The following is a 71,083-nucleotide window of genomic DNA, read 5'->3' on the forward strand; positions in this document are numbered from 1 at the left end:
ACATTTCTTACTCTCTGTTTCTTTCCCACAATCAATAATTCATTACACACAAACACAATGGGTTGTGGGAAATCAAAACCCGCAGATGTTGCTTCTGGAAACACAACTACCGTCCAGCGCAAGAAGAATCCAAGCGTACCCACGGCAGATGTGAAAGAAACCATTAAGGACCACAAAATCAGCAACAACACTGTTGAAAAGAATCAAGCAGAGAAGAATGATGTCAAGGAGGAGAAGGAGAAAAATAATGGAGCTACTCCTGCTGCTGATGAGTCCAAAAACAAGAATGAAGATAGTAAAAAGGTGCAACAAGAGGAGAAATTGGAGAACAAGAGCAAGGAAGGTGATGCTGCTGCTGCTGTAGAGGAAGAGAAAACAAAGGAAGCTGTTATTCAAGTTATTGCTGATGAGAAGAAGAAGGAGGAGGATGATTCGTTGAAGAAAGAGAATAATGTTGAAGAGGATAATAATAATAAGGTGGATTTTGTTCCTGCTCCTGTTACTGCAGATGAAAAGAATGATGCAGAAAAGAAAGAACAACAAGGTCTGAATTTTAGGGTTTATATGAAATAAATTAAGATAACCGATAAAGAATTTTTTACAATTATTTAATTACATTAATTTAAAAATTAATTTTTTTATATAATAATATTTAATAACTGTTAGATAATTTTGTCATATTTAATTATATTATTATCTAATAATTTTTAATTATCAATTTTTATATGAAAATAATTGTATAAAATGTTTTACCTTAAAATTCTAAAATCTTATTAACATTATTAATTAACTTGGTGTTGTATGTTTATTAGAAGAGAGTGTTGTAGTCAAGGAAGAAGTATTAACAAGCAAAGAAACAGAGAAACAGGAAGAGGCTCCAAGCAGCAAAGAAACAGAGAAAAGCGAAGAGTCTCCGGCAAAAGAAGATGGAGAAAGCAAAGACACAACAACGGTAGTTTCAACCTCTGAAGAAGGCCAAGACCAAAAGAATTGAAAGCTGAGATGAAGTATTTGGATTATTGTATGCCACGAACTATAATTAAGTTCATTATTAATGTTCAGCTCATGAAGAGATAGATTACAAAAGAGGCTATTATTGTAAGAGCAAGATTTTTCAATCACAATGCTAAGTTGGAATTAACTCATATTTATAAGTGTCTCACGATGTATTATTATGCCTTTGGTGAATCAAAGAAGATGATTTAATTTGACCAGTTACAAAATTAATTGAGCAAACGAAATGACGCCATAATTTGTTAATTGTCAAACTTGTTTAATTTTGCATGATTAGCTGAAGAAATTATAATAGACTAATTGAAGCAAGCAAATATGATTTGCTAACATGGCCAAACACCATTTTAAACTAGATTCATTATTATTGTATCATCCAATTTGACCTAGCCGTACGTGTTTATGGGATGTGCCTGTATAAGCTCCAATTGACAGAAAAATAGCGAAGAAAAAATAAATGACGAAAATTATACTTCAAATCAGAAATGAGTTAGCAAGTGGCTAAACCAGTAAGCAATAAGCAATTCCTTTTATTCAATCATACAAATTTAAATCTAACAATTTATTTAAGCCAATATAATTAATAGTCTAAGTACTGATTTGTTAAAGTTTTTATTTTTCAAATATAACTTATTAAGATTGGTGTTTAAAAAAATAATTTTTTAAAAGTTATAATACTTACATTTAATAAATCATTTAAAATCATAATAGACATAAACATAAGAATAAATTTTAATATTTATTAATATATACGATTATATTATATTTTAAATTTTAATAAACACAAGTTAAATTTATTTTTAAATATTTTTAAAAGTACTTTCTAACTTTTAAAAACTATAAATATTATATGATATTTTACAAAATTTAAAACAAAATACTTGTACTTTTAAAAGATACAAGCATTTTAATTTTTTTTACTAAACTAAGTCTAATAAAAATAAATAAAAGAAAAATTAATATGAATTGGATAGTCCTAATCCTAAATATTATAAACTCACACACCACACTCACACACATACATAATATTAAGGCTCTATCTATTATTTCACATCAGCCAAATTTTGAATCCCCGTGCATTCATTGCAACACATAGAAGATGAACCTTACACTAAGGCTCAGTTTGGGTAACTAACTTAATTAAGCTATTTTTAATAAAATAACTCAAATAATAAATAATTTTGTTAAAAGTAACTTATAAATAAGTTATTTTGTGTTTGGATTTTTAATTCTAAAAGTGCTTATTTTATAGAAATGTAATGAAAAGTAGAAGTATTATGAGAGAAGTCATTTTTTTTAACTTTTCTATAAGCTCCAAAATAGCTTCTTAAAAAGTTACAATTTGATTTTAAAAATTGTACCAGACATTAATACTACTACTTTTCATAAGTCAAAAATTAAAAAAAAGCTACTTCTTAGAGTTTTTCAAACAGCCCTAAAGCGTTGCCTAATGCCCGCAACAAGCAAGGCATACGTTTTTTTTTTTTTGGACAGGAGCAAGGCATACTTTTATGCCACTAGACCATGCAGTGTACAGGGATAAGCAGGCAATGGCAACAGTGAATGATCCATAAGTCCATAACCAGTTAAAAGAAGTAAGGCCCATAATAAAGCCTGTGGAGAAATCAAAAGTGGGCCCATACTGTGGCCAATAAAAAACGAAGGAGACCCAAATCCAAGTAAGCGGGAAAATCTAATTTCCACGTAAATGGCGCGAAATATTCGGTTCACTTTCTTCGACGGCGTAGAGCCACTCGATCAAACCGCAAATAAATCTGACGGCCATAAATGCCTCACTAACTACGCATTTATTCGTTCCCTTCGGTTTTGGTTATTCATCACTGTGTCCCTCTCGCGCTCTCTTTTTTCTTCCGAAAGAAACCCTCCCAGATCTGAAAAGAGAACCAAGCCATGGGGAGGCCCTCCAAATCTCAGCCTTCTTCAGACGACGAAGCGCCGTCGAATGCCTCTGACTCCGATTCCGATTCCGGTTCGGAGGAGCAACTTCCCAACGATCAGATCAACGAACAAGAAGATGACGAGGAGCTCGAAGAGGTGGCTCGCTCCGCTAGCTCTGGCGATGACGATACTGCGCCGGATGAACCTGCCGGAGACGCCGACGACGATGAACAGGTAAACGTAAAACCATTGTTTCATGCGCCTGCGTTTTGTCGTTTGGACTTCGCTGAGCTAGGGCTTTAACTTCGTATAACGCATTATCGTTTTGCGATGCTAAAATATTTGCAAGTGAAGCTATACGGTTGTTGTGTAGCAGATGTCAACTTCAATCGACAGTGCTTCTTGTTATTGCATTTCGTTCACGCATGAACAGACTTTTCCTCATGTTTTGTTTTCGAAACTGTTTCATTGTAGGAGGAAAATAATGCTGACACTGAAGTTAGCAAGCGCGAGAAGGCGAGGTTGAAAGAAATGCAGAAATTGAAGAAGCAGAAGATTCAGGAGATTCTGGATGAACAAAATGCAGCTATTGATGCTGATATGGTGCGTATATACATGATACATGGGATGGCTTTTCACTTCGTTATATAAAATTTGAATTGATTGTTAAATGAATCGATATTGTTACCTTTTGATGCAGAACAATAAAGGAAAGGGCCGATTGAAGTATCTGTTGCAGCAAACTGAGATTTTTGCTCATTTTGCCAAAGGTGCTCAATCTTCTTCTCAGAAGAAGTCAAAGGGAAGGTAATTTCAGAAGTCAAGAAGGACAACAAAGAGTTGTGATTCTTCTGCCTATGACTTCGTTACTTATTGTGAATTTATTGTTTTCTACTTTAGGGGACGCCATGCATCGAAAGTGACTGAAGAAGAGGAAGATGAAGAGTATCTTAAAGAAGAAGAAGATGGTTTGGCAAGCACGCGGCTGGTAACACAACCATCATGTGAGCGTTTTCCTTACTTTAAATTTATTTTTGTATGTAGTATCTGTGCTTGCGTTGGAGTGCTCCATTCTTAGTTCTTCATTCATTGTGTACTCCATGTCCTTCTTTCTTCCCACTAGTCACTTTGTGGAGAAAATATTTGGATATTCCATTTCTATTTTATGTTGTTATATTGGTCAGTGATTCATCTATAGCATTGTTTTGGTTAAATTGTCTATACTCCATTCCTTGTTTTGTTTTTCTTTTTTTGGCTAAATTCTTTTTACTTACTATTGGTGTTAGGAGGCCTGGTTCCTGGACTTCTCATAGGGCATGTGTATGACATTGATTATGTGTTGGACACCCCGCCCCCCCTTTCTCTCTCTCATTTCTTTTCCCTCTGTTCACTAGTTGATTTCTTCTTGTTACTATCATAATTTGTTTTTATGGAAGCATATTTACTAATATGCAGTTTCTTTCTAGTCATATGATCATATTCAACATCTTTAAAGCTATTGGTTCATGTGAAATTTCTTCTTTTCCAACAGGTATCCAAGGGAAGATGAGGGATTATCAACTTGCTGGGTTAAACTGGCTCATACGATTGTATGAGAATGGTATAAATGGAATTCTGGCAGATGAAATGGTAGGTATGGTAGGCGCTTAGAGTTAAGTCTCTGCGCAAATAAGTTCAAGAACATAATTAATATGTGATGTATAAATTGATTTTCTTAAGTATTAAATTAATTATGCTGTTGATTTGCAGGGACTTGGGAAAACATTACAAACTATATCTTTGCTAGGGTATTTATATGAGTTCAGAGGTATAAAGGGTCCTCATATGGTTGTGGCCCCAAAGTCTACTCTTGGAAATTGGATGAATGAGATTCGGCGCTTTTGTCCTGTTTTACGAGCAGTAAAGTTCCTTGGCAACCCGGATGAAAGGGTAAGAATAGCTTTGCTGTTGCGAATTATTTTTCAAAGGTTACATTGGTGGATACTTTTGACACTTGTCTGTTGGTTTCAAATAACTGCAGAGGCATATAAGAGAGGAGTTATTGGTTGCCGGGAAGTTTGATGTATGTGTTACAAGTTTTGAAATGGTTATCAAGGAGAAGTCTGCATTGCGTCGATTTAGTTGGCGCTACATAATTATTGATGAGGCCCACAGAATCAAGAATGAGAACTCCCTCCTTTCCAAGACGATGAGGCTCTATAATACAAACTACCGACTCCTTATAACTGGCACACCACTCCAAGTATGTCTTGTTTATTATGCACAACAATGCTGCAATGTAATCTTGAAACTAGTATTTTGTTTTTTTCTTTATTTTGTTGATCCATGTAGTTAAATTCCTTAGGACAGCCCTTTTCTTTTATGGAGTTCATGGGCTTTGCTGAACAGGGAAGCATCATTGTGTCAATTCATCTCACTTTGAATGAATTTAAAGTTTAGTATGACCTTGCGTGTATTATCATTTGCAGTTTAGCTTTAAAAAATTAGACTGTTGCATATGCTACCAATGATGGGCGGCATGGCTTGTTTAGTCTCTAAATCTGACTGTTTTATCTTCCAATAATTTTTGCTGAGAATTTCTGTCCATAGTCAAATTGCAGTTGACGAGCACGAAGGAGTTGAATTACTCATAATTTGGGTTAACTTGGTAGCATTGCTGTTTTGTGTTTTTGTTTATTTTCTGTACCTCCCCGCAGCATTATCTGTTCATAGACTGATGTAACTTTTAAAACTCTGATTCTAGTTCACTTTCCCTTGTAGCATGCATCATCTAACAAAGTTGGATATTTACTGTGGTTTCTTATTTTGTGATTGCAGAACAATCTTCATGAACTCTGGGCTCTTCTCAATTTTCTTCTGCCTGAAATTTTTAGCTCTGCTGAAACTTTTGATGAATGGTTCCAAATATCAGGTGAAAATGATCAGCAGGAAGTTGTTCAACAATTACACAAGGTTAGACATGAACCTCCTTTGTTTGTTGAGTGTTGTTTTAATCACTTAATCCGACACTTGAGTAATATTTTTACTTTGTATCTATATCTTAGGTCCTTCGCCCATTTCTCCTTCGGAGGTTGAAGTCAGATGTCGAGAAAGGGTTGCCACCGAAAAAGGAAACTATACTCAAAGTAGGCATGTCACAAATGCAGAAGCAGTACTATAGGGCATTACTACAGAAAGATCTAGAGGTTGTCAATGCTGGTGGAGAACGAAAGCGACTCCTCAACATAGCAATGCAACTGCGTAAATGCTGTAATCACCCATATCTCTTCCAAGGTGCTGAACCCGGTCCTCCCTATACTACAGGAGACCATCTCGTCACAAATGCTGGTAAAATTTCTTTACATAAAGAGATATTCTGGAAGTTCTTTGTAGACTGATCATTTAATGACTTGACATTGTCAAATGTTTCTAAATATTTCTTTTGTAGGTAAAATGGTTCTATTGGATAAGTTACTTCCTAAATTAAAAGAGCGTGACTCCCGGGTCCTGATATTTTCACAGGTTAGTTTTCTGTAAGAACGGGTTTGTCACTTTGTTGTCACTGATTGACTTTGAAGGTCTTAAATTTATGCAATCTAATGTCTTGCTTCCCATCCTTGCTTAATTGTGGCCCTTCTGCAGATGACTAGGCTGCTGGACATACTTGAAGATTATTTGATGTTTCGGGGATATCAATATTGTCGTATAGATGGAAACACCGGTGGAGAAGATCGTGATGCTTCCATTGAAGCTTTCAACAAACCAGGAAGTGAGAAATTTGTCTTCTTGTTATCTACTCGGGCTGGAGGTCTCGGCATCAATCTTGCTACTGCTGATGTTGTAATTCTTTATGATAGTGACTGGTTAGTTAGTTGTCAGTTGATTGTGTCATCAGTCTTCTGAATTGCATTGGTTACCATAACTTGCTGCTTATTGATATTTGGTGGTGTTATACCAGGAACCCACAAGTTGACCTGCAAGCTCAGGATCGTGCTCATAGGATTGGACAGAAGAAAGAAGTACAAGTTTTCCGATTTTGCACGGAGGTTTGTAATTGTTGTGCATTATTACTATGTTCACTATTATCTATGCTTTTCTATATAGGCAGCATACATGTAAGACACCTAACTGGATATATCTAATTTTAAAAAAATTGCAACACATGATGTCTATGATGCAACTTATAAAATTATTACAATATCAAGATAAAACCTATTGATATTAATCTAGAATGAATGCCATTGTCAGCATTAGTCATTATATAGTAAGTGCGATATCTCACATGTATTGGCACAAAGTTTCAATAAATATCCGACAAGATATATATCCAACTCTGGCACGACAACCAATTTGAAGCACTGAATTTATACTTTTGGTTGGTCCTAATATCTTGTACAATGAAAATCCACAGTATACAATTGAAGAGAAAGTAATTGAAAGGGCTTACAAAAAGCTTGCACTTGATGCTCTAGTGATTCAGCAAGGCCGATTAGCTGAGCAGAAGAGTAAGGGTTTTCATCTGAACTCTTAGTATTCTTTTATCTCTTTAAACTTTTATGATTGTCTTATGTGGTACAATTGGTTTATGTGTACAGCTGTAAATAAAGATGAGTTGCTTCAAATGGTTAGATTTGGTGCTGAAATGGTTTTTAGTTCCAAGGACAGTACAATTACAGATGAGGATATTGACAGAATTATTGCCAAAGGAGAGGAAGCTACAGCTGAGCTTGATGCTAAGATGAAGAAATTTACTGAAGATGCCATCAAATTTAAGATGGATGACAGTATGTAACTTTTTAATATAAATCTGGCTATGGAATAGACAATTGTTTGAGTGTTACTGTTGATCTGTTGCATTGTTTGAATTCTTGTTTACCCCTTTTCAAGTTTCAAGCTTTTCTTTTTCTTATCTGTGCTCTCCAAATGGAGCATTAATTTTATCCTCTTTGAAAGAATGAAATAATTGGCATGCATTTATGCTTTGCTTATTTCATAAATTAGTTTTTTGGTCTTTGAAGCAATGGCCTACAAGTCATTTGCTTTTGTTCTAAATGAAGCATCATTTTTATCAAGATACAACTGCAAGCATTTTGCTCCTGTGTAGCATTGATATTGCCTTTTAAGTTGTATGGTTGTTTGAAGTTACTAATTTTTTTTTTAAATGTTATTTGTAGATGCTGAGCTTTATGATTTTGATGATGACAAGGTAAGTCAACATTTTATAATTTCTTTGCTAACTGTGATGGACTCTTTTATTGCTCAGTTTTGCATCAGTCTATTGAACTGCACTCCTCATTCTAACCAATATCTGACTGCTTTTTCTTTGAATGAAGGATGAGAACAAATTTGATTTCAAAAAGATTGTGAGTGAAAACTGGATTGAGCCACCGAGAAGAGAGCGGAAGCGCAAGTAAACACCAGTCTATATGCTATACATTGAACCCCAAAAACAAAAAAAAAAATCTGATGTATGATTATTCTATTGGTTTCTTAGTTACTCGGAGTCTGAATACTTCAAGCAAACATTGCGCCAAGGAGGTCCTACTAAACCGAAGGAGCCCCGTATTCCCAGGATGCCTCAACTGTAATCTTCTCGCTAAACAAGGTTTCCCTTTTAATATGGTAGTTCTGTCTTGATTTATTGTGTCTACTCTGTTGTCTTCAGGCATGATTTCCAGTTTTTCAACACACAAAGGTTGAGTGAGCTGTATGAAAAGGAAGTACGCTATCTCATGGTGGGTAACATGAGCCTAGTGACATACATAATGTATTTTTCATGTTTGGTTAAAAGGAAGTGTACATATTTTGATGTTCATGTTATTTAACAAAATTTCAGCAAACGCATCAGAAGAATCAAGTAAAAGACTCCATAGAGGTGGATGAACCAGAAGGTACATAATTACTATCCAGTTTAGCCCTTTCCCATCTTGGCATGTGAATGATTAATGTGACAATGACATATATGTTGAATTTAGAGGTGGGAGATCCACTGACTGCTGAAGAGTTGGAAGAAAAGGAGCAGCTGCTAGAGGAGGTGAGCTAATTTCATTTCAGGCCTGGCTTTGATACGGATCTATTTTATTTTGGTTTTAATTTTGGTTTTTCGTACACTTAGGGTTTCTCATCATGGAGCAGGAGGGATTTTAATACTTTCGTTAGGGCCTGTGAAAAATATGGCCGAAATGATATTAAAGGTATTGCTTCTGAGATGGAAGGAAAAACAGAAGAGGAAGTTGAGAGATATGCGGTGGTCTTCAAAGAAAGATACAAGGAATTAAACGGTTAGTGATGATGGCCATGTAAAGAAAAAAGAAATGGGGGATCTTTTGTGGTACTACAGTATTGCCTTGTTTTTCTTCTTGGGTTGATATGCAAACTGATGCTGTCATTGATTTTTGTTTCATCTGGTCATTGAATTTTGCTTGAAGTTTGTTTCGCTGTATTACTATATGCTGAGTCTAATTTTTGCATTTTGACATGTGTTTTATTGTCCGCAGATTATGATAGAATTATTAAAAACATCGAAAGAGGGGAAGCTAGAATATCCCGGAAAGATGAGATTATGAAAGCTATTGGGAAGAAGTTGGACCGCTACAAGAATCCATGGTTAGAACTAAAGATACAATATGGGCAAAACAAAGGGAAGTTATACAATGAAGAATGTGATCGATTCATGGTATTGTTTGCTTGTTAATCTTGGTTCTGTCCATATTTGAATTTTTTCGTTTTGTCTAAATTTATGTCCAGTTTCTTCATGTGTTTTTACTTTTCTTTTTTCGCTTACAAGGGGAGTTTTTTTGCCGTTTATGTTGGCTTCGAAATTCGCAGATATGCATGATTCACAAACTTGGCTATGGGAATTGGGATGAACTGAAGGCAGCATTTCGAATGTCACCTTTGTTTCGTTTTGATTGGTTTGTTAAGTCTCGCACAACGCAAGAACTAACAAGGAGGTGTGACACCCTCATTCGCCTTGTTGAGAAGGAAAACCAAGAATATGACGAAAGAGAGAGACAGGCTCGTAAGGAGAAGAAACTTGCAAAGGTTTGTATATCCTTTTATCAACGCCATACATTACTAATTAAATATCAATCAATATCAGGTTGTCATCTTATGCAAGTTTGACAAATCTTTCAGAGTAGTACCCCATCAAAGCGTACCATGCCACGACAGACGGAGTCTCCATCTTCGAAGAAGCGCAAGCAGCTGACCATGGATAACTTTGTAAGCTCGGTACGTTTCTTTGCTTGAATCCTATATACCTTAAGCATGTATTATATCCCATGATCCTAATTACAAGTATCCCGTCGTGATTTTACTGAAGCTGACTGTTTTAATTGGCAGGGGAAGAAGAAAAAATAAATTAAGAGGAAAACCGAAATTTTATTTTGGCTGAGTGAGGCGTGGGCCGGGATCTGGCCTCGCTAATTTTGGTGTCCTATTTTCACATGCCAACTTTGGTCGGTATTAAATGCCCGAAAGATAAACCTGAGAGCGCATTTATTAGTTAGGGAATCTAGATGAAATATATTGTTGAAATTTTGTAAATCTATCCACAAACCATTAGATTGAATGTCCATTGTATTTGAACACTAGTCACTAGTCAGATACTAAGCCTAATATAGTATTCACCCTATTGTATTATGTTATCTAACGTGTTTACAAACGCAAGAGATACAAACCTTAATGTGTCTTTACCCGCAGTTTATTAATATTTGAGGAATGTTAGAAGATTATCAGAATTTTATTGTTTGTGATTATCAGTTAATCATTAATGTTCAAAAGTATAAGCTAAAGTATGTTAGATTATTAGACTAAAAATTGGGTTGACAGTTAAAAATAATGGCTAAAAATAATAAATTGTGATGTTTTAGCATTTCTCAAATTAATATCATCCTTTTTTAAGTTGAAAATAATGAATTTCATTAAACAAAGCCTCAGTACAAGGAACCAATTAAGTCTAACAATACAATAAGGCACGATAAAATAATCTGTACATACTTGAACGGTCTACTGTCTGAATATATATAATTAAAGTTTAGCCTGTTCTTAGTAATACCACTGCATACTCAAACCGCCTAAATAGTAAATAAAACTACACACTGAAAAAATAAAGTAGGTGATGGGCCATCTTTGATTACTCATTGAGGGTTCGCAGATCTGGTACTGGTGTTAATAGTTGAGATGGCAAAGGTTTCTTAGTGCATTATTATGAGATAGATTGGAATCTATTCCATCACTCAAATTAGACATCGACAGGGTGGGTGAATTTTGGCTAATCTGAGCTTTTTCTAAACAAATTTTAGTAACACATGCTTGATCTATCTGTTCTCCTTTCCTTTTACCAACTTTTGTTTCTGCGTGGCAAACTGGCAAAAAAGAAGGGAATGAAGGTAAAAAGGGAAAACTGGTGGCCAAAGCTATAACCATGGCTGATGTGCAGAAATGGTATATGCATATCTGCGTCTAAATTATTCTACCAAAAATCCACGGGAATTATCTTTTTTCATATGTATAGTGTCATATTCTCTCTCTCTCTCTCTCTCTCTCTCTCTCTCTCTCTCACACACACACACACACACACACACACACACACTCTTTTGTTTTTCTGGTAATGTAATCTTTGTCCCGCCTTGGATCGCTTAATTAAGCATAAATTAATAATAAATGTTTAGAAATAACATCTGTAAATATTCTTGCAGCCATAGATAACGACGTTGAAGCAATATAATGAACAAATTAAGCAAATTACAACTTAACTTTGACCAACTAACGTGCATGTATTCATGAATTGTCATGAAATATTGCACTTTGGCGTAGGAACTCATTAGAATAATGTATTTCAATTCTATTTAATTAGTTTGTAAATGGTTCTCCGGAATATAATGACAAACTGTGAAAGGTTAGTTTTCCATATAGTTCCGTATAGTGATGGCTATTAGCTAGGTTACCCAATAATGTTAACTAACGTTGACTAGTTCACAAGATGAAGATTTTTTGCATTGACTCCATATGCAATATAAATTAATGCATGACACATTCATATATTCTTTTTGACTTCCTTATTTAATTTTTTTTACAGATATTAGAATACTTGTTTTTTTGACATTTAAAAGAAATAATTAACGTATGTACGTACGTTGAGAAGGAAAATAAAAACATTTTTTATATGTATATTATTATCTATGATGCACGGACACGAATATGGATACGGATATCGATACTGACATGACACGAAATACGCTGATACATAAATTTTAAAATCTTATAAGATACGAGACACTTATACATATAAAATATAAAATATTTTTTAGATAAATCATAATAATATTTTGATATTTTATTAATATTAAAATATAAATTAATTTTTAATATTTTATTTTGATTATATAAAGTATTTAAAATATTTTTTGTTTTAATAAATAATAATATATATTATTTTTTAATTTATTTAAAGAATATACGTTAAGAATAAAATTGGACACGCTGACACGTGATTTAGATATATTTAAGCGTGTTTGGAAAATAATTTTTTATTTTTTATTAAGATATAGTTGGACAATAAACACAAGCATACAACAATAAATACGTGTGTCGAACGAGTGTCATAAAATGTGTCCAATACGTAAACACAACAACTCAACGAAGTGTCTGTGTTTCATTGATTATTATCGAAGCAAGCAAGCCAAGTGTAATATTAATAAGCTAATAATAATATTCCAAGAAATTAGTAAAAACTAATTAAGAGAAAACCGAAGTTCATACCTAGAGAAATTATAGTAATCATTTTGAGGGAGCCCTTAATTAGCTTTAACTCATTTGCTTTTTGACATTCCAATTAAGTCATTTCAAGTAACTGAAATAAAAAGGAATAAAATGAAAGTAGCTTCTCCAAAAACAAAATTAAAGCTATATATTCACATCCAATTTAACCAATTTCAATTGGGCAAAGTACCAATCAAATCCTATCTTATCGAAATGTTGTTTACTCAGAACGAATATGGAGTTTGCTTTTGGGTCATTTTACAAGTACTCTCTCCGCGTAAAGAATCCACGTTGAAAACAAGATGATGTATCACTGTGACCAAAGCAAAATTATCATAGAATATGATGGAAGTACCATCACATTTTCCAAATTTAAATCTCCACGGATAATCCAATAATTCAACCATGTTATCTATTATTTGATAAATCTATTTATAGGTTTTTATACCCTCAAAGAGAGAAGTAAAAGATTAATCAGTTAAGTGTATTAATTTTTGTAAGACATAATGATAATGACTATTTATACATATCTAGTAATAAATGAAAAACTTTGGACTAACTTCTTCTTGGACTGAATAATTTAATTAATACTAGCGGCTCAACATTCACGCTGTTTAGCCGCTTTTCTATTATTTTAAATCGATTAATTTTTATAATTTTATTTTAAAATTATAAACTTAATAAATTAATCTAAATATTAAAAATAAAAAAATTTAAAAACAAAACTAAAAATTTTATAAATTATTTAACTTTTAGAATGTATAAAATTTATAAATTTAAATTAAATAAGATATTAAATAAATTTATTATGTTATTATTATGTGTAAAAAAATGAAAATAAAGATTTAAAAATATTATTTACAATTAACTATTTAAAAACGTTATTAAGTTTATTTATTTATTTTTAATAATATTTAATTTAAAACAAAGATAAAATTTTATATTCAAAATACTCTTTATCTTCATGCATAATTTTAATTGATAAAAGATATTTTTTTAATTTAATATTTATTTTTTTAAATTATGTTTAATTTTATTATTTTTGTCAAAATTATTAATTTATATTTTTATTATATTCACTCACTATATCAAACACTATTCTTTCTCTTACTATATATTATTCTATATATACATACCTGCTATTGTCTTATTGCCACTATTATATTACCTTGTTCTCCTTTTTCATTTTTTTCTTCTCCTTCCACGTTTATCGGATCGTTATTAATTATCACCAAGTATCATTATCGCAATGTTTATTCTTATCTATTACTTTGATTTATAACCATTTATTGTGTTAACTTTTATAAGTTGTTGAAATTTTGTTAAAAGAATTAAGACAGAGCATTTAAAATTTTCTCAAATTGTCAAAATTTGATGTTAGTAGTCCTAATTATTTTCAACTAAAATAATAAAAAATAGTACTATAATTGTAAGTTTTTAACTAATCATTATAAATTTAAGTCGTAGTTTAATATAGTACCTTAGCTTAGGACGGAAGGCAACCATTGCTATCTACATCTGACTGCTATTTTATAAGTTTCATATTTATTTTATTGTGCACATCAATTAAACTTTACTTTATGATTTTATTTTACATGTTTTGAAATAATGCCATCATATTATAAGGATTAGATTAATTTTCATAGTCTAATACGAATCTTTTTATTATTTTGTTCGTCATTTAAATACTATCCATACAAAAAGTTACTTAAAGTGAAAAAATATAAAAAAAGACAGAAAATTTTTAGATTTATCGTCATGGTTTGCTTCTTCAACCTCACTTAATATACTCAAATTTAATAGCTTTGATGGTGGTGATTCTTTGTAATTAGTTAAAAAGTTTCAACTTTCTCTTTCTCTTTCTAATTCTCCCTACAATTTTGAACAAACTTAATTTTGTTATTAAATAATTTTTTAAATTTAGAATATTTTTAACTTCCTATATAATAAATATTTTTTAAATTATCTTTTATGTATCTTGAAAGTTAAAAATAGTTAAATGATATTAGATTTTTTATTAAGTACAAAAATAAACATTTTAAGTCTAAATGATATTAGTTCTTTTATTAAGGCAGAGAAACTCCATGAAAGAGTCGTCATATCATGTTCTTATATTGAGAACATGTACTATTTATTATATTATATACAATCATTTTTCCATATAAGAAAAGGTAAAAATCTATATTTTTTTTTGTTAAGTTTTTTTTTCCTCTCTAAATTAGTTTGTATATTATCAACTTATTTCTATTATTTATGTAATATTTTTTTTTAGTAGTTATCCATTAATAAATGTTGAATTAAGGATTCAATTTATTGTATTTCAATGTATTTATTTTGATTAGACTCATTAAATTACCAAAATTTAAACATATTATCTTAAACTTCTTCCTTGATCATACGGTTAGAATCATTTAACGGAAGATTTTTAGACCATAAAATTTTTAAACTAAAACAAAAATACAATAAAACAAATTAGAAAACCTAAAAAATAAAATAGTTTTTAATATATATATATATATAATAAAAATAATAAATTAAAACTTACATAACCTATGACATAGAAAAATAAAGAGAAGAAAATAATCATAAAAGTTAAAATAATGAAAAATATATAACACAGTTCTTAACTTGACACATTTAAATGTTATATGTCAATCTAATAATTAATAAAAAATAATATTATCCAATATAAAATAGATTAAAAAAAAATTAATAAAATCAACTAACAAAGTTCTTATCTTAAGTTGCTAGATTATTTAAAAAATCAATTAACAAAATTTTTATCTTCCTATGTTTATTATGTTATATGTCAATCTAATAATTAATAAAAAAAATAATATTTTTAAATATAAAACATATTTAAAATAAAAAAAATTAACAAAATATACGTAGAGATTTTTCACTTTATCATTGGTAGGTATAAAATTTTTTTACATTTTTATATACAAATTATATGACAGACGAATAATATTTAATTAATTAATTTTTTTATAATTATTTAAAAAATTAATAAATGTCAATTTTAGTACTTTTTATAATTTAATGTCAAATTCAATACTCTACCTAATTAATAATTTAGATAGTTTTAAAAAATAACATATTAATGCTTTTAACAAATTTTTGATAGGTGCGAACTTTCTTGCGCCCTTCATACATGACAATTAAATAATTTAGCCAATATGTAAGATAAATGATACTGTGATAGATAAAATTAATGATTTTATTTTATTTTAAAAAAAATATGTATGTACTCAAATTTTAAATATAATACTCTACATAATCAATAATTAAAAAAAATATTATTGCAAAGCAATCTAAAAATAATAAGTTAACAAAATATTTATGAAACTTCTTTATTTCATCATTGATAGGTAAAGACATGTAAACAAATAAGAGGTTGCTTTTTACATCAAATTGATAAGATAAAAAAAACAATTTGTTTACATCAAATTGATAAAAAAAAAGACAGAACTATTTTTTATCTAAAAAGTTGGGAATGAATTAAAAAAAATAGAAGAATGACTAAAAATATAAATTAAATAAGTAAATTGAAGAGTAGAAAAAATGTAAATGGAAGTTATGCGGTGAAGCCAAATGAAATTTGCAACTAGAGTGGATGGATGACGATGGAGGCGATACAATTGAGGGTGTTGAAAAAAAGGAGAAGGCGGATATTATCGATCTGCAGTTATATAAAAAATACAAACTTTAAATTTAAAAATGAAATAAGATAAAGAGTACTTGTCTTTGAATTTTCTTTTAAAAATTAAAAATTAGTACTCAAAAATAAAATAAACCGTGAATATAAAATTCCAATCACTTATATTATCATGAAGTCTATTATTTGGACCAGTTCCATTATCGTGTGTTTTTATTTCTCTATTTTTCAAAAGGTAGAATATAGATACCTGTGTTTGGCAATGAAGTTGGCTTATGAACTGTATCAATTCCCTTGTCAAATCATATCGCGATCATTTGCACCTAATTATTAATTTGTTGAATTCTTCCTTTCTTAACAAATGCATGTCAGAACTAAAAGATAGCAAGACGCAGAAAAAAGAATCCACAACAGTGAGGAATGTTTGTAAGTGGAGCAGTTATTTAATTTTCTCACGATTGCAGTAGTTATTTAACTCTATCGTGGGTTAATGACTTTTTTTTAAATTAAGAAACAAAAATATATTATTACTATTTTGTCCATAAATTTGATTTGTAAAATAAATTATTTGGGATAAATGATGTCTATAAAAATTGGACACCAAACTCTGGTATTGGCTTTATATATTGGTATAGATTTGATTTATTAAATTATTAAAAAAAAAGTTGGAAAAATGAAATGTGTGCTAGGGCCAAATTAAGTTTCAAAAGCAGGGGTGATGAAGCTAGGTTGAAGTTTAAGAAGGGCCAAAAATTAATCTTATAATAGAAAAAGAGTAAAATAAAATTTTTAAGGGAGACTAAAGTAAAATTTATACACAATTTATAAAGAAAATTTAAAATTTGGGAGGGGCGATTGCTCCTTTTTACTATATGTGGCTTTGCTCCTGTTCAAAAGTGATTTTCATGTTTAGAATTTGAGTTTAATTTTGATGCATTTATAATATAAAAAGTTTATATATTTTTTCAATTAAATTATTGAATGTAGATGAATTTTTAATTATAATTATTTTAAAAATTAGTTACTTTTACTGATATAACAAATTATGATTGAATATATGAGTTTAATTTTGATGTAATGACAATATATAAAACGTTTTACATTACATTCGTTATTTTAGATGATCATTTACAAATTCAATATAAAAAATAATTATTTTTGCTATGTGGCGTTCCATAGTTAGACGAAGCACGTGTAATTATGTAAAAGTCTTTTATACGATTCTCAGTCCATGAAAAATTAAATTCTTAGAATTTTAGATAATGTTTCTAGATTAAAGTAATTTGCATATGTATGGACTATAAGAAAGAAGTTCAATTCAGGTAATTAAAGATAGAGATGAACAACGGCCATGCCTGCCGCAAAAAGAGATAAATCATAATGCTAGTGGGAATCATAGGCATGAAGAGGCAATCTTAATAAAATCTTGGAATATTTTCATGATGGAACAATATTATTATATTAATGGGAAAAAATGGTGAAAATAAAATAAAAATTGAGGGAATTTTCCTTTTAGATTGTGCTTTGAGAGGGTTTTGGATACTTCATGATAGGCTAAGCTATTCAATTCTCTTTGTCTCGTATCTTAAAAAGCAATGGAAAATGCAAAGTGTAAATTTATTAATATTATTATTATGGTTCTTTTGATAATGATAGGACCCTCATCATCATCTCTCAAATAGCAATTTGTACAGTTATGTACTTCGCCAACCAACGAAATCCCAATTTTGTATGTGTGTCATGCCACATTCATCACTGAATTTTTTGTTTTAAATATTTTTTATTTCTAACATATACAAAAAAAAATTAAGCTGACATTCTTTCTCCAACCATGCATGCATCCGTCCGGTCCTTTCATGAATCTTGACTTTTGTTTATTAATTTATGAATTGAGAAGTATTTAAAATTAAAATAAATTAAATACATAAATTAAACAACCAGTGATTTATTAATCTAGAAACATTATTCATATTAATTATTAGTTTATTACACCCAACCAATTTATGTGCGTAACTATTGTTAGAACTTAGAAACCAAGAGAAAGAAATTAGAGAAAATAATCTATGAATTTCATATGATGTAAGGTACGATTTATTTATAGGTATCAAACAAATACAAAATAATAACAAAAATTAATTATTTAATTTAAAGTAAAATATAAATTTAAATACAAACACTACTCTAATTAATATTTTTAATGAAAAAGTATAAAAAAACTAATTTTTAGTTAGTCAACATTAATATTTTTTTAATTCTAAAATTCTAATTTTTTAAAAGATTTAGAATTTAAAATTTATAATTTAAGATTTAAGATTAAAAATTTATGATTTACAATCTAAAATTTAATATAAATAAAATAATTTTAAAAAATTAACTTGATGTAGTTTAAAATAAATTAGTTCTCTAATATTTTTGTTTTAAATATATTCTAACAACTATAAAGAGAAGCCAATTTATTGTAAAGTAATGATGAAGAAAATGAGCATAACACAAGCCACTTAATTACAGTATATATATATTAAAGTGAAAATTGAAGTACAACTAATTTTACTTGAATTTTTTTGAGACAAAATAAGCTCAACACATTAAGGTAGAGCAACGAAAGAAACAACAAATATTTCATAAAAAACATAAAATTTCTGTAACTTCCGGCAACGTCATCAACCACCAAAAGAATCACTCTCAGTCCATTTGTGGTAACTCAGTATCGTCTTTCTTATTACGAACTCTACACCTGTTTTCTGATTCTGAAAAATTCTAGCATTGCGTTCCACCCAAATGTTTCAAATAACTGCAAAGAATCCCGACAACCATTTTTTCTGATCTTGTTTCTGCTTATACCTACCGGTCCACCACTTAAACAATTTCTTTATGGTTCCAGGAATATGCCACACCTCCTCAAAAGACTTCAACCAACTGCACTACAACTGCCATGTTAACTCACAGAGGAGAAACAAATGCTCCACCGACTCTATTTCTTTCTTACATAGTACACAAAGATTATCATTGAGAACGGTTAAATAATAATTTAATTAAATCTGTTAAATTATTTATTGACTTTTAATTATCAATATTACATAAAGTTAACTGCAAGTAAGTTTCTACTATATTTTAATGTGAACGCATATATGCTGTGGAGACTTAGGCATGCATGAAAATGCAATTGAGTATATGCTGAGTATGAGTAAGTACTTATATACGTACATGCATTACATGCTAGTTGTTAAGTTTAGTCACACTCACATGATGAAGCAACAAGGAATTGAAGAAGATTATAAGTGGCTCTTGGCTTTTAGTTAGAGCCACTTAAATCTCTTATCATGCATGCACTTGCAGCCACCTATAATAAAATGTAAGAATTTCTCAATTTTGTGGATCAATATGTCAGGTTGTTATCCCAAAACGTGGCGCCATGCCACAATAGACATATATATCGGAAAAAGAAAATGGAAAATTATTCGCTGTTATATTCTATAAAATTTTATTTGATATTATTATATTCTCTAAATATAATATGTGATTTGTTGGAATAAGATTTAGGATACGAGAGAAAATTTTTGATTGGTGTCTATTGTTAAAAATATATATGCATGATTGAATTTTATCTTGTGGGGTTGTAGATTTGAAAAATATTCAGTTAAAATGGTAGATCATATTATAAATACTTTAATAATTTATAAGAGGTAAAATAATATCTAAAATAATTCTGCTATGTTATTAATAGTATTTCTGTCAATTTCTGTCAACTCTTATTTATGATTGTATTTAATAGAAGTGTCTTTATGGATGTGTCTAATAAAATATCTTTTTTATGACTATGTCTAATAAAAGTATCTTTATAGATATATTTTCTAAATGTGTCTTCTTATACATGTGTTTAAAATATAATAATTAACAACAATGCTAGGAAATCAAGAGGGTACCAGCCAAATGCCTCTGGATGAATCCAAAATCTTTACGTGGATGGTGCTTATGCTAGGCATTAGGATGTTTCTTCTACTAAGTATCAGAATGTTTTCTTTTTCATAATAAATGGATGTTCTTTTGTATATTTTATAAATTTTGTTATATACTAAGAATCGAAATTGTTAGAAGTTTCGTGATCTCCGCTCTTATTTCTCCAACGTATCATTTAGAATTTTAATTTAGGGTGAAAAGTAACTAATATCAAATATTATAAATTAAAAATAAATAAAATTAATTAAATATAATTATAAATTAGTTAAGTTATTTACTTTTTGGCTGATCACCTCTTAGTTTCATATAATTTCAATAATTAATTATTGTTGGCAATAAATTGACAAATTAGTATATTAATACCTTATACTTTTTCTATCTAAAAAGATTTTAAATGAGTTTATTAAATGTAGAATTTAGACATACGTAATTCATAAAAGAATCAATAATAATGTTGCTTAACCCTTATAAGTGATTTTTGTATTGGGAAATTCACGTGCATCCAGTTGTCTTTATATAAAGTATTAGTTGAAAATCATAAAATAATAATTTTGTCAAATATATCAAATTATATAATAATTTTTAATTAATAACTTTATATAAAGACAATTGTACGTGAAAATCATATAATAATTTTTAATTAACAATTTTATATAAAGACAACTGTATGCCTTTTTATTTTAGTGTTATTTAAGCAAGTGAGACATAATCTCACTTATTTTAGTAATTAGACAAGCAACCTAAGTTGAAATATCAAATTAGAAGTAATAAATTCCCCTAATTTTAAGAGCAGATAGAGACATATATAAAGGTTTAACTTTATCTGTATCGGATATATGATGCATATATGTGAAAGTGAAAGAACGTAAACCCTAGTTTTGGACGTGAACATCCATTGCACCAGCCAGATTCCCCAACAAGAAATGCAATGCAAGTAGATTATTTTTTGATTCAAATTAAATGGATTTTTCCAGATATATCATATTATCATCGTATTCACGTGGGACACAAACCCAACCAATTTCTTGCCTTGCATTGTAACGATAATTAATAAATGTTAAATAAAATAAATTTAAATTATTTTAATTGATTTTTTTTTATCTCTCAAATATTATTGTAATTTTAATCGGTGTTTCTCAATTTCTCTCGTCTTTCCAACTCTTTGTTCCTAAAAACAAAATAAGGGTTTTGTTAGAGAATTATTTTTTTTTAACTAATAATCAACTAATAAAATACTAGATGAGCAAAAATTAAGGAGAAAGAATAATTTAAATGAAAAGAGAAATATTGGCAAAAAGAAAAAAAGAAATTTGCTCCCTATGGAAATAATTTTGTTAAAACAATCTTTACAATATATTGGACTATTTTCTAATATTTAAGGGTATTCTTTTGTCCTCTCTATACTTTTTGATGTGCAACTTTATCCATTTACTCAATTTCATAACATTCTCTTGTTACTATTACTGTATGCATATACCTTAATAATTTGATGATGGCATGTATATAGAGACTTCTACTATTTAGAGTATCACATAACTTTTTTTTTTTAATAAAAAAAATAGTCATTGAGGAAATTTTACTTTAATTTTCGTGCTAGCTTAATCAATTTAACTCTTTATAATATTGATAATTTATTTTCTTTTATTTATGAACAAAAGTTTACTTGTAAGGTTTTTTGAGAGTTTATAAAAAAAAATTTACAGAATACTCGTCAAAGTGACTCATGTATCAACTATATAAACTAAACCTATATCATTCTAAAATTTGGCTCTATTCTTATTTTACTAACTAGTTAGTAAAATAAGAATATAGACTACACAGTAATAATAAGGATGATTAACAAAATAAAAAAATGTTGTGTTGTCAGTGCTATATAGAGGTAAGAGCATCTCCAATCCTGCTATTCTTAAATTCAATTTTATTTTGGATCTCACTAAATGATATATTAATATTTGTAGAATAATCATATATCATAAACAGTAATTTAAAATTAAAAATAAAATTTATTATTTTAATATTTGATTTCACTAATTCAATTAACATTTTATATTATTTTTAATTATTTCACTAAAATAATTATACAAATAATAAAATTTTATTAATTTTCAATTAAGGTGATCTTTGTTTGTTTAAAGTGAGACCAATTTTATTTTATATATCAATTTTAATATAGATTTTAATTCTAAATCATTTATTTTTTAAAAGCATAAAAAATCATACTCTAAATATATTTTATTAGAGTTGCTCTAATTCTCTAAATACACAATACCAAGTTTACATAATAAATGAAATTTAAGCGAAATATATATATATATTTTTTAAAAAAATTAAGTTTGATGAACTATTACTTATAATGAAGTAAAATGTTCCACGTTATCAACTAGTTATCTTATATCCTTTTGTATATATAATTTTTAAGATAATTATTACAATTATTTTTTATAAGAATTTAATTTTAATATATTAATAGTGTAAAACGTTTTACACAGTTGTGAAATCACAACCATTCTCTTGGACGACCATTCAGGCAATCAATATAAAAAATAATTATTTTTGTTAATATGGTGTTATGAGATTAGATGCACGTGTAAAACAGTTTTACAATTGAAATTAAAATCTTTGGATAAGTGAAAATACAAATGTGGGATATATATAAACTTTTACATACACAATACATTTCATCTTTTTAAAATGATCAATCTACTTCCAGCTAGTTGTCATCTTAAACTAATATTTTTTAAAATTTCAACTCGCAATATTATTGCTTTAACCATATATTTCCTTTTCTAGAATTAGATGCGAATCTTAATAAGAGAAACAAAAAAGATCGAGGTCCCAATTGGATAATTTCAACTTTCGTTCCAACGCAGCAGATGCCTCTAAGATAGATAAGGTGGAAACTCTCTCTAGTTTTAGGTGGAAAAAATAAAAAGGAAAAAGGAAAAAAAAAAGAAACATGATTGTTGTTGATATTAATTACTATTTATAAGTGATCAAATTATTATTACTGTTGTTGCTGTTGATATTATCATTACAACATAATTAGCGAATTTATTCATGTCAAATAGCTTAATTAATTCAATAATAATTCTCCTCATTCCACAATTGGAAGTCGTATATATGCAATCGTGTAAAAGCAAAACACGAAAACAACACTGTTTGATTTTTCTACCAATCAAATAACACCACATGACAATTTAATTTTAATCAATTAACATGATGGTATATATGCACAAAGTTCCTTTTTCTATTTTTTTTTTTCATTTCTTTTTTTCCCTTTAAAGCCGTACAAAGGACACTATCTTATTATATTTTCCGTATATGCATGCATGCATGGATCAATTATGGATATATATATTCGTTCAGCAGTAAATAAAAAGAATACTTTTTCCATCATCAATCACTATCATGCCTGAACTGATCAAAGCAAAATAAAAAAAAACCGACCCAAATATCTAATAATAATTTAAAATATTAAATTATCTCTATCCATTATTCTCATCATCTCTTTAATTATCACCTATCTTTTCCTTTTTCCTTATTAGAGAGATTCCAATTGATAATAGTCCACCAACCCCTATATATATAAGTCTGCTTAACTTGCTGCTTCTCATCAACATCACAAACCCAGATACATTATTACACATTGATCACAAAATTCCCCCAAGCTAAGGTAGTTGTTTTCTATATAACTGCATTAAATAATTAAATCAAACCCATCTAGGAATTGAGGGTATACACCATTATATTGTATTGTATAATGGATAGAGTGACAAAGTTGGTTTCAGAGAGGCCAGTGGTGATATTTAGTAGGAGTACATGCTGCATGTGCCACACCATAAAGACACTGTTCTGTGATTTTGGTGTGAACCCAGCGGTTCATGAGTTGGATGAGATACAAAGAGGAAGAGACATAGAGCAAGCTCTTTCAAGGCTTGGTTGCAACCCTTCTGTGCCTGCAGTTTTCATTGGTGGTGAGCTTGTTGGTGGAACCAATGAAGTCATGAGCCTTCACCTTAACCGATCCTTGATCCCTATGCTCAAGAAAGCTGGTGCTCTTTGGGTTTGAATTTTCATTTCATTTTCATTTTCACATCATCATCTTATTGCTATCACTATCTACTCACCATGCACACACATGCACTTACTAATAAGTCTGTTTTGGTCATAGTAAAATATATATATATATAGAGAGAGAGAGAGAGAGGCAGTGTCATATATTCATATAATATAGAGTTCATATATATATGGCACTAGATGCTTGCTAAAAGAATGATGTAATTATCTTTTTGATGATTATAATAAACTAATACATGGAGTTTGCAGCCTATGTTTATTAGTATCAGTAATCACAAATATAATTAAGCACTTTTGTTGAGTCTGTAAATCAAGGTACTTAAGTTCTTAAAAGAATAATAATGCAACTGGAATTGAATATTGTAATGTGTTGATATAGACAAAACTGTTGGCGTATTTGATTCTGCCAGACGGTGTCTTTTCTCAGCACTTTGATGAGGGACAAATGCAAAAAAAGTAAAAGGAATAAATAAACAAACTTGCATTGCTTGCTGATATCTCATATGCAAAAGTGAGAGTGACATAAATGTAACATGATCCTTTTCTGTCACATCATCAAATAATAAAATAATATAGAACTTAGATAAAAGAATAGAAGACAAAAGAGATTATTTTTTTTTATTAAAATAAAGCAGCTAACACTATGGAGCGCATGTCAATATGTCATCAAGTTAAAAGAGGAAAATGTAGTTTGATCAGAGATTGAACACTGTATGCTAAATATCTTTAGGAATTGTAATCTGGTGAATACACTATCTCTATGAAAAGGATAGGCAAGAACATTGGTGATAAAGTTAAAAAAGTAATGCTTATCAGTTCTATTTATAGTCTAATACTTTAACTTTGTGAGTCATCATCATCACTACTACTCTTTCTCACTTCACTATATATTCAAGAGATTTGCCATGTCTACGTAAGAAATCCCTTTTCTTATGCGATACCTACTCATGTAGCACCATGGACTCTGGTTTTTATTTTTACTTACTTTTCAATGCATGCAATACAACAAGTTCCAAAAAACAAAAAATCTTTCCAACCTAGCTAGTCATCATTTCAATAACTGGTTTTCTTCCAAATAAATTTGATTTCCAAGGGATGAAAAAGAAAATGGAAAAAAAACCATAATCAGTATCTGATTAATTAGGATTAATTTAATATATGATTTACATGTACATATTTACTAATGGAAAAAAAATGGCATGTAAAAAAACAGAAACAGCTAATTATGTAAGTAAAATTAGATTTTCCAACTACAACCAGGTACCTTAGTGATCTTTCCTTCCTCGCTCATTCTAAACTTCTTGGCATCATCCCATTTTCCAACAGCAGCATATATGCTAGAAAGGAGAGAACAATAACCAGATACATCACTTTCCAGCTTAATGCAGTGCTGAACAGCTATTTCCCCAAGCTCCACATTGTTATGTACTTTGCATGCAAGAAGAAGAGCTCCCCAAACACTAGCATTTGGTTGCATTGGCATGTTTGTTATAAGATTATAAGCTTCATTCAACCATCCTGCTCTCCCTAATAGATCAACCATGATTCCATAATGATCAAGTGAAGGCACAACTCCATTTTCCTTCATGGAGTTAAAGCACCGGTAACCTTCTTCGACCAAACCGGCATGATTATAAGCGGTAAGGAGTCCAGTGTAAATCGCTAAATTCGGCCGAATACAGTCCTCAAGCATCTGTTCATATAACTTGATTGCATCAGATGACCTTCCATTGATTCCACATCCGTAGATCATTGCAGAGTATGCAACCAAGTCCCTCTGTTTCAGACCATGAAATAGCTCATATGCCCGGTCGATGCTTCCACACTTCGCATACAAGTCAATTAAAGCAGTAATCAAGTGATCATCCAATACAATTCCAAAGTCACTCATGTGTAACTCAATCCAACACCAATATTCTAGATCTGCCAATTGTGAACATGCTGATATGGCACTGGCCAAAGTCATCTTATCTGGATTCACATAGATTTCTGGTTTAATCATCTCACTGAAAAGTTCAAGGGCCTCCTTGGGTCTACTGTTTTGAGCATAACAGGCTATCATAGCATTATACAAAAGCAAATCCTTTTTATTCATCTTATCAAAGAGCTTTCGAGCAGACTCAACATCCCCACTCTTTGAATAACCAGCAATCATTGTTATCCAAGACACATTGTTTCGCATCGGCATTGCATTGAAAAATTCTCTTGCTGACACTATGCTTCCACAGTCAACATAACCACCGATCATTGTGTTCCAGGAGGCCAAGTTTCTCTCTGGCATTTGTTGAAACAAAGAATAGGCCGAATCCATATCTCCGGATTTGGCATATCCTGAGACCATAGAATTCCAAGATATAACATCTTTCTTAGGAATCTCTTCAAAAAATTCCTGAGCCTTGCCTAAGTTACCAGCTTTCAGATACCCAGACAGCATAGAGTTCCAAGAAACTACATTTCTGTCAGACATTTCATCAAACAGTTTGCGTGCAGTCCCCACATCACCGATTTTCGAGTACAAGTCAAGAAGGGCTGTCTGCACATAAACACAAGCATTAAACCCAAGAACATGAACCTGTCCATGAATAGATACACCATGAAACCCATCCTGAACCTTAGCACATGACTTAAGCGCAGAGGACAGAGCATGTGAAGTTGGACACAAGCCAATCCTCTGCATTTGAACATAGAGAGAAATTGCTTCCATGAATTGACAGTTTTGAGAGAAGAAGCGAATCATACATCCCCAAGAGAAGGAATCAGGGTTGCGCATACGGTGAAGAATAAGGTAGACATAGTGTGCCATAGTTTTGTAGTTGGTTACATTCCAGAGAAGAATGTGATGGATGAGGAGTTGTTCAAGATGGAAAAGTCCATTGATCAGTATGTGAGCATGGATCTCTTTTGCTTGTTTCAGAGTTGAACATTTTTTCAATAAGGTTATTAATTTGGGAGCTCCCACCATTAAACTTTTCTAAATTATGTTGCTAGAGAAGTAAGAAAAGAATGAAACTTTAGGCACCCCTTGATTAGTGATGCAATTATTGAGATGAATTTTATGTCATGGGGAAGAAGAAAAACTAAAAAAAAAGAGAAATATATATATATATATATATATATATATATAATATTTTTATAATTAATTATAGATACAGTACTCTTTAAGTACTTTTGTATATATTATTATAATAAAAAGTTATGTATTTTAATTTTTTTAATATACAGTAAGTTATTGGTTAGTAAAGTATTTAAATAAATTAAAAATTCTTAATAGACAAGTTTTTTTGTTGTCTATAGACTAGTCTTTAACCTATCTCATAAAATAGAAAAAGAAAAAATATATTAACATCATAATCATGAGAATTGGATAAAATTGACCAATTTAAATAAAAGAATTAGTTGACAATAAATTGATTAATGGATGGAATTGGTATAATTTTTTAGTGATTAATTAATTTATAATAATAAAGTATAAAAAAATATATTTTTTAATATATATTATATTCATTTTAATTCTGGTTAAATTTCACTTAAACATTTAAAGTCTTAATTTTATGGCTTTAATAACCAATTTCGGTTTTTTTTGCAATGCAGTGCAAACTAATATGGAAATATATCCAACGTTATTAGCCCTAAAATTGAATGATGAGAGGAAAGGACAGCTCCAATTATAGAGCAAGCAAATAGTAACCATGCCCATGACAATGACTCAGCAGAATACAATACTTACAAACCCGGAGAAAAGTTGATAGTGGCAAAGAGGAACAATTTATTGATTTTAAGTATTAAAAAACCTCAGTTTTTCACAAAAAGTAATATCGTTTTAAATGAAAAAAAAATATTTTATCATTTATTTTTTATTACTCATCAGATGATCTTTCATAAAAATACACAAAAAATCGTTTATTGTTTACTGGTGCATTTGTTTTTGTGTCCCACATGATTAATATACAATTATTGATTAGGAAGTGAAGTGAAGTGAAGAGAATCGAATCCATATTGTGCGGAAGAAAATAGTGACCTCACTGCTATGAGTTTTTGTCTCATCATGCCACTTGCTTTATCAATTAATACTCATTCATTAAATTAAACAATGTTGTTCATCCACCATAACCATAACCATAACCCTTAACAACCAGCAATCATTTTCTCTTTGTTTTCCTTCTTCACTTGCTGGTTGCCACTTGCCTCATCAGAAGAAACAAATTCTTTATCGAAATGTTCGGTTTCTCTCGTCGCCGTACTAAACTTGCCCGGTAAAACCCCTCTTTTTTTTTCTCTTTGATTCTTTTGAAGTTTGCTTCAATTAATTAATGTGTTGAACTTGAACGTGTACTGTAATGTAGATTGAAGGTGCAGCTTTCTGACTCAACTCAGGGAATTAGGAGTCCCGTCAGGAACCCCAAACGAAATGGAACCACCAATGTAGTAATTTTCCTTTTACCTTTTCTTGTATAAGAAATGGCAGCAATATATAAAGTCTTAAGCTTGTTTGCTTTTATTCATTTCAGGGTGAAGGTGAAGGAGAAGAAGGAACAAGTGGTCATTCTGATGAGAATTATTGCCACACTTCATCTCAACCACAATCAACCACCTCAGATAATTGGATGGTCTTGTCAATTGCAGGGGATAAACCAACTCCTAGATCCAATGTTTGTATTCTTCTTCTTCTTCTTAGTGTATTTTGTGGAATTTTTGTTGTTAGGTACTAACTGAATTGAGGTGTTATTATTCATTGTGAATAGCATGCAGCAGCTGTGGTTGGGAACAAGATGATAGTGGTTGGTGGCGAATCTGGAAATGGATTCTTAGATGATGTGCAGGTGTGAGTCTTGGAGATTGTTGATCAACATTGGCTAGTTAATGGGTTGTTTGTTGGTTTCTTCATATAACTCTGTTTTTTATTGCTATTCATCTCCATTATCAGGTGCTGAATTTCGACACATTTTCGTGGACCACAGCATCGTCGGAGCTTTACTTGTCGCCAAGCAGTCTGCCGCTGAAGATTCCAGCATGCAAGGGTCATTGTTTGGTAAATATGCCCTGTTAGCAGCATATTCTCACTAAGTGTTCTGCATTGAATGGATATATCATTAAAATTTTCTTGCTGCATCAATTCTCTCATAGTTGATGATAATTTGGGCAGGTTTCTTGGGGAAAAAAGGTACTTCTAATTGGAGGGAAGACAGATCCAGAAAGTGACAAGATTTCAGGTTCAGCTTTGTGCCCTTTACATCCAATTGATCTGTTCATGTTGTATTATTGATCTAATTATATTTTTGATGTTTGTAGTATGGGCATTTGATACAGAGATTGAGTGCTGGTCACTAATGGAGGCAAAGGGAGACATACCGGTACCAATTTCTACTAATAATTATGCAAATACCCTGTGAATATCATGATTCATGATTGAATAAATATCTTCACAGAAATAACACTAGGCAGTACTGATAAAGATTTTGTTCCTTGTAGGTTGCTCGAAGTGGTCATAGTGTTGTTATGGCAAACACTGTTTTAATATTGTTCGGCGGCGAAGATGCGAAAAGAAGGAAACTGAATGATCTACATATGTTTGATCTCAAGTCCTTGACATGGCTTCCTCTTCACTACACGTAAGTGTGTTTCAGGCTACTCTTGGACTTAAATGTGATTATATAGTCATAATCACTTTGTATAAATGTTACTTGCAGCGGAGCCGCTCCTTGTCCAAGATTCAACCATGTAGCTTCTCTTCATGATGACAAAATTTTATACATATTTGGAGGATCATCAAAATCCAGAACCTTAAATGACTTATATTCACTCAACTTTGAAACAGTGAGTCGAATGTCCAAGTCTCAAATGGAATTGCTTGATTTCTGCAAGTGCAGATTAAATCTCATCCACTATATAATTTGATGAAAATGAATGCTTCTTCAGATGGCATGGTCAAGAGTGAAGATTCAAGGTTTCCATCCATCACCTAGAGCTGGTTGTTGTGGAGTTCTCTGTGGTACTAAATGGTATATTACAGGGGGTGGAAGCAAGAAAAAACGTATGTATAATTCTGGAACAGGTATTCGTTCTTCATAATACGAAACTAAATCATAACACATTTTAGATAATTTGTTATTCTCTACATTTTGCAGGAGATGGAGAGACTTTGATATTTGATATCGTTAAAAGTGAATGGTCTGTGGCATTTACAGCACCTCCATCTTCAATCATTACCAGCAGGGTGGGTTACATATATTGTTCCCAATTTCCCATGCCATGTTATCATTGCTCTGTCATATTGAAATCCTTGTTTTGCGATTGATAATTTAACATTGTGCTTATAAGAACTTTGTATAGCAGGGTTTCAGTCTGGTATATGTGCAGCACAAGGAAAAGGACTTTCTTGTTGCATTTGGAGGGTCCAAAAAAGATCCAACAAATCAGGTCTGTCAAAAAGTATTAGGAAGTTAGTGTTTGATTTCAATTTTGTTGAACCTAATAACCTTTTTTCTTCTTAATTTAACAGGTGGAAGTGCTGATAATGGAAAAGAATGAATTGGCGCAGGGAAGACGATCAAGTCTGAGTAAAGGTCTAGCATCTATATTGGAAAAGTATTCATCATCCAATAGATAGATTGGCCCCTCAAACTGATGATACCTCTTTTTTTTTGACAAGGTTTAGTTGACTCTGCTAGACAAAATCTAGCATCTGCAATTGAACATGGTTCTGGTAGGAAATCTTTGTCAGAGTCCCTGGTTCAAGATTCTAATTTCCCACATACCAATCTCTCTTCCCTTCCCAAGCAATTCGAGCTCGACAAAGAATACAATACAGATGTCAAGATTGACAAGAACTCTGATCAAGGTTCTTTCCCTCAGGTAAAACACATCTAAATATCATTAGTATTTATTATTCCAAAATATGTCTGATAAAAGTGGGGCGGGGGTAGATGAAACACGATAGTAGTTTAATTTGTCATACATTTCAGGCAGCAGATCAGAGAAGAAATGAAGTTGATTATGGTAATCATGGAGCGAAGATGAATGTGGAGGAAAAACAGTTATTGCTATCTGAAATTTTAAATCAGCAAAACCAAGGATTTGAAAACATCAGACTAGAAGGCGATGATGCTTCGTTTCTTGATAGCAATAAATTTGGATCTCTGTCTACTTCAAGTTTGTACCATTACTATGAAAGTAAAATGGCGGCTCTGATAAGGAAAAATGGAATTCTAGAGGGACAACTGGCGGCATCCCTCGCAAACAAAGAAGCCGCAGAGAAAAGCTTAGCATCTGCTATTAAAAGCCGGAACGAAATGGAGACAAAACTAGGCGAGGCACTGAAGGAGATGGAATCACTGAGAGAAAAGCTGGGGGGTTTAGAGTTAGCACAAGAAGAGGCTAACAACCTATCAAGCATGGTCCATTCGGATAATGTACGGCTCGAACACGATGTGGCCTTCCTCAAGGCTGTTTTAGATGATACACAAAAGGTACATAACATTAACACACTTTGATGGAAAAAGCACTTGGATCAATCATTTTATACAATAATGTAATCGGCTGATTGAGTTTTTGTTGTAGGAGCTGCACTCAACCAGAGGTGTGATTGCTGGAGAGAGAGCCAGGGCATTCCAACTACAGGTATAAATATAACTATTTGTATTGATTACTAGCCTTAGCTGTGTCATTCATAACATAACTTTCTTGTTGTACACACAGTATGAAGTATTTCATCTCAAACAGAGATTGCAATCAGTGGAGAATCGAGAACCTACTCCAAGGAAACCTTTTCATCTGCAGTGAAGTGAAGTGGGTAGTTGAAGAGTAGTTACTAGTTAACCATTTAAATCAGTTAATGTGATCTTTATTTTTTTTTTAACAATTTGTGATCTAGTGATATAGTGGGTAATGGTAACTGCCATTATGTTAAGGGGAATAAACTAACAGGTAGAGGAATGTAAAAATGGTATTTGTCTTTTTCTCTTATTTAACGACAAATAAATCTTTGACTTTTTAATTCGAAGACGAGTTATTTGTCTTTGACTTAATAAATCAGAAATCTGTTTGTCCTTTTCTCTTATTTTATTTAACTAAAAATCCAATTCCAGTTGCCACCTTAAAAGTTCTGATATTGTTTATTGCTCCTGAATATTGAAAAACTAATGAACTATAACCAGCAAAATGAATGCAAAATATCAAAGGAGAACTCATAGGCATCAAGACATCAATTTACTATCCATTACTGGAAGATTCATTTTCTCATGATACAGCGTCAATAAGTCGGGAGCATGATCCTTGTCACGATTAACATACTTCTTAAAAAACTCCTCTTCAGAAACATAATATGCAGAAGCATGCCTGCCACTCTTAATGACACCATTGGAGATAAGAATCTTCATGACAGCAGCCCTCGGAACAATCCTTTTGTCCAAATCCAGCGAGAGAAGAACCGGATTATTGGTTACTTCAGCAGGCTCCCAACCGAGTTCTTTGACAAAGAATCCAACGCAGGCCTCAATTTTCTGCACAGATTTCAGCATACAGAAAGGGTGCTTCACAAAAGCCTCACGAATGTTGTCATCAGTTAATCCAAAACTCTTGTACAACTCAACTTTCTTATCCCACATGGACTTTGGAAGAAACTTAGCATACAATGCAGCAACAAAATTAGCCTTGTTGGGATCAACCCCCATTTTAATGACTTCATCTACTATACTCTTAAGGCGAACTTCAGAAGCGTATAGAATCAACCAAGGCCACTGGCGAATCAGCCATGACATGCTTATCTCACGGACTCCTAAATCAACCAACATGTTAATATTTCGAAGCGTCTTAGAACAAGTTAAAATTGGGACAGCGCGTAAGATAGAAGCAACGGTCCTTTCTTCAGAACGAATGAAATTGTTCAAAAAATCGAAAGTGGGGATCAGGTGTTTCTCTAAGCTTCTTTGCAAGATTAGAGGGTTGAGCTCGATGAGGCGGGCAAGTTGCGATTTTGAAGCACCTTTGGAGATGAGGAACTCGAGCTTGGGTAAGATGGTCTCTTTGGGTTTGCTGACGAGAACCTTGGGTGATCTCCGAATGACATTGTGAATCTGCAAATCTGAGAAACCGAAGCTCCTGAAGAGTGCAATGACTGAGTCGGGTTTCTCGGGACTCTTTAAAAGGACGTATTTCGAAGCTCGAAGAGCGGAATCTGGGAGGAACCCACAATTGTTGACGAGGTAACTCACCGTAAAGGATTGTTTTTCCAGGGTTTTGGTGACTGTAGCGTAATTGGGAGCAGGGAATGGGGAAGAAGGTGAAGGGATCAGAAATGAGGTTGATGGGGTTCTTGTGATGACTGTAAGGTGGTACAAGAACAGGTTTTTGAGACAAGATCCCCGCATGAGTTCTAATTTTTTTGACGGAGTAAAATGGGAGAAGGGATAACCCCTAAATAGGGATTCAGGAGGAGAAGAAAAACGATTTATTAAGACGGGCTCGATCTAATAGTTAAAATATCGTGTGAAATTAGCACTTATTGAGTTGGGCCCACAGCCTAAGGCCCAATATGGCAAGATGAAGTCCGAAGGTGCAAGCTATCCAGGGGCATTCTTGTCCAATATGTTTGACCGATCTGGCTGCGGTTCTGACCCGCTGCTACCACGCTTACTGCACCGACTGCATCCGCCGTTGGAGTCACGTGCGCAGAGCGTGCCCTCTCTTCCAGAACCTTCCGGCAAGCACTTCAATGGCGTGCTAGGTATGCTAACAACAATACAATTCAATTCAACTGACTGATATGATTTGGGAATTGGGGTTTTGCCGTTTTGTAGCATATACAATCAAAGGCTGCAACCTGATTATGCATCCCTAAGGTTTCTTGAGCCAGGATGCGAAGGCTTCTCTTTTTCTCCTTTCTCATTTTCAACTCTTAGTTGCAGTTACATTCTTACTCTCAATGCAATGAGTCTTTTAAGTGTTTAAATTTTCAGAATGGAACAAGAAAATATGCTGTGAAAAGGGAAATTCTAGAACGGATTGAACCATGGATAATGAGGGAGCTACAAGAGAAGGCGGCGACATTCATATTACCTGATATAACATATTGCTGTTTGTTGTATTTATAATGAGTTAGCCTTAGTTAGTTCTCCCTAGTTTTGTTAGTGCAGGTTAGTGTAGTATATATACATATGCAGTTAGTTGCTATATTAGTTGCTGTAAACATTTCTTGAGGGAAGTCATAATGAAAGTTAACATTTTTGGCTCATTCTCTTCATTGGCTCTGAATCTGAACTTGCTTACCTCTTCCCTCACACACCTTCAAGGATGCAATGTTCGTTTTGTAACAAAACTGGACACATAGTAGATACATGTTACAAGAAATACGGACTTCCTCCTCATCTAAGGCAAAGAAACACTAAACTCTGCCCCAGCAATGATGATCTCGGTTTCAATCACCCCCAGTTGGAGGAGAAGAAGACTACAGGGAGCGATTTCACTCCAGAACAAAAGGAAGCTTTGCTGGCCTTACTCAATAAGCAAGAAGTGCAACATATTCATAGCGTGAACCACATCTTAACTCAACCTCAGCCACCTTCTCATGGTAAGGTGACACATATTCTGCATTTTAAATCTCACATAAAGGCTCTTAATGTTTGCATACAAAAGTATAAATCTTGGGTAATAGACACTGGTGCCACTGATCATGTGTCATATTGCCTCAGGGATTTTTCTAAAACATTTGAAATTGATCCGATCATTGTCAAACTCCCTAATGGTACTTCCACTGTGAGCTGCATTGTGGGAACCATTAAGTTTTCAGAAAATCTTTATCTTACCAATGCATTGTACATTCCTTCCTTTAACTTTAAACTCATATCAGTGTCGAAGCTAACTGCATCGTTGCATTGTAAAATGACTTTTTCTGATATAAACTGTGAGATACAGGACAAACACACAAAGAAGATGATTGGTATTGCTAACTCTGTTGATGGTCTATACATACTAAATAAGCACAGCATTGCCCCTCTTGGCGAACACTATACTGCACACCATATCACAGCACCCACACAAAGAGCACACATGCAGCATTTATGGCATGATAGATTAGGTCATATTCCTAATAATAGACTAGCTGTTATGAAGCAAACTTTCAATTTCATTGATTGTACAATAAATGAAAATCCTTGTGACTCTTGTCAATTAGGAAAACAAAGAAGATTGCCTTTTTCTCAAAGTGATACTGTTTCTGATAATAATCTTGATTTGCTTCACATTGATATTTGGGGACCACTTGCTATTTCGTCTATTGATGGCCATAGATACTTTCTCACTATAGTGGACGACAAGTCCAGATTTACTTGGATAAATTTGATGAAGTCTAAGGCTGAAGCAGCATCTTTGGTGCAAAATTTTGTTAAACTTGTCAAAAACCAATTTGAAAAATCTGTAAAAATTATTCGGACTGAAAATGGTCCTGAATTTTTAATGCCAACCTTTTATGCTTCATTTGGAATTTTGCACCAAAGGTCATGCATTGAGACGTCACAGCAAAATGGTGTTGTTGAACGAAAGCATCAACACATTTTGGCTGTGGCAAGGGTCATTATGTTCCACGCCCAAATACCTAAGTATTATTGGAGTTTTGGAGTGATCCACGCAGTCTATTTGATAAATCGAATTCTCACACCTCGTTTACATGAAAAATCTCCATTTGAAGTATTGCATAAATCACTCCCCCATATCTCTCACCTTAGAGTATTTGGTTGTTTAGCATATGCAAGCACGATCAAGAATAGCAGAACAAAATTGGACCCTCGTTCAAGAAAATGTGTTCACCTCGGTTTCAAGGAAGGTACCAAAGGTTATATGCTTCTTGATCTGATTTCAAAAGAAATTTTTGTCTCGAGATGTCAAATTCTATGAAAATCATTTTCCATATATTGCTTCATCTCAGTTGCCTATTGATTCTCACCAAGAACCAGCTTTTCAGCAACATAATACACCCCACGTCATGCATGATTATGATTTGTTTGACCACCACATAACCGATCTGCACACCCCTGCTTCCAATCCACTCCACACTAGTCAACCTACACCACACATACACACTGCCACACAACCCACAGATATTGAATCCTCGAGTCCAGCATTGCATGCACAACCCACTCATTCAAACATTCAACATCACAATGTATTACCATCTTCTCACCCCACACCGAGAAGATCATCACGCATTAGTAAACCACCAACATACTTAAAAGATTATAAATGCATGAATATTACTGATAATCACAACAGAGAAACTTCTTCCAATCAACGATATCACATCTCAAAGTTTTTATCATACAAATCTCTTTCACCCATGCATAGTGCATACTCATTAGCTATCTTGAACATTGAGCCTAAATGCTATGAAGATGCCATACTTGAACCTTGTTGGCGAGAGGCCATCCGAGCTGAATTGGATGCTCTGAATGAGAACAAAACCTGGACATTGACTTCCTTTCCGAGTGGTAAGAAGGCGATTGGTTGTAAGTGGATCTTTAAGGTCAAATATCACCCTGATGGTAGTGTTGAGCGACACAAGGCTCGTCTCGTGGCAAAGGGGTTCACTCAAGTCCCCGGAATTGACTATAAAGACACGTTTAGTCCCGTTATCAAGCTAGGAACACTGCCGGTTGTTTTGGCACTGGCTGCTGTCAAGGGATTGCATTTGAAGCAAATTGATGTTAATACTGCCTTTCTGCATGGTGAGCTTGATGAGGAAGTGTACATGAAACCCCCCGAAGGTCTTGCGATAGCTCCGGGTCAGGTTTGCAAGCTTGAAAAGTCTCTATATGGGCTTAAACAAGCTAGTAGACAATGGAACTTCAAACTGAAATCTGTTCTGCTAGAGTTAGGATATAATCAGGGAAAATCTGATTACAGCATGTTTACTAAATCCCAAAGTACTGGTTTTACAGTCATTTTGGTTTATGTTGACGATTTAGTGTTGGCAGGGGACGATTTGTTTGAAATTGGAAGGGTGAAACAGACTTTGCATGACAGATTTCGGATTAAGGACATAGGTGATCTCAAGTTCTTCCTTGGCTTAGAGGTTGCTAGGTCTTCAAGAGGCATAGCTTTATATCAGCGAAAATATGTTCTAGATCTCTTGCGGGACACTGGATTTGAGCATTGTAAGCCTGTCTCCACTCCCATGGACTATGGGGCGAAATTGAGCAAGGATAATGGAGATAGTTTGCCTGATTCCTCTTATTATAGGAAAATCATTGGAAAACTGTTGTATCTCTCAAACACAAGGCCGGATATAAGCTTTGCAATTGGCAAGCTCAGCCAATTCTTGGATTGTCCCACAACTAATCACTTGCAAGCAGCACATAGGATCCTCAGGTACATAAAGAACTCTCCGGCAGCGGGGCTGTTCTTCTCGGCCAATTCCGATATATCTCTCACTGGATTTTCTGATTCTGACTGGGCTGGATGCCCCGACTCGTGACGATCGGTTTCAGCCTATTGCTTCTATATGGGTTCCTCCCTTGTCACTTGGAAGAGCAAGAAGCAAGTAACCGTCGCAGCTTCTTCCTCTGAGGCAGAATATCAGGCTCTTGCACTGGCCACCAGAGAGGCTCAATGGCTTAGTTATGTGTTGAAAGACTTAGGAGCACCTCTTGGTAAACCTGTGAATTTGTACTGTGATAGTAAATCTGCCATTTATATTGCTACTAACCCAGTATTTCACGAGCGTACAAAGCATATCGAGGCTGATTGTCACATTGTGAGGGATAAATTGCAAGAAGGCTTAATTCATCTTTTACCAATTTCTACACATGAACAAGTCGCAGACATCATGACTAAGCCTCTGGCACCAGGACCGTTCAACATATTGTGTAGCAAGCTTGGGTTGTTGGACATTTTTATGCCCAACCCTCCCAGCTTGAGGGAGGGTATTACCTGATATAACATATTGCTGTTTGTTGTATTTATAATGAGTTAGCCTTAGTTAGTTCTCCCTAGTTTTGTTAGTGCAGGTTAGCGTAGTATATATACATATGCAGTTAGTTGCTGTAAACATTTCTTGAGGGAAGTCATAATGAAAGTTAACATTTTTAGCTCATTCTCTTCATTGGCTCTGAATCTGAACTTGCTTACCTCTTCCCTCACACACCTTCAACAATTCATGTTGGACCTCTTAGTCCATTCCTACATGATAAAGCCAGCATCTTTTGGCATGAGCTAAGGTACTTGACTCTCTTGATTCTGTTGGTAAGAATGTTGTTGCCCTTAATTTTCAATTGGTAAGAGGGTTGTCACAACATGGATACCTACGATGAACAATTACTGTTGGTGATGATGCCTTCCCACAACTATGAATTATGATACCAAATCTCTTGGTGATGATGCTTATTCGTGTTCCTTGTTGGTGTTGGTGCATGTTGCAAACTTTCAGTAGCATCCGAACAAGTGTACAACATTTGTATGATAATAATAATACTGTCAAACATTTAAAAAGAACATGTGTTGCTGATTCACGTCCAATTCAATCCGTTTCCTACGATGTCAAATGTAATTAGTTCAAGGTGTGTTGGTGTAAAAAGACCAGCCTTGTAAATAATATTTATGCACATCGACTGTAGCATCTCTATTAAATGGTAATTTGTGTAGCCAAGCTGATAAATCTTTGTGCATGGACATGATAAATCTAGCATCTGCAATTGAACATGGTTCTGGTAGGAAATCTTTGTCAGAGTCCCTGGTTCAAGATTCTAATTTCCCACATACCAATCTCTCTTCCCTTCCCAAGCAATTCAAGCTCGACAAAGAATACAATACAGATGTCAAGATTGACAAGAACTCTGATCAAGGTTCTTTCCCTCCGGTAAAACACATCTAAATATCATTAGTATTTATTATTCCAAAATATGTCTGATAAAAGTGGGGCGGGGGTAGATGAAACACGATAGTAGTTTAATTTGTCATACATTTCAGGCAGCAGATCAGAGAAGAAATGAAGTTGATTATGGTAATCATGGAGCAAAGATGAATGTGGAGGAAAAACAGTTATTGCCATCTGAAATTTTAAATCAGCAAAACCAAGGATTTGAAAACATCAGACTAGAAGGCGATGATGCTTCATTTCTTGAAAGCAATAAATTCTGATCTGTGTCTACTTCAAGTTTGTACCATTACTATGAAAGTAAAATGGCGGCTCTGATAAGGAAAAATGGAATTCTAGAGGGACAACTGGCGGCTTCCCTCGCAAACAAAGAAGCCGCAGAGAAAAGCTTAGCATCTGCTATTAAAAGCCGGAACGAAATGGAGACAAAACTAGGTGAGGCAGTGAAGGAGATGGAATCACTGAGAGAAAAGCTGGGGTTTTAGAGTTAGCACAAGAAGAGGCCAACAACCTATCAAGCATGGTCCATTCGGATAATGTACGGCTCGAACACGATGTGGCCTTCCTCAAGGCTGTTTTAGATGATACACAAAAGGTACATAACATTAACACACTTTGATGGAAAAAAGCATTTGGATCAATCATTTTATACAATAATGTAATCGGCTGATTGAGTTTTTGTTGTAGGAGCTGCACTCAACCAGAGGTGTGATTGCTGGAGAGAGAGCCAGGGCATTCCAACTACAGGTATAAATATAACTATTTGTATTGATTACTAGCCTTAGCTGTATCATTCATAACATCACTTTCTTGTTGTACACACAGTACGAAGTATTTCATCTCAAACAGAGATTGCAATCAGTGGAGAATCGAGAACCTACTCCAAGGAAACCTTTTGATCTGCAGTGAAGTGAAGTGGGTAGTTGAAGAGTAGTTACTAATAACCATTTAAATCAGTTAATGTGATCTTTATTTTATTTTATTTTTAACAATTTGTGATCTAGTGATATAGTGGGTAATGGTAACTGCCATTATGTTAAGGGGAATAAACTAACAGGTAGAGGAATGTAAAAATGGTATTTGTCTTTTTCTCTTATTTAACGATAAATAAATCTTTGACTTTTTAATTCGAAGACAGGAGTTATTTGTCTTTGACTTAATAAATTAGAAATCTGTTTGTCCTTTTCTCTTATTTTATTTAACTAAAAATCCAATTCCAGTTGCCACCTTAAAAGTTCTGATATTGTTTATTGCTCCTGAATATTGAAAAACTAATGAACTATAACCAGCAAAATGAATGCAAAATATCAAAGGAGAACTCATAGGCATCAAGACATCAATTTACTATCCATTACTGGAAGATTCATTTTCTCATTATACAGCGTCAATAAGTCGGGAGCATGATCCTTGTCACGATTAACATACTTCTTAAAAAACTCCTCTTCAGAAACAAAATATGCAGAAGCATGCCTGCCACTCTTAATGACACCATTGGAGATAAGAATCTTCATGACAGCAGCCCTCGGAACAATCCTTTTGTCCAAATCCAGCGAGAGAAGAACCGGATTATTGGTTACTTCAGCAGGCTCCCAACCGAGTTCTTTGACAAAGAATCCAACGCAGGCCTCAATTTTCTGCACAGATTTCAGCATACAGAAAGGGTGCTTCACAAAAGCCTCACGAATGTTGTCATCAGTTAATCCAAAACTCTTGTACAACTCAACTTTCTTATCCCACATGGACTTTGGAAGAAACTTAGCATACAATGCAGCAACAAAATTAGCCTTGTTGGGATCAACCCCCATTTTAATGACTTCATCTACTATACTCTTGAGGCGAACTTCAGAATTGAATACAAGCAAGCAAGGCCACTGGCGAATTAGCCATGACATGCTTATCTCACGGACTCCTAAATCAACCAACAAGTTAATATTTCGAAGCGTCTTAGAATAAGTTAAAATTCGGACAGCGCGTAAGATAGAAGCAACGGTCCTTTCTTCAGAACGAATGAAATTGTTCAAAAAATCGAAAGTGGGGATCAGGTGTTTCTCTAAGCTTCTTTTCAAGATTAGAGGGTTGAGCTCAATGATGCGGGCAAGTTGGGATTTTGAAGCACCTTTGGAGATGAGGAACTCGAGCTTGGGCAAGATGGTCTCTTTGGGTTTGCTGACGAGAACCTTGGGTGATCTCCGAATGACATTGTGAAACTGCAAATCTGTGAAACCGAAGCTCCTGAAGAGTGCGATGACTGAGTCGGGTTTCTCGGGACTCTTTAAAAGGACGTATTTGGAAGCACGAAGAGCGGAATCTGGGAGGAACCCACAATTTTCCACGAGGTAATTCACCGTAAAGGATTGTTTTTCCAGGGTTTTTGTGACTGTAGCGTAATTGGGAGCAGGGAATGGGGAAGAAGGTGAAGGGATCAGAAATGAGGTTGATGGGGTTCTTGTGATGACAGTAAGGTCGTACAAGAACAGGTTTTTGAGACAAGATCCCAGCATGAGTTCTTATTTTTTTGACAGAGTAAAATGGGAGAAGGGATAAACCCTAAATAGGGATTCAGAAGGAGAAGAAAAACGATCTATTAAGACGGGCTCGATCTAATAGTTAAAATATCGTGTGAAATTAGCACTTATTGAGTTGGGCCCACAGCCTAAGGCCCAAGATGGCAAGATGAAGTCCGAAGGTGCAAGCTATCCAGGGGCATTCTTGTCCAATACGTTTGACCGATCTGGCTGCGGTACTGCACCGACTACATCCGCCGTTGGAGTCACGTGCGCAGAGCGTGCCCTCTCTTCCAGAACCTTCCGGCAAGCACTTCAATGGCGTGCTAGGTATGCTAACAACAATTCAATTCAATTGACTGATATGATTTGGGAATTGGGATTTTGTAGCATATACAATCAAAGGCTACAACCTGATTATGCATCCTTAAGGTGTCTTGAGCCAGGATGCATAGGCTTCTCTTTTTCTCCTTTCTCATTTTCAACTCTTAGTTGCAGTTACATTCTTACTCTCAATGCAATGAGTCTTTAACTGTTTAAATTTTTAGAATGGAACAAAAAAAGATGCTGTGAAAAGGGAAATTCTAGAACAGGTTGAACCATGGATAATGAGTGAGCTACAAGAAAAGGCGGCGACATTCATGTTGGACCTCTTAGTCCATTCCTACATGATAAAGCCACCATCTTTTGGCATGAGTTAAGGTACTTGACTCTCTTGATTCTCTTGGTAAGAATGTTGCTGCCCTTAATTTTCAATTGGTAAGAGGGATGTCACAACATGGATACCTACGATAAACAATAGGAGTGAGTGGACAACACACATTAGCTGTTGCTGTTGGTGCTGATGCCTTCCCACAACTATGAATTATGATACCAAATCTCTTGGTGATGATGCTTATGGTAGGGTACGATGCAACTGACTTTTATAATGACTTAAAAAAAAGAAATGAAAGTACAGCAATGAAAAATGGTTCTGCAACTCTTCAATGAAACAGTACAAAAAGGAACTATTAAAAGGTAGTCATTGTAAAAGTAAGCAAAAGATAATAAAGCGGTATAATAATCGAAGAGAATCGCAGGATAGCTTCCAAGATTCAGCAATGTCCTGGGAAAGGGAGAAAGAAAATTCAAAATGATTTCAGAGAAGGTATAGAGAGAGAGGTTCAGAGAGAGTCAAAGAAAGTAAGAGAGAGATGACCAATTACCACAAGTTCGTTACCCAACAAACTCCTCCAGCCTCCTATTAAAAGTTCTTTTTCTCTTACCTTTTCTCACTTCCTGAATTGGTGGATTTTACGCCATCTGTCCACTCTGCATAACTAACTCCTTTTCTTCATTGAGTGCCAGCTGCTCCTTATTATTGGAGACTAATTCATCATTAATTTCCCTAATTGTCGTAGCTTTATTTTTCTCCCTTACATTACCCTCCCCATTAACATCAACCTTGCCCTCAAGGTTGAATTGAGGATGCATCTTGAGGAATTCACTAACCAATTCCCAAGTAAATTCAGCCGCTGTACCTTGTCCCCATTGCACTTTCAACTGCTGTTTCTCAGGGGAAGTGGCAAATATTGTTGTTGTTGGTCACCGCGAAACTTTTTTAACACAGAGTTGTGAAAGGTGTTGTGAGGTGTTGTGAATTCTAGCGTGGGCAGGTGATGAGCGAATAATTTATACGCTTTTTGGCATTGTTTTTAGTATGTTTTTAGTATATTTTAGTAAGTTTTTATTATGCTTTTATTAGTTTTTATTTAAAAATCACATTTCTGGACTTTACTATGAGTTTGTGTGTTTTTTTGTGATTTCAGGTATTTTCTGGCTGAAATTGAGGGACCTGAGCAAAAATATGATTTAGAGGCTGAAAAAGGACTGCAAATGCTGTTGGATTCTGACCTCCCTGCACTCGAAGTGGATTTTCTAGAGCTACAAAAGCCCAATTGATGCGCTCTCAATTGCGTTGGAAAGTAGACATTCTGGGATTTCCAGAAATATATAATAGTCCATACTTTTTTCAAGATTTGATGGCCCAAACCGGCGTTCCATGTCAGCTTAAGAATTCTGGCGTCAAAACGCCAGAACTGGCACAAAAGTTGGAGTTAAACGCCCAAATTGGCACAAAAGCTGGCGTTTAACTCCAAGAAAAGTCTCTACATGTGAAAGCTTCAATGCTCAGCCCAAGTACACACCAAGTGGGCCCGGAAGAAGATTTCTGCATTAATTACTTATTTTTGTAAACCCTAGGCTACTAGTTCTCTATAAATAAGACCTTTTACTATTGTATTTTCATCTTGGTTCTTCAGGTTCCCTCTTTGGGGCCGAAGCCAATGACCACCATTATCACTTTTGTATTTTCAACGGTGGAGTTTCTACACACCATAGATTAAGGTGTGGAGCTCTGCTGTTCTTCATGAATTAATGCAAAGTACTACTGTTTTTCTATTCAATTCACGCCTACTTCTTCTCTAAGATATTCATTCGCACACAAGAACATGATGAATGTGATGATTATGTGACACTTATCACAATTCTCACCTATGAACGCGTGTCTGACAACCACTTCCATTCTACATGCAAACAAGCTTGAATGTGTATCTCTTGGGTTTCTAATCTAAGATTAGAACCTTCGTGGTATAGGCTAGAATTATTGGTGGTCATTCTTGAGATCCGGAAAGTCTAAACCTTGTCTGTGGTATTCCGAGTAGGATCTGGGAAGGGATGACTGTGACGAGCTTCAAACTCGCGAGTGTTGGGCGTGTGACAGACGCAAAAGGATCAATGGATCCTATTCCAACATGATCGAGAACCGACAGATGATTAGCCGTGCGGTGACAGCGTGCGTAGAACATTTTTACTGAGAGGACGGGAAGTAGCCATTGACAACGGTGATGCCCAACATAAAGCTTGCCATGGAAAGGAGTATGAATGATTGGAAGAAGGCAATAGGAAAGCAGAGGTTCAGGAGGAACAAAGCATCTTCATACGCTTATCTGAAATTCCTACCAATGAATTACATAAGTATCTCTATCTCTATCTTTATTTTATGTTTTATTTATCTTTAATTATCAATTCTCCATAACCATTTGAATCCGCCTGACTGAGATTTACAAGATGACCATAGCTTGCTTCAAGCCGACAGTCTCCGTGGGATCGACCCTTACTCACGTAAGGTATTACTTGGACGACCCAGTGCACTTGCTGGTTAGTTGTGCGGAATTGTGACAAAGTGTAATTCACGTTTGAGAGCTCCAAGTCTTTGGCGCCATTGTTGATGATCACAATTTCGTGCACCAAGTTTTTGGCGCCGTTGTCGGGGATTGTTCGAGTTTGGACAACTGACGGTTCATCTTGTTGCTTAGATTAGGTACTTTTTATTTTTAAGAATTTTTAAGAATGAATTCTAGAGTTTCAAGGTGATGTTCTTATCATCACAAAAGCTGATTGATTCTCATCAATTTAGCTGCTGAATGTAATGTCCTGCTGAAGCTTGGCTAACCATGTCTAATCTTTTTAGACTGAAGCTTTAGACTAACATTGCATGATTCCTGGAATTCTTATTAAAAGTTTTGAATCTCTTTATTCTCTTTTCCATATAATTTTCGAAAAATCACAAAATTTTTTTTATAAAATCATAAAATCAAAAATATTTTTATGTCTCTTGTTTGAGTCTAGTGTCTAATTTTTAAGTTTGGTGTCAATTGCATGTTTCTATTCTTCTTGCATTTTTCAAATATATGCATTATGTTCTTCATTGATCTTCAAGTTGCTCTTGATGATTTCCTAGCTCTGATCTTTAAATTCTCTTGTTTTGTGTGTTTTGTTGTTTCTTACATGCATTTTCAAATTGTTATAGTCCTTAGTATACAAACCTCTAAGTTTGGTGTCTTGCATGCATTGTTTATTTGATCTTAGTTGCATTTTTTATTGTTTCTCATCATTAAAAATTCAAAAATATTTTCAAAATTGTGTCTTTTCAAGTCAATAATACAGAGAATTGAAGATTCAGAACATTCAGCAGAGGAATTAAACAGAAAAAGCTGGGCATTCAAAACGCCTAGTGAAGAAGGAAAACTGGCGTTTAAACGCCAGCCAGGGTACCTGGCTGGGCGTTTAACGCCTAAAAAGGTAGCATTTTGGGCGTTAAACGCCAGAATGGATGCCATTCTGGGCGTTTAACGCCAGGAGGACACTAGAGAGAAGATTTTGTTTTTAATTCAAATTTTTTTCAAATCTTCATAATTTTTCAAAATCAAATCTTTTTCAAATCATATCTTTTCAATCATATCTCTTCAAAATCAATTTCTTTCCATTTTTTATTTATTATTATTTTCGAAAATCCTTGCTACAATTAATGATTTACTTCAAAATTTTCAAGTTGTTACTTGCCTATTAAGAAAGGATCAAATTTTAAATTTTAGAATCATATCTTTTAATTTCTTGTTAGTCAAGTAATCAACTTTAATTTTAAAACTTTCTTTTTAATTTGATTTTCAATCATATCTTCTCAATCATATCTTTTCAATCACATCTTTTTCAAAATTAATTTTCAGTCATATCTTTTTAATTTCTAATTTCAAAATCTTTTTCAAAATCACTTAATTTCTTTCCCAATCTTAATTTTCGAAAATCTCAATCAAATTTTCAAATTTTTTTTATTATTTTAAAAATCTTTTACTTTAATTTCGAAAATTCTTCCCCTCTTCTCACATCCTTCTATTTAAGGGACTAACACTCCTCCTCAAGGTGCAATTCGAACCCTACCCTTCTTGATAAGTTCGAATTCTCTTCTATCTACCTTCTCCTTCTATTCTTCTTTTCCTCTGACACCTCAAGGAATCTCTATACTGTAACATAGAGGATTCATACTTTCTTATTCTCTTCTCTTTCATATGAGCAAGAGCAAAGACAAAGGCATCCTTGTTAAAGCTGATCCTGAATCTGAAAGGACCTTGAAGAGAAAGCTAAGAGAAGCTAAAGTACAAATCTCTCTAGAGGGCCTAACAGAGCTCTTCAAGGAGGAAGAAGCCATGGCAGCCGAAAACAACAATGCCAATAATGCAAGGAAGGTGCTTGGTGACTTTACTGCACCTACTCCCGACTTCTATGGGAGAAGTATCTCAATCCCTGCCATTGGAGCAAACAACTTTGAGCTTAAGCCTCAATTAGTTTCTCTAATGCAACAGAATTGCAAGTTTCATGGACTTTCATTGGAAGATCCTCATCAGTTCTTAGCTGAATTCTTGCAAATTTGTGACACTGTCAAGACCAATGGGGTTGATCCTGAGGTCTACAGACTTATGCTCTTCCCTTTTGCTGTAAGAGACAGAGCTAGGACATGGTTGGACTCACAACCCAAAGAAAGCCTGAACTCTTGGGAAAAGCTAGTCAATGCCTTCTTGGCAAAGTTCTTTCCACCTCAAAAATTGAGCAAGCTTAGAATGGAAGTCCAAACCTTCAGACAGAAGGAAGGAGAATCCCTCTATGAAGCTTGGGAAGGATACAAGCAATTGATCAGAAGGTGTCCTTCTGACATGCTTTCTGAATGGAGCATCATAGGTATCTTATATGATGGTCTATCTGAACTGTCCAAGATGTCATTAGACAGCTCTGCTGGAGGATCTCTTCATCTGAAGAAGACGCCTGCAGAAGCTCAGGAACTCATTGAAATGGTTGCAAATAACCAATTCATGTACACTTCTGAAAGGAACCCTGTGAATAATGGGATAAATCAGAAGAAAGAAGTTCTTGAGATTGATACTCTGAATGCCATACTGGCTCAGAATAAAATATTGACTCAGCAAGTCAATATGATTTCTCAAAGTCTGTCTGGAATGCAAGCGGCACCAGGCAGTACTAAGGAAGCTTCCCCTGAAGAAGAAGCTTATGATCTTGAGAACCCAGCAATGGAAGAGGTGAATTACATGGGAGAACCCTATAGAAACACCTATAATCCTTCATGGAGAAATCATCCAAATCTCTCATGGAAGGATCAACAGAGACCTCAACAAGGTTTCAACAACAGTAATGGTGGAAGAAACAGGTTTAGCAATAGCAAGCCTTTTCCATCATCTTCTCAGCAACAGACAGAGGATTCTAAGCAGAGCCACTCTGACTTAGCAACTATAGTCTCTGATCTAATTAAAATCACTCAAAGTTTCATGACTGAAACAAGGTCCTCCATTAGAAATTTGGAGGCACAAGTGGGTCAGCTGAGTAAGAAAATTACTGAACTCCCTCCTAGTGCTCTTCCAAGTAATACAGAAGAAAATCCAAAGAGAGAGTGCAAGGCCTTAAACACGTCTCACATGGCCGAACCTGGAGAAGAGGAAGAGGCAATGATCTCCACTGAGGAAGACCTCAATGGACGTCCACTGGCCTCCATGGAATTCCCTGATGAGAAACCATGGGAATCTGAGGCTCACATAGAGACCATAGAGATTCCATTGAATTTACTCCTGCCATTCATGAGCTCTGATGAGTATTCTTCCTCTGAAGAGGATGAAGATGTTACTGAAGAGCAAGTTGCTAAGTACCTTGGAGCAATCATGAAGCTAAATGCCAAGTTATTTGGTAATGAGACTTGGGAGGATGAACCTCCCTTGCTCACCAAAGAACTGAATGACTTGACTAGGCTGAGATTACCTCAAAAGAGACATGATCCTGGAAAGTTCTCAATACCTTGTACCATAGGCACCATGACCTTTGAGAAGGCTCTGTGTGACCTAGGGTCAAGTATAAACCTCATGCCTCTCTCTATAATGGAGAAGCTAGGGATCATTGAGGTACAAGCTGCAAGAATCTCACTAGAGATGACAGACAATTCAAGGAAATAGGCTTATGGACTTGTAGAGGATGTCTTGGTAAAGGTTGAAGACCACTACATCCCTGCTGATTTCATAATCCTAGAGACTGGGAAGTGTATGGATGAATCCATCATCCTTGGTAGACCCTTCCTAGCCACAGCAAAAGCTATAATTGATGTTAACAGAGGAGAATTGATCATTCAAGTGAATGAAGACTCCCTTGTGTTTAAAGCTCAAGGATATCCCTCTGTAACCATGGAGAGGAAGCATGAAGAGCTTCTCTCAATACAGAGACAAACAGAGCCTCCACAGTCAAACTCTAAGTTTGGTGTTGGGAGGCCACAACCAAACTTTAAGTTTGGTGTTGAACCCCCACATTCAAACTCTAAAGTTTGGTGTTGGGAGGTTCCAACATTGCTCTAAACATCTGTGAGGCTCCATGAGAGCCCACTGTCAAGCTATTGACATTAAAGAAGTGCTTGTTGGGAGGCAACCCAATCTTTAATTATCTATGTTAAATTTCTATTTTCTTTTGTTATTTTATGTTTTTTGTAGGTTGATGATCGTGTGAAATCACAAAAATAATTGAAAAAGAAAAAACAGACTGAAAAACAGAATGAAAAATAGAACACCCTGGAGGAGAAACTTATTGGCGTTTAAACGCCAGTAAAGGTAGCAGAATGGGCGTTAAACGCCCAGTCTGGCACCATTTTGGGTGTTTAACGCCAGAAATGGGCACCAGACTGGCGTTTAACGCCAGAAATGGGCAAGAAGCTGGCGTTAAGCGCCAGAAATGGGCAGCAGCCTGGCGTTTAACGCCAGGACTGGCAGAAAGGGGCATTTTCGCACGCCACTTGGTGCAGAGATGAGATATCCCTGACACCTCAGGATCTGTGGACCCCACAGGATCCCCACCTACCCCACCTCTCTCTCTCTTCTTTACCCATTCACCAATCACCTCAATACCTCTTCCCCAAAAACCTCTCACCTATCAAATCCCACAATTCTCTTCACCACTCACATCCATCCTTCATAAAACCCCACCTACCTCACCATTCAAATTCAAACCACTTTCCCACCCAAACCCACCCATAATGGCCGAACCATACCCCCCTCTCCACTCCTATATAAACCCATCTTCACTCCTTCATTTTCACACAACATACACACTACTTCTCCCCCTTGGTCGAAACACTAAGCCCCTTCCATCTCCTCTATTTCTTCTTCTTCTACTCTCTTCTTTCTTCTTTTGCTCGAGGACGAACAAACCTTCTAAGTTTGGTGTGGTAAAAGTGTTGCTTTTTGTTTTTCCATAACTATTTATGGCACCTAAGGCCGGAGAAACCTCTAGAAAGAGGAAAGGGAAGGCAAAAGCTTCCACCTCCGAGTCATGGGAGATGGAGTGATTCATCTCAAGGGTGCACCAAGACCACTTCTATGAAGTTGTGGCCAAGAAGAAGGTGATCCCCGAGGTCTCTTTCAAACTCACAAAGGGTGAATATCCGGAGATCCGACATGAGATTCGAAGAAGAGGTTGGGAAGTTCTCACCAACCCCATTCAACAAGTCGGAATCTTAATGGTTCAAGAGTTCTATGCCAATGCATGGATCACCAAGAACCATGATCAAAGTGTGAACCCGGACCCAAAGAATTAGCTTACAATAGTTCGGGGGAAATGCTTAGATTTTAGTCCGGAGAATGTAAGGTTGGCATTCAACTTGCCCATGATGCAAGGAGATGCACACCCTACACTAGAAGGGTCAACTTTTATCAAAGGTTGGACCAAGTCCTCATAGACATCTGTGAAGAGGGCGCTCAATGGAAGAGAGATTCAAGAGGGAAGCCGGTTCAACAATGAAGGCATGACCTCAAGCCCGTGGCTAGGGAATGGTTGGAGTTCATTCAACACTCAATTATTCCCACTAGTAACCGGTCTGAAGTTACTATAGACCGGGCTATCATGATCCATAGCATCATGATTAAGGAGGAAGTAGAAGTTCATGAAGTTATATCCCAAGAACTCTACAAGGTGGCGGACAAGTCCTCTACTTTGGCAAGGTTAGCCTTCCCTCATCTCATTTGTCACCTCTGCAATTCAGCTGGAATTGACATAGAGGAAGACATCCTCATTGATGAGGATAAGCCCATCACTAAGAAAAGGATGGAGCAAACAAAAGATCCCACTCATGGACATGAGGAAATTCCTCATCATGAAATCCCTGAGATGCCTTAAGGGATGCATTTTCCTCCACAAAACTATTGGGAGCAAATCAACACCTCCCTAGGAGAACTAAGTTCTAACATGGGACAACTAAGGGTGGAGCACCAAGAGCATTCCATCCTCCTCCATGAAATTAGAGAAGACCAAAGAGTCATGAGAGAGGAGCAACAAAGGCAAGGAAGAGACATTGAGGAGCTTAAGCACTCCATTAGATCTTCAGGAGGAAGAACAAGCCGCCATCACTAAGGTGGACCCGTTCTTTAAATTCCTTGTTCTTTATTTTCTATTTTTCGAAAATTATGCTTTATGTTTATCTATGTTTGTGTCTTTATTACATGATCATTAGTGTCTTAGTGTCTATGCCTTGAAGCTATGAAAATGAATCCATCACATTTCTTAAATGAAAAATATTTTTAATTGAAAAAGAAAAAGAAGTGCATGAATTTCAAATTTTAAAACAGTTTAGTTATTTTGATGTGGTGGCAATGCTATTGTTTTTCTGAATGAATGCTTGAACAGTGCATATTTTTTGAATTTGTTGATTCATGAATGTTAAAATTGTTGGCTCTTGAAAGAATGATGGAAAAGGAGAAATGTTATTTGATAATCTGAAAAAACATAAAATTGATTCTTGAAGCAAGAAAAAGCAGTGAAAAGCTTGCAGAAAAAAATAAATATATGCGAAAAAAATGCGAAAAAAGAAAAAAAAAAGAGAAAGAAAGAAAAAGAAAAAGCAAGCAGAAAAAACCAATAGCCCTTTAAACTAAAAGGCAAGGTAAAATAAAAAGGATCCAAGGCTTTGAGCATCAGTGGATAGGAGGGCCCACAGGAATAAATTCCTGGCCTAAGCGGCTAAACCAAGCTGTCCCTAACCATGTGCTTGTGGCGTGAAGGTGTCAAGTGAAAACATGAGACTGAGCGGTTAAAGTCGTGGTCCAAAAGCAAAAAGAGTGTGCTTAAGAGCTCTGGACACCTCTAATTGGGGACTCTAGCAAAGCTGAGTCACAATCTGAAAAGGTTCACCCAATTATGTGTCTGTGGTATTTATGTATCGGGTGGTAATACTGGAAGACAAAATGCTTTAGGTCACGGCCAAGACTCATAAAGTAGCTGTGTTCAAGAATCAACATACTTAACTAGGAGAATCAATAACACTATCTGGATTCTGAGTTCCTATAGAAGCCAATCATTTTGAACTTCAAAGGATAAAGTGGGATGGCAAAACTGTTCAGAAGCAAAAAGCTAAAAGCCCCGCTCATCTAATTAATACTAATCTTCATAGATATTTTTGGAATTCATTGTATATTCTCTTCTTTTTATCCTATTTGATTTTCAGTTGCCTGGGGACAAGCAACAATTTAAGTTTGGTATTGTGATGAGCGGATAATTTATACGCTTTTGGCATTGTTTTTAGTATGTTTTTAGTATATTTTAGTCAGTTTTTATTATGCTTTTATTAGTTTTTATTTAAAAATTACATTTCTTGAATTTACTATGAGTTTGTGTGTTTTTCTGTGATTTCAGGTATTTTCTGGCTGAAATTGAGGGACCTGAGCAAAAATTTGATTCAGAGGCTAAAAAAGGACTGCAGATGCTGTTGGATTCTGACCTCCCTGCACTCGAAGATGATTTTCTGGAGCTACAGAAACCCAATTGGCACGCTCTCAATTGCGTTGGAAAGTAGACATCCTGGGCTTTCCAGCAATATATAATAGTTCATACTTTTTTCAAGATTTGATGGCCCAAACCGGCGTTCCAAGTCAGCTTAAGAATTCTGGCATCAAAACGCCAGAACTGGCACAAAAGCTGGAGTTAAACGCCCAAACTGGCACAAAAGCTGGCGTTTAACTCCAAGAAAAGTCTCTACATGTGAAAGCTTCAATGCTCAGCCCAAGCACACACCAAGTGGGCCCGAAAGAAGATTTCTGCATTAATTACTTATTTCTGTAAACCCTAGGCTACTAGTTCTCTATAAATAGGACCTTTTACTATTGTATTTTCATCTTGGTTCTTCAGGTTCCCTCTCTGGGGCCAAAGCCAATGACCACCATTATCACTTTTGTATTTTCAATGGTGGAGTTTCTACACACCATAGATTAAGGTGTGGAGCTCTGTTTTTCTTCCTGAATTAATGCAAAGTACTACTGTTTTTCTATTCAATTCACGCCTACTTCTTCTCTAAGATATTCATTCGCACACAAGAACATGATGAATGTGATGATTATGTGACACTTATCACCATTCTCACCTATGAACGCGTGTCTGACAACCACTTCCGTTCTACATGCAAACAAGCTTGAATGTGTATCTCTTGGATTTCTAATCTAAGATTAGAACCTTCGTGGTATAGGCTAGAATTATTGGCGGTCATTCTTGAGATCCGGAAAGTCTAAACCTTGTCTGTGGTATTCCGAGTAGGATCTGGGAAGGGATGACTGTGACGAACTTCAAACTCGCGAGTGTTGGGCGTGTGACAGACGCAAAAGGATCAATGGATCCTATTCCAACATGATCGAGAACCGACAGATGATTAGCCGTGCGGTGACAGCGTGCGTAGAACATTTTCACTGAGAGGAGGGGAAGTAACCATTGAGAACGGTGATGCCCAACATAAAGCTTGCCATGGAAAGGAGTATGAATGATTGGAAGAAGGCAATAGGAAAACAGAGGTTCAGAAGGAACAAAGCATCTTTATACGCTTATCTGAAATTCCTACCAATGAATTACATAAGTATCTCTATCTCTATCTTTATTTTATGTTTTATTTATCTTTAATTATCAATTCTCCATAACCATTTGAATCCGCCTGACTGAGATTTACAAGATGACCATAGCTTGCTTCAAGCCGACAGTCTTCGTGGGATCGACCCTTACTCACGTAAGGTATTACTTGGACGACCCAGTGCACTTGCTGGTTAGTTGTGCGGAATTGTGACAAAGTGTGATTCATGTTTGAGAGCTCCAAGTCTTTGGCACCATTGTTGATGATCACAATTTCGTGCACCAGCAGGCAACTCAAGCTTATAAGCTACTGAACTCAACTTCTGACAGATTTTAAATGGCCCAAAATATTTCATACCCAGCTTCTGGTGTTTTCTCAAAGCTGCGGAATGCTGGCGATACGGTTGCAACTTAACTAACACCAATTCACCTTCTGCCAACTCTGAATCCCTTCGATTTCTATCTGCATATGTCTTCATAAATTGCTGTGATCTAGTCATATTAGTCTTTAGTTGTTCCAACAGTTTGTCGCGCACTATCAGCAACTCTTGTAATGAAGGTTCATCCAGCGGGGAAAGCTCGTAGCGAATAAGAGAGGGGGGGTCCCTACCAAATAGAGCTTTATAAGGAGACATATTTATGCTGCTGTGAAAAGAAGTATTGTACCAATACTGTGCCCACAGAAGCATCTCAAACCATTTCCATGGATTGTCAAAACAATAGCACCTCAAGTACATCTCTAGAGTCTTGTTAAGCACCTCACTTTGACCATCGGTCTCAGGATGATATGCAGAACTCATCGCTAAGGTTGTGCCTTGCAGCTTGAACAATTGTTGCCAAAACTTGCTAATAAAGACCTTATCCCGATCGGAGACGATGGATTTAGGGAACCCATGCAACTTAACCACATTAGTGACGAAAACCTCTGCTACAATACGACTGTTAAAGTCATATTTCAAAGGTAGGAAGTGGGCAAACTTGGTGAGTCTATCTATGACTACCATGATAACAAAGAATCCATGTGATGGAGGCAAGGCAGTAATAAAATCCATACAAATATCATCCCACACTTGAGCAGGGACTGGTAAGGGCTTCAGCAACCCTGCCGGCAATTTAGTTTCATTTTTTGCTTGCTGACAAATGGAACAGCACATAACATAGTTCTTGATATCCTTCTGCATATTGGGCCAATAAAAATTAGAGCAAATACACTCCACTGTCTTTGCAATGCCCGAATGACCACCAATGGAGCTATCATAGTACTCCTTTAAAATAATGTTTTTTAGGTTACTCGTAGAGGGTACAACCACTCTATTTCATCATAAAAGAATCCCATTTCGACAAATGTAGTTGCTGTCCTGCATGTTGTTATTAAGGCACCTTTGCTTAATGGAATTCCAATGTTCATCCTGCTCAATATCATTTTGTAAGAGTTGCAGCCACTCTAATTTCAGTGACGACCAAGCAGCAAAGAAACTTCGAGAAAGCGCATCCGTAACAACATTCTCTTTGCCCGATGTGTACTGAATTTCAAAATCATAACCAAGTAATTTGTGCAACCATTTCTGCTGTTCAGGTGTGTGTAAATTCTGGGTCAATAATGCCTTAAGGCTTTGCTGATCTGTTTTGATAATGAATCGCTTACCCAACAGGTAGTGCTGGAACTTGGCTACGGCCTCTGTGATCGCATAAATTCTCTAGTATACGTTGACTGACGCTGCATCGTAGGAACCAATTTCTTAGAGAAATAAGCAATTGGATACTTCCCTTGGGACAGAACTGCTCCAATCCCCACGCCTGAAGCATCACATTCAATTACAAATGGTAACAAAAAATTCGGTAGTGCCAGGACAGGTTTAGAAGTAACAGCAGCTTTGAGTTCCTGCAATGCTCTTTCAGCCTTATCACTCCACTGAAAACTGTCCTTTTTTAATAAATCAGTGAGGGGGGCTGCCATAGAAGCGTAACCTTTGATGAATCGTCGATAATACCCCGTAAGGCCCAAGAATCCGCGTAACTGCTTCAGATTCTGTGGCTGCTGCCAATCCAAGATCGCCTGCACCTTGTCCTTCTCCATATGGACACCATTACCCAAGATCGTGTGGCCTAAGTAATCAATCTCTGTCACACCAAATAAACATTTTGACAACTTGGCAAATAAAGTTTCCCTTTGCAGCACTTGCAATACTGTCTCAAGGTGCTGGAGATGAGAATTCCAGGAAGGACTATAAACAAGAATATCATCGAAAAACACTAAAACAAACTTTCGCAAGTAAGGGCGGAAAACGTCATTCATTAGGCCTTGAAATGTAGCTGGCGCATTCGTCAATCCAAATGGCATTACTAGCCATTCATAGTGCCCTTGGTGGGTCCTAAATGCCGTCTTGTATCTATCCGCAAGATGCACCAAGATTTGATGATAACCAGACTTTAAGTCCAATTTAGAAAACACAGTAGCACCAAACAGTTTATCCAAGAGTTCATCAACAGTTGGTATCGGAAAGCAGTCCTTAGTAGTGATGTTATTCAAAGCCCTAAATCCGTACAAAATCGCCAAGTTCTATCTTTCTTTTTAACTAATAATATCGGAGAAGAAAAAGGACTCTTACTAGGTCGAATGATGCCGTCATCCAACATTTGCTGCACCATCTCTTCAATTTGGGCCTTTTGACTGTGTGGGTAGCGATATAGATAAACTTTAACTGGAGTGGCTTCTGCAACTAGAGGAATGCAATGATCGTGGTCCCTCTACGGTGGTAGGCCAGTAGGTTGAGCAAACACCTTCGAATAAGACTGCAGTAATGCAGCCAAATCTGGCCTGATATCCTGGGGTTAGGGGTGTCCGCGGATCGGATCGGATCGGATATGGCCGAAAATTGATCCGATCCGCACAATTTTCATCGGATCGGATCGGATATGATATCCGCACTTTTTAGTGCCGGATCCGATCCGATCCGATCCGCACATTTGCGGATCGGATCGGATCGGATATATCCGCATAATTAAACCTTCTCTTTTTAATCATATTTCTATGTAAAAGAATTCAATAAAAATATTTCTTTCATACTTTTAAACTTATTTATTCCTAAAATATTTTTAATCAAACTATCTCTAAATAACAAAAATAAAATAATACAATATATGAATAATAATTACTAACTAAAACATACAAACAAGTAAATATAATACCAAACATATATATTTATTTATTTTTTAATTATTATAGTGCGGATCTGCGGATCCGCGGATCGGATACGCGGATGTAGAGTAGATATCCGCGATCCGATCCACAAAGGGTGCAGATCGGATCGTATCCGCAATTTTCGGATCGGATGCGGATATTTACCGCGGATCTGCGGATACGATCCGATCCATGGACACCCCTACCTGGGGTAGTTGCACAGAATCACCACCTGTAGCTGTTGTCTTATGAACTTGAATGGTAAATGCTTCAGCAATTGCATTGGTGTGGACCATTCGCTTAATATGATGGAATTGAGCCGGAGCTGGCATGTGAGATTTGTCCCCAAAAACTGTCACAAACTTTCCATCATGAAGAAACCTGATAAATGAAGAATCATAGTCGACGATATGGGCCTTTAATGTTTTTAACCAAGTCGTGCCAATAACCAAATCACCGCCGGCAACATGTAGTACATAAACTTTAGGAATATCCACCTTAATACATTGCATTGTTACCTCCAAAGTAGGAATACACCCCTCCACTGTCATCATATCAAAATTACCCACCATAACTCTAAACCCAGGTGCTGGCTGCACTGGTAAGTTCAAAAATTGGGCGATTCTGGGTTGTATGAAACTGTGGGAACTCCCACCATCAATCAAAGCTTGGATTTCCACCCCATTAATGAATGCTTTGATGCGAATAGTAGCGGGGCCAGAATTGCCATTCATTGCATTGTAAGACAGATGGTGATCAACCACCTGCTGATCCAATTGTGGCAACAACTCTGGAACTGTAGCAATAGCAGTCATAGGTTCCTCTATAGCCTGTTCCTCATCCTCCTCCAGCTGAAGCAACATCAAATGCTTATGTGGGCATTTGTGGCCAGGAAAAAAATTTTCATCACACCAATAGCACAGACCTTTATCGCGTCTATTTTGAATCTCAGCTGAAGTGAGTCGCTTGACTTGGTTACGATTGGGGTTTGGTAGAGTTCTCAGAGGCGGTGTAGGTAATAGAGGTGGTAAAGGTTGTCTGGGTGGGGTTCTGTTGGAAGTGTTTGAGGTTTGTGGTTGGAGTGGCGGACGAGAGATTGATGGACCATGTGATGGTTTAGTGTTGGTGGCAAATTTATCCTCGTAGAGGCGAGCTAAACTGATAGCTCTCATTAATGAAGGAGGGCACTGTGCTTTAACTTCTCGTCGCACATCAGGTTTCAACCCACTGATGAAGCAGTCCCGTAGGGCATCCGGGGGCTCGACGTTGGTGTGATTTTCCAGAGCCACAAATTCAGAACAGTATTCAGTAACCGAGCCACTCTGCTGCAGCTTAAACAAAATCTCGCGAGGAGATTCGAACATAGAAGGCCCAAACTCAATTTCAATCGCTCGTTTCAGCTGATTCCAAGAGCGAAATGGTGCGGTACATTGCGACATTTGAAACCAAGGTATCGCCATCCCTGACATGTGAATCGCGGCAATCCCGATTTGTTCCTCCTCTGGCACACGGTAAAATTCAAAGTACTAATCAACAGAGAATATCCATCCCAATGCGTCTGTGCCATCGAACTTGGGAAGATCAAAGTTCATCCTACGATGCGGTTGCGCATTCCGAGTATGTTCATAACTCGAGCTCGACCCATGAGGCGGATGCTAATGCGTAGAGGATTCCTGGTTAATGAGTTGTGCGATGGAGGCCTGGATAGCATCGAACTTGGAGTCAGACAACTCAGTAGCGCGGGCTCGCTCCGCACGGGTTTCGTCTATCACATCCTCTAACATCTGAAATAATTTTTTTTATGTCAGCCTCCATGCCCTTCATACGTGTGTTATCCGCGACTGCCATGGTCAATGAAAGCACCAAATGGTAGGGTATGATGCAACTGACTTTTATGATGACTTAAAAAAAAGAAATGAAAGTACAGTAATGGAAAAGGGTTCTGCAGCTCTTCAATGAAATAGTACAGAAAGGAACTATTAAAAGGTAGTCATTGTAAAAGTAAGCAAAAGATAATAAAGCGGTATAATAATCGAGGAGAATCGCAGGATAGCTTCCAAGATTCAGCAATGTCCTGGGAAAGGGAGAAAGAAAATTCAGAATGATTTCAGAGAAGGTACACAGAGAGAGGTTCAGAGAGAGTCAGAGAAAGTAAGAGAGAGATGACCAATTACCACAAGTTCCTTACCCAACAAACTCCTCCAGCCTCCTATTAAAAGTTCTTTCTCTCTTGCCTTTTCTCACTTCCTGAATTGGTGGATTTTGCGCCATCTGTCCACTCTGCATAACTAACTCCTTTTCTTCATTGAGTGCCAGCTGCTCCTCATTGTTGGAGACTAATTCATCATTAAAGTAAGGATTTGAAATTTTAAATCAGCAAAACCAAGGATTTGAAATTTTAAATCAGCAAAACAAAGAAATTCATCATTAAAGACTAATTCATCATTAAAGATGAATGTGGAGGAAAAACAGTTATTGCTATCTGAAATTTTAAATCAGCAAAACCAAGGATTTGAAAACATCAGACTAGAAAGCCATGATGCTTCATTTCTTGAAAGCAATAAATTCGGATCTGTGTCTACTTCAAGTTTGTACCATTAATATGAAAGTAAAATGGCGGCTCTGATAAGGAAAAATGGAATTCTAGAGGGACAACTGGCGGCTTCCCTCGCAAACAAAGAAGCCGCAGAGAAAAGCTTAGCATCTGCTATTAAAAGCCGGAACGAAATGGAGACAAAACTAGGCGAGGCACTGAAGGAGATGGAATCACTGAGAGAAAAGCTGGGGGGTTTAGAGTTAGCACAAGAGGAGGCTAACAACCTATCAAGCATGGTCCATTCGGATAATGTACGGCTCGAACACGATGTGGCCTTCTTCAAGGCTGTTTGGTAGCGTTTGTTTTGAGGTACTAAGATAGAGACTGGGAGACTGAAACTCAGTATCATGTTTGTTGGTTCAAAGACTGGTATTAAATTTTCTGTCTCTGTCCCTAAAATTTCAGTATTTCAGTACCTCCAGAATGTAGGAACACAGGAGACTAAAATTTTTAGAGATGGAGACTGAAACTTTAATAACATTTTATACCTAAAATATCCTCATTTCAATTAATTAATTCCAATTTTACCTTTTGTACAAATTAAATTAGAGTTTTATTCTTATTTTAATTTCTATCTCCCACTTTGCACCAAACAGAATACTGAGATTTATTTCAATCTCTGTCTCTTAGTTTCTATCTCTCAGTCTCAGTCTTTCCGTCTCTGTCTCTCCACCAAACGTTTAGATGATACACAAAAGGTACATAACATTAACACACTTTGATGGAAAAAAGCACTTGGATCAATCATTTTATACAATAATGTAATCGGCTGATTGAGTTTTTGTTGTAGGAGCTGCACTCAACCAGAGGTGTGATTGCTGGAGAGAGAGCCAGGGCATTCCAACTACAGGTATAAATAATAAATATAACTATTTGTATTGATTACTAGCCTTAGCTGTATCATTCATAACATCACTTTCTTGTTGTACACAGTATGAAGTATTTCATCTCAAACAGAGATTGCAATCAGTGGAGAATCGAGAACCTACTCCAAGGAAACCTTTTGATCTGCAGTGAAGTGAAGTGGGTAGTTGAAGAGTAGTTACTAATAACCATTTAAATCAGTTAATGTGATCTTTATTTATTTATTTATTTTTTAACAATTTGTGATCCAGTGATATAGTGGGTAATGGTAACTGCCATTATGTTAATGTGAATAAACTAACAGGCAGAGGAACGTAAAAATGGTATTTGTCTTTTTCTCTTATTTTATTTAACTAAATCTAATTCCAGTTGCCACCTTAAAAGTTCTGATATTGTTTATTGCTCCTGAACATTGAAAAATTAATGAACTAAACCAGCAAAATGAATGCAAATATCAAAAGAGAACTCATAGGCAACTAGACTGAAATTCAAAAAGGAATCCACAAAACTCAAGACATCAATTTACTATCCATTACTGCAAGATTCATTTTCTCATGATACAGCTTCAATAAGTCGGGAGCATGATCCTTAGCACGATTAACATACTTCTTAAAGAAATCCCCTTCAGAAACATAATATGCAGAAACATGCCTGCCACTCTTAATGACACCATTGGAGATAAGAATCTTCATGACAGCAGCCCTCGGAAATACCCTTTTGTCCAAATCCAGCGAGAGAAGAACCGGATTATTGGTTACTTCAGCAGGCTCCCAACCGAGTTCTTTGACAAACAATCCAATGCAGTCCTCAATTTTCTGCACAGATTTCAGCATACAGAAAGGGTGCTTCACAAAAGCCTCACGAATGTTGTCATCAGTTAATCCAAAACTCTTGTACAACTCAACTTTCTTATCCCACATGGACTTTGGAAGAAACTTAGCATATAATGCAGGAACAAAATTAGACTTGTTGGGATCAACCCCCATTTTAATGACTTCATCTATTATACTCTTAAGGCGAACTTCAGAAGTGTATAGAATCAACCAAGGCCACTGGCGAATTAGCCATGACATGCTTATCTCACGGGCTCCTAAATCAACCAACATGTTAATATTTCGAAGCGTCCTAGAACAAGTTAAAATTTGGCCAGCGCGTAAGATAGAAGCAACGGTCCTTTCTTCAGAACGAATGAAATTGTTCAACAAATCGAAAGTGGGGATCAGGTGTTTCTCTAAGCTTCTTTTCAAGATTAGAGGGTTGAGCTCGATGAGGCGGGCAAGTTGGGATTTTGAAGCACCTTTGGAGATGAGGAACTGGAGCTTGGGCAAGATGGTCTCTTTGGGTTTGCTGACGAGAAGCTGGGGCGATCTCCGAATGACATTGTGAATCTGCAAATCTGAGAAACCGAAGCTCCTGAAGAGTGCGATGACTGAGTCGGGTTTCTCGGGACTCTTTAAAAGGACGTATTTCGAAGTATGAAGAGCGGAATCTGGGAGGAACCCACAATTTTCCACGAGGTAATTCACCGTAAAGGATTGTTTTTCCAGGGTTTTTGTGGCTGTGGCGTAATTGGGAGCAGGGAATGGGGAAGATGGTGAAGGAATCAGAAATGAGGTTGATGGGGTTCTTGTTATGACAGTAAGGTGGTACAAGAACAGGTTTTTGAGACAAGATCCCCGCATGAGTTCTAATTTTTTTTTGACAGATCGATGGGTGAGTAAGATGGGAGAAGAGATAAACCCTATATTGGGGGGATTCAGGAGGAGAAGAAAAACGAATTATTAAGACGGGCTCGACCTAATAGTAAAATCTATTTAATATACTAAAAAAAAATGAGGTGTTAATTTTTTGTGAATTTTTTTTTAAATGAAAGTATTATTTTTTTTAAAAATTTATTTAAAAAATTATTTTTATTATAATTATATTATAATTATATTATAATTAATATTTAATGAATAATGCATGATTATATTAATTTAAGAAAATATCTTAAATATGAATATTAATTTTTGAAATAGAATAAATATATTTTAAATTTTTTGTATTTAAAAATAATATTCTATCAATATTAGAATTATTTAGATAGATAAGTAATAGTGAATATAGAATTATTTAGGATAGAACTAACTACATCTTTTTTATTGAAATATGAATTTAAAATTATTATATTTAATTCTCAATAGTCAACCTCTTATTGAACCATTGTATGTTTAAACTATTTTTTAAGAAATGAAATAATTTTAAAATTATTATATTTAATTCTCAATAGTCAACTTCTTATTGAACCATTGTATGTTTAAACTTTTTTTAAGAAATAAAATAATTTTAAGTATATAATTTTTTATAAAAATTTAATTAATTCAAGATATTTATTGTCATTAATTAAAAAAATAAATTGAAATGATAATTTAATATTTTAATACTCTTAAAATATTATTTATTTATTTTTCTAGTATTCTTTATCATCCAATGATCATATTAATATAATTTAATTCAATAAAATTATTTATCATCATTTGATTGAATAAAAATTCTATTTTATCTGAAAATTTTAGAATTTCTCAACCTCAAGATCATCCCTGTTAAATCATTAAAAAATAGAAGTAATGACCAAATCAGTATTCGAAAGATTCAAACGCTGACATTTTGGTACCTCACTATTGTTATTGACAAAATGGTCCTTAAAATGTTTTAAAATTTGACAAGCGTACCCACGAGTTCACCGGAGCACATTTCCGGCAAGCACAGTGCTGATGTGGCCACCGTGTTTTGGTAACTTGGCAAACCACCCCCCAAAGTTTCCTCCCCAACGCACACTCCCTCCCCTTCCCCTTTCCTCTCCCTCCCTGTCACAGCCCCCATCCCCAACGCATACTTCTCCCTAATCGCAGTCCCCGCCGCATCACAAGCCCCTCCCCAACGTACACTTCCCTTCCTCCCTCAACACCACCATTCACAGCAACAACAACTTTAACATCAACAGCAACAACAACCTCCACCACTCTCTCTCTCTCTCCACCACTCCCCCTTCCCCAACGCACACTTCCCTCTCCCTCCCTCAACACCACCATTCACAGCAACAACAACCTCAACATCAACAGAGTTGTCCCAAATCATGAATTGTCCCAAATTTTTAGGTTAAATTATCATTCAAAAAGATTAATCACAATAAAATCCAGAAACAAATTCATATACAATAATCAAAATAAAATAAAATAAAATAAAATAAAATAAAATAAAATAAAATAAAACTTAATACAGACACCACCAAAGCAAGAATAGAAGAAGAACACCAGACACAGAGGGGCAGGACACGATAGAGCCAAGATGGAACCCAGACAGAGGAGGCATGGCAACGACTGGGGGCTAGCAGCAAGCAGATACAAGCAGTGAAGGCGACAGCGGTGAAGGCGTGTAGACAACGCAATGCTACGAAAGAGACACTGGCAGACGCAGAAGACCCGACGACGAGATGGCGACAGTGCGGTGTCGATGATACTGGCTCTGTAAGACTGAGAAGGTTGAGCTCTACTGTTGTTTTGGGGGAGAGTGAGTTGAGAGTGTGAGACACTGTGTTGGGAAGGGGATTAGAATTCAAAGAGGCAAGGGAATGTGATTAGGGTTTAGAAAGGGGGATTTTGGACTGAGGAGGGGGGAAGGAGTGCGTTGGAGATGGAAAATTAGGGTTAGAGAGGGAGAGGGAAGAATTAGGGTTGGGGAGGGGGGAGAATGCATTCAGGAAGGGGAAGGGGGAGTGCGTTGGGGAGAGGAAAGGAGAAGGAGAAGAATTAGGGTTAGAGAGGGGGAGGAAAGGATTAGGGTTGGGGAGGGGGGAGAATGTATTTAGGAAGGGGAAGGGGGGAGTGCGTTGGGGAGGGGGAAGGAGAAGGAGAAGAATTAGGGTTGGGGGGTATTTGCCATGTCATCAAAACGCAGTGGCCATGTCAGCAATGTGCTTGCCGGAAATATGCTCCGGTGAACTTGTGGATACGCTTGTCAAATTTTAAAATCTTTTAAGGACCATTTTGTCAATAACAATAGTGAGGTACCAAAATGTCAGTGTTTGAATCTTTCGGGTACTGATTTGGTCATTACCTCTTAAAAAATATAACTGAAAGTGCGGAAGCGTCCCTTCACTCAAGAGTATAATTGAGATCAGAGAGCTTGACTCTTGTGGTTCTTTGATCTTCATCAACCAAAACCTTCTATATCTCTGATAGGGTTGAATCACAACTCCACTGTGGAAAAGGAGCTACGGAGACGAGTTTGATGTGTTGGAGACCAAAATCCTGAAATCATTATTTATATTTGAGTGTGTCACTCATTAAACTCTAAAACTCAAATAAAATAGTATATATGGTTTTAATCTCATTTATCCAAATCAAAAGTAATAATGACTTATTTAATTCAATATTTATGACAATAAATGAGATCATTGTTATATAAGTCATTTAATGTGAAATTACTTAATTTGCGATTATAATTAATACATGTATTGCCCATAAATATATTAAGAAATAATAATTTTCTAACAATCTTCCACTTGAGCTATACATCTTATAATTTTTATGCACACATCTGAATGTTATTTTTCTAACTACTTTAATAATCTAGTCTGTCTCATATATTAGTTATGAAATTACCGCAACTGTGATCACATTAGTGTCGTAACGAAACCACGATGATTGCCATACTAAAATAATAGTTTAATTATTCTGTTGGTCCTTATAGTTTCATGAAATTTTCAATTAGGTCTCTATACTTTTTTTCCTTTTAATTGAGTCCTTGCACCAAATTTTTTTTTAATTGGGTCCTTACATTTTTTTTTCTTTTATTTAGGTCCCTATACCAATTCTTTTTTTTTTAGTTAGGTCCCTATAAAATTAAGCCAATTACTACTAAGAGGACTTAATTGAAAAAAAAATTAGTACAGGGACCTAATTAAAAAGAAAAAAAGTATAGAGACCTAATTAAAAATTTTACGAAACTATAGGGACCAACAGAGTAATTAAACCTAAAATAATCAATCATATAGATCAAATTTGGAGGAAAAAAATAATAATTTACATACAAAAATGATCTCATGCATGTCTATTTTTAACTGTCCAACTTGAATAAAAAATTTATAGAGAGAGAGGGAGGGGGAGAATTTACCTAGAGAAAAGGGACTCGACAGGAGAAAGGTGGCGATGGCCTCAATAACGACAGTAACGGGATAAGCAACGATGGCGACATGAGTTGTGAAGGAAGATGGGAGCCGTGAAGGAGTAGGCGGCGATGGACTCAGCAACAACGATAATGGGAGTTATGAGGTTGTTTGTGAAGAAGGCGAGAAGAAGAAGACTCTAGGTGAGGATGACTGTGTTTCTCTTGCATGGCTATAGAGTATGGATTGAAACTGTGAATCACTGAATCTGTGATATGTGGCAAATCCTAATTCCTAAAAAGTGTTGATATATATATATATATATATGCGGGGCGAGTACACCCTAAACCCAACCATGACCTGTCCTATGCAAAATCTGTTCCGACTCGGGTCAAGTTATTACCCTTCCCAACCGAGTATAGACGGGTCGGGTACTCGCATTTCGAGTACTCGTGCCAAGTCTAACCACGTATTGATGCTCTATTTATTAAGGATTTACCGCTATCTAATGGATTGCTACACACACAAAGCGAGATTCTAACTCCTAATAGTTGTTTAAGTGGACGAGTGAGATGATCACTCAACAAACTTAAATTGATTAAGACAAATACTAATTATTTTTAATATTTTAATATTAAAAATCTTAAGAATTTGATTTTAATTATAACTTGTAAAATATATATAATAATAATTATTATATATATTTTATTTAATTTTTTAATAAAATTTTTTATATAATTTTATGTATTATCCGTACAGGGTACGGAAACATATACTAATTATATAAAATCAATATTGAATGCATTATCAACTAATAAAAGTGAAGTGTCAATTCCTCATAAATTCATTTTTCCTCCAAAATGAAAGCACTATTCTTTCTTCTAAATTTATTTTAGAAAAATATATTTATTATATTATATTACAATATTACAATTATATTGCAATTAGCATTTAAAGAATAATACATGATTATACTAATTTAAAAAAATACCTTTATTATAATTATATAAAATCAATATTTAACGCATTATTAAACTAATTATCAATCGAAAATATTTTTAATCATTTTAATTATATTGATACAATTCTAATTCTCATTTATTGTTCAATAATTTTATTAGTGACAAATTGTTACATTAATAGTGACCCATTTATAATAATAATAATAATAATAATAATAATAATAATAATAATAATAATAATAATAATAATAATAATAATAATAATAATAATAATAATAATAATAATAATAATAATCAATAATTAAATGTTAAAATAATTGTCAAAAATTGTCTACCTAGCGTCAATTAGTTAACAAATTTAATTTTAGTTTCTATGTTTTATTTTTTATATAATTATATTAATTGTGAATAATTATACATCAAATTAGCATTTAATACATAATTATGTTAATTGTCAATATTTTTTTTATAATTATACATCAAATCAACATTTAATACACAATTATGTTAATTGTCAATAATTTTAATTTTCAATCATTCTAATATAATTTTAAATTAATCGTAATTTTTGGCAAGTTGATATTGATATCTACCTTAAAAAAATTAAAACAAAAATCTATGATTCTATTCATGATAAAAATATATATGATATGATAATGACTTATTCAATCACAGCAAATATATGATGTATAACGTAAATAATAAAAAAATTAACTTAATAATAACTAATTTATATAATTATTTTTGTTTTAATAAAGACTATATATATTATATTTTTTTTTGTTCGTGAGCCTAGGGAGAGTCAACTCATTTTTTTAATTTATTATTCTTCGTTGACTATATAAAATAAGAATGTATTCTTCGTTTATTATCGAAGTTGATCCTTTTAAGGTACTGTATATCTCGGAAAAAAGGGTTATACCTCGGTTGGATAAAATGAAATTCAAATTAAATTAAACATATCACCGTAACCCACTTCTCTCCGAGATTCTCGGCTTTAGTCGTCTCTAACTAACGGACTCACTTATCTCCGAGAATCTTGGCCCTAGTCATCCACAATCAAATGGACCGACGAATAGTTCAAACACAATAGGCTATAAATCAGATAGAATCAAGGATAAGAGGGACAAAAGACAACTTCGTCACCAATCTTATACTTATTTTCGTTAAGAGATCATTCACTGACTTGAGCGTCGGAGTCCTTTTTACAGGTACCACGTTCGGGTTCAAGTTCACAAGGGTGCTTCACTTCTAGGCTGAGACACCGAGCTCCCAAGAGTCGAACCGACCAAATACCTCGGAGAAGAGTATCCTTGCCAAAACATTTGGCGCCTACGGTGGGGCCCAAAATCATTAAAGATCCGAAGGCTTCTCGGCAGCATCAACACGGGGTGAAGGAGGGCGAGTTTGAAGAGGCACTGCATCTACTGTCCCATCATCCCAGTTCAAGATTTGACAATCGGGTTCTGACTCGGGATGACCAACCTCAGCTGAAGAAGGAGCTGAAGAAGTCGGCACAACAGAGGTTTTAGCGGCAGGAACAGAAGGAGGCTCAACATCATCGTCATCAGGGTCGTCAGGGACAATCTTGTCGTCCTTTACAACGTTGTCTAGACTGAAGAGAGTAAGGTCAAGCTCGGGGGCAAGAACCCGAACCTGCTCTTTCAGGTCCTCATAAGCAGCATTTACACTGCGTACAAGGTGACCCTGGAGCTCGGAGTAATCAACCCGGGCAGACTCCAACTCCTCCCTGAGATGCATCATCTCCCTATAGGTCGTGACATAGCTCTCCTTGTGCTTCAACGTTGTGTCTTCAGCCAATCTCACAGAAGCTGCCAAAGCAATGGAACTAGCCTTCTCACCCTCCAGCTCTTTCCCCAACTTGGTCACCTTTGCCTCAAGCTCCTCCTTCAAAACTTTCATTCGATCGAACTCCAACTTAGCCTCCTCCATAAAGGCCTTAGTAGCATGAATGGGAAGATCCTAAGCTGTCCGATATAAAGCCGCCCCCAAATGGGTCATCTTAATGCTGCTTCGAGTAATAAAGTCCAGATGGCGAAGAAAAGAGACATCATCAGTAGGGATGGTACCATAAGGACCGATTTGTTGATCGACAAACTCAACAGCATCAAAGTCAGGGGCATCAAGGTTGAAAGGCTCAGCTGTCTTTTGTTTTTTCGAAGGAGGAGCGCCAGAAGTAGCAGCAGGAGCTTGCGAAGGATCAGCCAAACGAACCCGGGGAGTAGGGATCATCTTCCTCGGCCCAGGTGAGTTCGGTACGGAGGGCTTCGACTGAACCTGAGAGGACCCCTCCCCGGTCGCCTTGGCCGAGACGTTTTGAGCTGCCGTAGCCTTCCTTGCCTTCTTGAAGGCTTTCATGGAGTTGTTATTTTTAATCATCTCTGCAAACAAACATCACAGCGAGAAACCAAGTCATAAATCAGAAAAGAAAAGAAATAAACTCGACAAAATAAGCAACAACCAAAAGAGAAATTGACCACTACCCAGCTTAGCTCGGAGGAGAGAGGGGTTTGCTAGGAATTTCTTTGTATCAAGATGGGGAGGCTGCCCCCAGTTTTCTTCCAGCACAGTCACAAAGGCTTATTCAACCTCATCTAATATTTCCCACGTATATTTAGACACCATTACATTCTTTTGCCATTCCAAAGGAAAGGCGGGCTCATCATTCTCATCCAGAAAAAAGGGCCGAGCTCCTTCAACAGCTCGGACCCTGAAAAAGTAATTTTTGAAGTCGCGACAAGATTCATCAAACATGGAAAAAACCTTCTTCCCTTGGGAAGCTCGGAAAGAAACCCAGGCAGCCTTCTTCTTAACCACCCCAGGTTTTGTCAAAACAAAGAGATAAAAGAAGAGGGATTGTAAAGCAGGGATACCTAGTTCATGACACAGTAACTGAAAGATTTTTATAAAACCCCAGAAGTTGGGGTGAAGCTGGGATGGAGCTACATTACAAGACCACAATAGGTTGGTCTCAAAGGGGGTAAAAGGAAGAGTAATATTCATTTGACTAAAAAAGAAGTCGTATGCATAGAAAAAGGGGCGCTCTCCAACAATTCGGGTAGAAAAACAAACCCTTTCCTCAGAATTAGGAGATACAAGCTCATAGTTCTTTTCATCACTACCATTACTACAAATCCTATGAAATTGCCTAAGCTGCTGACAAAACTCGGAGTCAACCAATGAAACACATAGAAGAACCATAGAATCCACCCAATCAGCCATGCCCTCAGGGACTTGGAAAGATGTCTCAACAATATTTTTGTGAGAAGACATGAGCTCAACTAGTCCTACAACAAGAAAGAAGAAAATAGATTACTAACCCAAACATCTCGGACAAAGTCGAAATCAACTCACAGCAGAGCATGACTTAAGCATACAAACAAGTAAAAAGGAAAACCCTAAGACAAGGTCCAGGGGCATCCTTTGGAGGCAGTGACAGAGTAAGGGCTCAAGAATAAAATTCACAAGACTAACATCCCAACAAAACTCTCAGCAAAGAAAAGCCCTTTTTCCAAAAAGCAACATCCCGAGAAGAAAGAGACAAAGTCAAAACAAAGTCATCAAAGGAGCAACAAAATATCAGTTCAATCAGAAAGCAAACAAGACGTGCCAAGCAGAGGATGTCAAAGACGCAACCTTTTTTCAAAAGAATCAAATGAAGCCATTACCCCAGAAAGCTACAAAATCAAATAAAGGCAGCAAAACATGCGAAGCCCTAAAAATCCTCAATCATCAAGAGAAATGCCAGAAACATGCATCACAACAACAATTGAGCATAACGACGCGAAAAGGTTCAGACTTTCCAGCATGCATTTCAAAAGAAAAATCAAAGCTTTATCAAAAAATCGAAGGCAAAACGACGAAAGAAGTAAAGAAACAGAAAAGTAGAACCAACCTGGAGAAAGACTTTGAAGAAAGTTGAAAGCAGGAGCGACGAAGTTTGGAAACCGTCTCTTGAGCAAAGAACCAACAAAATACCAAGACAAAGCGTCACAGAGAAAAACGAAAAGGCAAGCTTCAGGCGAAACAGAAAAATAGAGAGAAAAGAGGGAAAGTTACAGAAAAAGGAAAACATTTCTTGAGTGCAAAATTCAAAATAAAAGAGCCAAGAAAAACGGAGCATTAAAAATCAATTAATAAGGGTATTAAACCCTCGCACATTCCCAAGGCTAGAGCGCTAAAGCAAAAGCGCGCGCTTTTAGAAGAAACGAAAGGAAAAAACGTTCCGCATTCAAAAAAGAAGAAGACTCTACAAAGAAGAAGTCGACAAAATGCTCGAGTTTGGCTTCACCAGAGAAGGATCGAAGTCCTAAAACTAAGACTTAACCTCTAAAAGAAAGACCGAGCTCGAACAGGGGCACTGTTCATACCCTGGGTCGAGTTGTCCGACCCGGGATGATTAGGAACAAGGTGACCGACCTCTTCAGGTCAGACTATCCGACCTCTTCCCAAAGAGCTCAGCCAAATTGTCAGGAAGGCCCAATAAAGGGCCCGAATAGAGGAACACGGCCCAAATCCAAAGGCAGCCCAAAGATAAGATAAGATAAGATAAGATAAGATAACTAACTTATCTTATCTAAGAGGGTCACTCTACACCATTATAAATACGCTGGAGCACCCAGGTATAACTCATACTCTAATTCTACTAAAAACCTGCTTAATACCCTTGCTAACTTAAGCATCGGAGTCTCTTGCAGGTACCACCACCCTCTAGTGACGAAGGATCAGCGGCACTCTCAGTCCAACAAGTCGGACGCAATAGCTCCGGCCGCCACCCACCAGCCAGACACGTCAGTTCCGACTAGTACAGAAGATCTCGTCCGAGATCGACCTACAGTTTTAGGTAATCCTCGGAACAGCC

At 35.3% G+C, this 71,083-nt stretch overlaps 9 protein-coding genes and 1 non-coding gene across 12 annotated transcripts in view; 4 read left to right on the plus strand and 6 right to left on the minus strand.

The window, feature by feature from the left end:
* Positions 1-1,241, plus strand: part of LOC112724099 (uncharacterized) — a 1,343-nt gene extending 102 nt beyond the window's left edge. Inside the window, exons 1-2 of the mRNA XM_025775372.3 lie at positions 1-544; positions 813-1,241. The exon at positions 1-544 is cut by the window's left edge and continues 102 nt beyond it. Coding sequence (XP_025631157.1) covers positions 58-544; positions 813-994 — 669 coding nt within the window. The 5' untranslated portion in view covers positions 1-57 and the 3' untranslated portion in view covers positions 995-1,241. The remainder of the gene's footprint in view (positions 545-812) is intronic.
* Positions 1,242-2,825: 1,584 nt separating this feature from the next.
* On the plus strand, positions 2,826-10,631 carry LOC112723046 (ISWI chromatin-remodeling complex ATPase CHR11). The gene is made up of 25 exons (XM_025774270.2): positions 2,826-3,144; positions 3,385-3,513; positions 3,611-3,717; positions 3,811-3,914; positions 4,442-4,539; positions 4,660-4,839; positions 4,931-5,152; positions 5,728-5,862; positions 5,955-6,237; positions 6,338-6,411; positions 6,532-6,752; positions 6,848-6,935; positions 7,301-7,394; positions 7,485-7,673; positions 8,064-8,095; positions 8,223-8,299; positions 8,384-8,473; positions 8,555-8,624; positions 8,726-8,780; positions 8,865-8,923; positions 9,005-9,170; positions 9,387-9,565; positions 9,718-9,933; positions 10,027-10,122; positions 10,234-10,631. Exons 1-25 carry the CDS (start codon positions 2,923-2,925, stop codon positions 10,249-10,251), a joined length of 3,204 nt encoding a protein of 1,067 aa, XP_025630055.1. The 5' UTR covers positions 2,826-2,922; the 3' UTR covers positions 10,252-10,631.
* Positions 10,632-23,876: 13,245 nt separating this feature from the next.
* On the minus strand, positions 23,877-27,433 carry LOC112723047 (pentatricopeptide repeat-containing protein At4g22760). Of its 2 annotated transcripts, XM_025774273.3 has the most exons (2): positions 26,958-27,406; positions 23,877-26,879 (listed from the first exon to the last, which is right to left on the minus strand). In XM_025774273.3, exons 1-2 carry the CDS (start codon positions 27,306-27,308, stop codon positions 25,584-25,586), a joined length of 1,647 nt encoding a protein of 548 aa, XP_025630058.1. In that variant the 5' UTR covers positions 27,309-27,406; the 3' UTR covers positions 23,877-25,583. The 2 variants fall into 2 exon arrangements, with proteins under 2 accessions (XP_025630058.1, XP_025630057.1); XM_025774272.3 differs by having other exon boundaries at positions 23,877-27,433.
* Positions 23,893-24,599, plus strand: LOC112723049 (monothiol glutaredoxin-S2). The gene has a single exon (XM_025774274.3). The coding sequence runs from the start codon at positions 24,030-24,032 to the stop codon at positions 24,336-24,338; it is 309 nt and encodes a 102-aa protein (XP_025630059.1). The 5' UTR covers positions 23,893-24,029; the 3' UTR covers positions 24,339-24,599.
* Positions 27,434-27,935: 502 nt separating the features above from the next.
* On the plus strand, positions 27,936-32,395 carry LOC112723050 (acyl-CoA-binding domain-containing protein 5). 2 transcript variants are annotated; one of them, XM_025774275.3, is made up of 17 exons: positions 27,936-28,599; positions 28,690-28,768; positions 28,855-28,995; positions 29,089-29,166; positions 29,271-29,375; positions 29,490-29,556; positions 29,636-29,697; positions 29,816-29,955; positions 30,034-30,160; positions 30,263-30,377; positions 30,472-30,560; positions 30,680-30,763; positions 30,846-30,909; positions 30,996-31,198; positions 31,309-31,812; positions 31,904-31,963; positions 32,042-32,395. In XM_025774275.3, exons 1-17 carry the CDS (start codon positions 28,562-28,564, stop codon positions 32,123-32,125), a joined length of 2,040 nt encoding a protein of 679 aa, XP_025630060.1. In that variant the 5' UTR covers positions 27,936-28,561; the 3' UTR covers positions 32,126-32,395. The 2 variants fall into 2 exon arrangements, with proteins under 2 accessions (XP_025630060.1, XP_025630061.1); XM_025774276.3 differs by having other exon boundaries at positions 31,002-31,198.
* A 143-nt stretch (positions 32,396-32,538) lies between these two features.
* On the minus strand, positions 32,539-33,711 carry LOC112722026 (transcription termination factor MTERF8, chloroplastic). The gene has a single exon (XM_025773012.1). It carries the CDS (start codon positions 33,709-33,711, stop codon positions 32,539-32,541), a length of 1,173 nt encoding a protein of 390 aa, XP_025628797.1.
* A 6,823-nt stretch (positions 33,712-40,534) lies between these two features.
* On the minus strand, positions 40,535-41,707 carry LOC112723051 (transcription termination factor MTERF8, chloroplastic-like). Its single transcript, XM_072206188.1, has one exon. The coding sequence runs from the start codon at positions 41,705-41,707 to the stop codon at positions 40,535-40,537; it is 1,173 nt and encodes a 390-aa protein (XP_072062289.1).
* Positions 41,708-47,136: 5,429 nt separating this feature from the next.
* Positions 47,137-47,244, minus strand: LOC112725346 (small nucleolar RNA R71). Its single transcript, XR_003164460.1, has one exon. It is a non-coding gene; the product is annotated as a small nucleolar RNA R71 (small nucleolar RNA).
* A 7,527-nt stretch (positions 47,245-54,771) lies between these two features.
* On the minus strand, positions 54,772-58,093 carry LOC140176250 (uncharacterized). Its single transcript, XM_072206189.1, has 3 exons — positions 56,840-58,093; positions 55,169-55,961; positions 54,772-55,073 (listed from the first exon to the last, which is right to left on the minus strand). The coding sequence occupies exons 1-3, from the start codon at positions 58,091-58,093 to the stop codon at positions 54,772-54,774; spliced, it is 2,349 nt and encodes a 782-aa protein (XP_072062290.1).
* A 2,509-nt stretch (positions 58,094-60,602) lies between these two features.
* Positions 60,603-61,775, minus strand: LOC112722027 (transcription termination factor MTERF8, chloroplastic). Its single transcript, XM_025773013.1, has one exon. The coding sequence runs from the start codon at positions 61,773-61,775 to the stop codon at positions 60,603-60,605; it is 1,173 nt and encodes a 390-aa protein (XP_025628798.1).
* Between the last annotated feature and the right edge of the window lie 9,308 nt (positions 61,776-71,083).

The sequence above is a fragment of the Arachis hypogaea genome, chromosome 11 (genome assembly GCF_003086295.3).
Source record: "Arachis hypogaea cultivar Tifrunner chromosome 11, arahy.Tifrunner.gnm2.J5K5, whole genome shotgun sequence".
NCBI lineage: Eukaryota > Viridiplantae > Streptophyta > Magnoliopsida > Fabales > Fabaceae > Arachis > Arachis hypogaea.

Coding starts and splice junctions, on each gene's coding strand:
- LOC112723046 (XM_025774270.2), top strand. CDS start 2,923: ATGGGGAGGCCCTCCAAATCTCAGCCTTCTTCAGACGACGAAGCGCCG. Junction 3,145..3,384: donor ACGCCGACGACGATGAACAG/GTAAACGTAAAA, acceptor GTTTCATTGTAG/GAGGAAAATAATGCTGACAC. Junction 6,238..6,337: donor CCATCTCGTCACAAATGCTG/GTAAAATTTCTT, acceptor TTTCTTTTGTAG/GTAAAATGGTTCTATTGGAT.
- LOC112723050 (XM_025774275.3), top strand. CDS start 28,562: ATGTTCGGTTTCTCTCGTCGCCGTACTAAACTTGCCCG. Junction 28,600..28,689: donor CGCCGTACTAAACTTGCCCG/GTAAAACCCCTC, acceptor ACTGTAATGTAG/ATTGAAGGTGCAGCTTTCTG. Junction 29,557..29,635: donor AGAAAGTGACAAGATTTCAG/GTTCAGCTTTGT, acceptor TGATGTTTGTAG/TATGGGCATTTGATACAGAG.
- LOC112722027 (XM_025773013.1), bottom strand. CDS start 61,775: ATGCGGGGATCTTGTCTCAAAAACCTGTTCTTGTACCACCTTACTGTC.
- LOC140176250 (XM_072206189.1), bottom strand. CDS start 58,093: ATGGCGATACCTTGGTTTCAAATGTCGCAATGTACCGCACCATTTCGC. Junction 55,962..56,839: donor ATTCTGTGCAACTACCCCAG/GTAGGGGTGTCC, acceptor ATCACTACTAAG/GACTGCTTTCCGATACCAAC. Junction 55,074..55,168: donor ATTGGTTCCTACGATGCAGC/GTCAGTCAACGT, acceptor TTATCAAAACAG/ATCAGCAAAGCCTTAAGGCA.
- LOC112723047 (XM_025774272.3), bottom strand. CDS start 27,308: ATGGTGGGAGCTCCCAAATTAATAACCTTATTGAAAAAATGTTCAACT.
- LOC112723049 (XM_025774274.3), top strand. CDS start 24,030: ATGGATAGAGTGACAAAGTTGGTTTCAGAGAGGCCAGTGGTGATATTT.
- LOC112722026 (XM_025773012.1), bottom strand. CDS start 33,711: ATGCGGGGATCTTGTCTCAAAAACCTGTTCTTGTACCACCTTACAGTC.
- LOC112723051 (XM_072206188.1), bottom strand. CDS start 41,707: ATGCTGGGATCTTGTCTCAAAAACCTGTTCTTGTACGACCTTACTGTC.